This window comes from Crinia signifera, chromosome 12, assembly GCF_055691185.1.
Source record: "Crinia signifera chromosome 12, ASM5569118v1, whole genome shotgun sequence".
Lineage (NCBI taxonomy): Eukaryota > Metazoa > Chordata > Amphibia > Anura > Myobatrachidae > Crinia > Crinia signifera.
In genome coordinates this window covers 54,227,068-54,299,156 of record NC_139228.1, presented here as the reverse complement: position 1 = coordinate 54,299,156, position 72,089 = coordinate 54,227,068, and the positions used below count along the sequence as shown (strand labels likewise).

General features: G+C 47.7%; 1 long non-coding RNA gene across 1 annotated transcript; it reads right to left on the bottom strand.

Moving 5' to 3' along the window:
* Positions 1-29,718: 29,718 nt before the first annotated feature.
* On the bottom strand, positions 29,719-62,681 carry LOC146050516 (uncharacterized). The gene is made up of 3 exons (XR_014466320.1): positions 62,570-62,681; positions 60,359-60,473; positions 29,719-29,872 (listed from the first exon to the last, which is right to left on the bottom strand). It is a non-coding gene; the product is annotated as an uncharacterized LOC146050516 (long non-coding RNA).
* Between the last annotated feature and the right edge of the window lie 9,408 nt (positions 62,682-72,089).

The following is a 72,089-nucleotide window of genomic DNA, read 5'->3' as shown; positions in this document are numbered from 1 at the left end:
CCCCAGTATACAAGAAGAAAGTGACGCAACTCCCATCTATAATATAATGACCTGAATTTTTAGCTGTGATCTCACCTGCGGGAAATTGAATTGAAAATGTTTGCATTTGGGCAATGGAGATTATCAAGAGGACAAACCTAGTTATGTCATGGTGTGACATTAGGAAGCTCCCAGGTAATGGAGACGTAGATTTGTACATCAGCAGAAGTATAATGAGCTGGGTCTATGTCATGTGTAATTAGCTGCATACAAGATTAAGATGTTTCCCATTTTCCATGCCCTGTTCTGCATTTACCGACCCTATAACCTAGATTCCAAAGTGCACACGCGCTATTCATCTTATTTCCTTCCTGTACCTTCTACAATGGCGGGGCTGTTGTCTCGCGCTGCGTCCCAGATGTCTGACGATGCCCACAGTTGGAAAATTAACCAGATTGGTTTATCAACATCAAATTAATTAATTAATGAGTGGGGTATGAAATCACAGCAGTCGGTATCCACAGTGGTCGGAATCCCAACAGTGAAATCCTGATCCCAGACTAACCCTGACTGCCCCCTCCCCCCAGCCTAACCCTGACTTTCCTCTTCCCCAGCCTAACCCTTACTGCCCCCTACCCCAGCCTAAAAATGACTGTGCCCTCCCCCTTCATAACCCTGACTGTCCACTCCACCAGCCTAACCCTGAATGTCCCCTCCCCCAACCTAACCCTGACTGCCCCCTCCCCAGCCTAACCCTGACTGTTCTCTCCCCCAGCCGAGCCTTGACTGTTCCCACCCCCAGCCTAACCCTGACCGCCGCCTCCCACAGCCTAGCCCTGACTGTACCCTCCCAAAGCCTAGCCTTTACTGTTCCCTCCCCCAGTCTTACCCCTCCCCCAGCCTAACCCTGACTGTGCTCTCCCCCAGCCTAACCCTGACTGCCCCTCCCCCAGCCAACCCCTGACTGCCCACTCCCCCAGCCTAGCCCTGACTGTCCCCTCTCCCAGCCTAACCTGGACTCCCCCAGCCTAACTCTGACTGCCCCACCGCGAAACCGGGCCATTTCCCGGTGGACCGGTCCAGACCTGGCCGCTTCACCCCCTTGCTTGGCCGCTGGCCACGCTAGTACAGCGGTTAGTGGCTGTGGCGTCCTTCCTGCCCAAAATAAATATGGCTGCGGCCCGCTATGCAGGGTATTTCAGGGGCCCCAGAGCATGGCTACGGTGGCAGTGATGTACTCAGCTGCCCAGCCTTCTATTAAGCCCCACGACCCATCAGACGTCTATTGAGCCCCCCAGCCGCATGGCCACCTGTTGAGATCCCCGGCTGTGTCCGTGCCTACTACTGAGCACTTCTCGACGCACAGACGCCTGCTAAGCGCTCCCAGACACTCGGGCATCTATTAGCACCCGTCCCCGATCGCTCGGCAATCGACTTCGCTCCCCTGCCGCTGGGCTCCCCGAAATCAATGCAAAGCCCCAGATGCCTATGTGTGTTTCCCAGGGTGTCGCCGTTAAAATGACCCCCACCGGGCACCAGCGCTGCCAGGATGAAAATTACATGATGGATGTTGTGAAGCTCCGCCATCTCTGCAGAGCAGGCTGCTTTGGAGGCGGTTCAGTCCTCCAGCCCAGAGGAGAAGCAGATGTGGATTCTAGACGGCAGGACTGGACTGAGGTGGCACGGGCAGCATTGTCAAGTAAGTGGTGGGGGTGGTCTTACAACTATTAACATAAAAAGAGTGTTTCTCCTCACCAGGAACAAAATGATTTCAGTAGAAAACCAGCAGATGGCAATGGATTGAATTGGGGGGGGGGCGAAATGTCAGGGTGCAGGGCCCCAAGATTTCTGTTGCCGGCCCTGCCGCTATGACCTATTTAAAGCTGGCTGTGGGAGCGCTGTACGCTTCCACTGTTCTGGTTGGCTGTGGACACCTTCTGCCAAGACTGGAGTAACCCCTTGCTGGCAGCACGTGGCTTCTCCTCTCCATGGCTTCTACCGCAGGCTGGCTGTAAGTGGCATTAACACCCCAGCCTAAACCTAATCATCCCCCTAGTGTTTTACCAAGTGGTGTGATACCTGCAATGTTGAATAGACTCCTGCTTTGTAAAAACGTCATGTTCACTTTGTTTGTAAATATAATACTGTTGTGCCTCAAGAAACTTATTATACCCCCTCCCCCCCCCAAAAAAAAATATTCCTGTAGGCACCATTCCCTTACATTAGTCATAGATGCATCTCTTCTTACATGGGTATCCACTCATTAGATCTACAGTTTCCATGTCAACCTATCTTGACATACTGTAGACGGCAAAAAAAAAAAAAAAAAGAATGTCAACCTTTTGACCATGTTGGCATTTTTTAAATGTCGACCTAAAGTAGATGTAATATACCATAACCTCTTACATGAGCCCCCAAGAGTCAAATCCTCCACTATGATAGATAAATAGTTAGATATATACAGATAGATAGATAGATCTATCTTCTCTCCCCCTCTGAGCGAGCACTTAGTGACAGAACCTCATCTGAGCAGCGGCTATCTGCGCTCATTCCAATGCGCTCTTTAGTAGCTGTTTTAAAAGTTCTATTTAAATGCAAATGATCTTCTCTCCATCCAAGATCTAAACTGATAAAAAAAATCCCATTTTTTTCGCTTTCTTCCAATATTATTATTTAAGCACCACCTGGAATTGCCGCGCTCGGCGTTTCAGAATTCTTTCATCTCGTCAAATCTTTGAAACCTCCAAGTTATAGGTTTATTAAGCCTCATAACTGTAATTAGATGACTGCCAAACCTAACATAGAAAGGGACTTACATAATATAGAAGACACTCCTGCATGGAGTTTCAGGAGGTACAGTATATAGAAGACATTCCTGCACGGATATACGTTTCAGGAGGTACAGTATATAGAAGACGTTCCTGCACGGATATATGTTTCAGGAGGTACAGTATATAGACTACGTTCCTGCACGGATATATGTTTCAGGAGGTACAGTAAATAGAAGACATTCCTGCACGAATATACGTTTCAGGAGGTACAGTATATAGAAGACATTCCTGCACGGATATACGTTTCAGGAGGTACAGTATATAGAAGACGTTCCTGCACGGATATATGTTTCAGGAGGTACAGTATATAGACTAGGTTCCTGCACGGATACACGTTTCAGGAGGTACAGTAAATAGAAGACGTTCCTGCACGTATACACGTTTCAGAAGGTACAGTAAATAGAAGACGTTCCTGCACGGATACAGGTTTCAGGAGGTACAGTATATAGAAGACGTTCCTGCACGGATATAGGTTTCAGGAGGTACAGTATATAGAAGACATTCCTGCACGGATATACGTTTCAGGAGGTACAGTATATAGAAGAGGTTCTTGCACGGATATATGTTTCAGGAGGTACAGTATATAGACTAGGTTCCTGCACGGATACACGTTTCAGGAGGTACAGTAAATAGAAGACGTTCCTGCACGGATACACGTTTCAGAAGGTACAGTATATAGAAGACGTTCCTGCACGGATACACGTTTCAGAAGGTACAGTAAATAGAAGACGTTCCTGCACGGATACAGGTTTCAGGAGGTACAGTATATAGAAGACGTTCCTGCACGTATACAGGTTTTGGGAGGTACAGTATATAGAAGACGTTCCTGCACGGATACATGTTTCAGGAGGTACAGTATATAGAAGACATTCCTGCACGTATACACATTTCAGAAGGTACAGTAAATAGAAGACGTTCCTGCACGGATACACGTTTCAGGAGATACAGTATATAGAAGACATTCCTGCACGTATACACATTTCAGAAGGTACAGTATATAGAAGACGTTCCTGCACGGATACAGGTTTCGGGAGGTACAGCATATAGAAGACGTTCCTACACGGATACAGGTTTCAGGAGGTACAGTATATAGAAGACTTTCCTGCACAGATATACATTTCAGGAGGTAAAGTATATAGAAGACGTTCCTGCACAGATATACGTTTCAGGAGGTACAGTATATAGAAGACATTCCTGCACAGATACACATTTCAGGAGGTACAGTATATAGAAGACGTTCCTGCACAGATACACATTTCAGGAGGTACAGTATATAGAAGACGTTCCTGCACAGATACACATTTCAGGAGGTACAGTATATAGAAGACATTCCTGCACGGATATAAGTTTCAGGAGGTACAGTATATAGAAGAGGTTCTTGTATGGATACAAGTTTCAGGAGGTACAGTATGTAGAAGACGTTCCTGCACAGATACACGTTTCAGGAGGTACCGTATATAGAAGACGTTCCTGCACGGATACACTTTTCAGGAGGTACAGTATAAAGAAGATGTTCCTGCACAGATACACATTTCAGGATGTACAGTATATAGAAGACGTTCCTGTATAGATACAAGTTTCAGGAGGTACAGTATATAGAAGACTTTCCTGCACGGAAACACATTTCAGGAGGTACAGTATATAGAAGACGTTCCTGCACGGATATAAGTTTCAGGAGATACAGTATATAGAAGAAGTTCCTGCACGGATACACGTTTCTGGAGGTACAGTATATAGAAGATGTTCCTGTATGGATATACGTTTCAGGAGGTACAGTAAATAGAAGATGTTCCTGTACGGATATAAGTTTTAGGAGGTATAGTATATGAGATAATGAATTAATTGAATTTTCCTATACACAAAAATCTTCTTGACTATACAGGGCCATAACTTGTGTGACCGATGCCGGCAGGGCTGGGCAACACTTCAACTTTCCACGCCCCCACCCACCCCCCCAACCCCACTGCTGCCACCAATACCCAGCTTCCAGATCTTCAAGTGAAACTGTGGAGGTGGCATCTTAGAAGTTCCACATCCACCTCTTCATAGACATTCTTAATTTTGTGATAGGTAGGCATGGTGGCACCATTCTCACCACTCTTAACTATGGCACAGTATGGACGCTCCCACAGATAAATGCACGTTTCCCCTCCAACAGGGGGAGGACATATACTCACCGTTCTGCAAAAGAGTAAGTGCCCTGCTTATGCCACATGTGGCCACTGGCTAGTAAGTGCCCTACTTATGCGACACATGGCCACTGGCTAGTAAGTGCCCTACTTATGCCACTCTTCTCTTTATGTTATTAAACATGCTTATCTATACAGTTATGTAGTTGATAACAGGTCTAAGTTAGACACTGCTGGACTAGTAGGAAATGCGCGGCTGCCACTGCATCATTCAGGCATAAGACGCAGCTGAATTATGGTTCTCTCTTGGGAGGAAATACTGACACAGAACATCACAAACACAGCAGCACAAACCCGCTCCGAGTGTATGCTGGCCTTGTCTAGCTCCTTTATGGCTCCGTGCCATCAATCCAAAAATACAATGGAGATAACTTCCTGGAGGGAGCAGTTGATGTAAACCAAATAGGTTTTGGCTGCCGTGGACTATGCAATCAAACAGAGTACATTGCCACCACTTCTGCCTCTATTTATATAAGTGTTGAATAGACGGATGGCAATCATAAATCAGGCACACGTGTCACCAGGAAAATATGGCTCATTTCTAACTTTCCATTGCTCGAATGACAGTGGCACTTGGGGAGCAGAGGAGGACGAGGGCCGCCTAGACTGGAACATCTGCTTATGTTTCCCCATGCTATACAGAGAAATTATACGCTGCGTCAGATGACCAGAAGTATTTTTGGAAATTCAATGAGTATCAGCTGTGATGTTTGATATTCCATCAGTGACGCTCACCGTTCCGGATACAACATTGATAAGACCACATTGACTTGTTATTTACTGATAGCCCCCATGGCTGCTGAATGCCCCTGTTCACTCAATCATCTGCCAGCGTAGGTGCAGTGGTGTAGCTAGGTCCCACGGTGCCCGGAGCAAGGGCATGTTTCGCCCCCCCTGATTTGTAGTAGGCGGGGCTCTTGCACAGCAAAAAGGGGGCGCGGCCTAACACTATACCACACTAATGCCCATTGCACATTTTTGCAAACTTTGTAATACCCAGGGGCGGACCACGGCGCATGTTGCGTAGTGCGTGATGACGCGCTCCTCCCTCCTTCCTCCCCCGGCATGTACGCTTCCCTGGTAGAGGAGCTGGACGCTCCGTAGCTGAATCTGGGTGACCCCCCCCCCCCCCTGTGTGTCCTCGGAACTGTCCTGTGAGGTGATTGCTTCCACTGGTGAAGGAGGGTGCTGTGCGGGCTCCCGGCTGGAGGTCCTTGTTGGAGGTGCCGGGTGGAGAGGGAGCCGCTTGCGGGACGCGTGGAGAAGGCGTCATCAGTCGGCGGCGGCAGAAGCGCTGGCTAGGCGTGCACGTGTGCTGGACCTATCTCGGTGCTGCAGCCGCAGCGATTACATCCAAGCCCAGAGCCTCGTGCGCAGCCCTGCCGGAATAGGGGGCAACGGATGGGCTTTCTTTCCCCAGAGTGAGCCTGCCTGAACCTAGCGGCTCTGCCTGACTAAGTTTGTAGCCCTGCTCGTTTTGTTTCTCCCGCTCAGCGGGGAGACCTCTCTGCCCCTCTGTGACTGCAACAATTGGGAGTATCCCGATTTCGTGCCCCAGTGTGTGCCAGCCTGAAGCCTGCAGCCCTGCTTGATTAAGCCTCTGCTGGATTGTCTACCTGCCCAGTGGGGAGACCCCTCTGCCCTCTCTGTGACCGTAACGTTGTCTTGTGGTGTCCCACAGGGCTCTATACTATCTCCCATGCTTTTTGCAGTATACATGCTCCCACTGGGTGACATAATCAGACGTCACGGCCTGGTCTACCACTGCTATGCAGATGATACCCAACTGTACCTGTCCTTTGCTCCAGGCACCGATAACACAATAACAACCTTAAATGGCTGCCTAGCTGAGCTCCAGGAGTGGATGAGTGCCAGTTGGCTGAGACTGAACCCAGATAAAACAGAAGTCCTGATGATAAATCACAGGACAAGACGGCAGCATAGCCAACTGACAGGTCTTAAGCTGGGGGGCACAGCACTAAAAAACTCTGATCATGTGCGGAATCTTGGTGTTGTCCTGGATAATGGCCTGACACTTAAACATCAGGTGTCAGCCACAATCAAATCCTCATTCTTTCATCTGAGAAACATAGCCAGAATCAAGCATTTAATTCCCCCAGAAGACCTTCCTAAAGTCATACATGCATTTATATCATCACGACTAGACTACTGCAATGCTCTCTACCTGGGTCTTCCAGCAAAAGAATTGCACCGCTTGCAGCTGGTACAAAATGCAGCCGCCAGACTATTAACTAACCAGCCCCGCTCCTGCCACATAACTCCCATTCTCTACGCCCTTCACTGGCTACCTGTAAAATGGCGAATCGTTTTCAAGATTGGCTTACTCACTTTCAAGGCCCTACATGACCAGGGCCCAATGTACCTGCAACAGCTGCTGATCCCTTACTGTCCTACTCGATTACTACGATCCACTGAAGAAGGACTACTAACAGTACCCAGAATCTCCCTGAATTCATCTGGGGGTCGAGCTTTCAACTTTGCTGCTCCAACTCTGTGGAACTCTCTTCCTCGCACAGTGCGAGAAGCGCCCACTATAGAATCCTTTAAAAATAGACTAAAGACATACTTATTTACTCAAGCATTTCACTGACATCTACTGTTAAGCTTGTTTTGTATTTCGAGCTGTAAAGACAATGTGTGAAGCACTTTGAGTCCTATTGGGAGAAAAGTGCTATATAAATATCATTATTATTATTATTATTATAACATTCGTGAGTATCCTGAATCCCTGCTCCTGAGGGAGCCAGCTTGAAGCCTGCAGCTCTGTTTGTGACTGTAACATTCGTGAGTATCCTGAGCTCCGATCCTAGTGTGAGCCAGCCTGAAGTCTATAGTCCTGCTGGATTGAGCCTACAGTTCTGCTTGATTGTTCTACCTGCCCAGTGGGGAGATCCCCCCTGCCCTCCCGTTGACTGTAATATTCAGTGAGCTAGCTGAAGCTTGTAGCCCGGTGCGATTGAATTTGCAGTCCTGCTTGACGCCAGTGTCCTGTCTGCGGGGTGACTCCCTTGCCCCATCAGTGGTTGTAACAACTTGTGAGCCAGCCGTACCCTACAGCCCTGTGTGTCTAAGCCGATAGCCCTGTCTGATCTACCTCTCCTGCTTGGCGGGGAGAACTTTCTGCTTCCTCTGTGACTGTCATAATCGTGGGTGCCCTGTTTGTTTGGTTATTGGGGAAGCTTGGGCCACTGTAGTTTGGTATTGGTCTCTCTGGACTCGGAACAATAGGAAGATACAGGGGGAAGAGAGAAGCATTTATCTGCCCATACCCCACCTTGTATTGGTTGGTGTGAGCACCCTGCCTGGAAAAATGGGCAAGACAGGCCAAAGCTCAGCCGCGGCCAGGCTGGAAAAGTTCGCTAGAACACAGGCCCAATCTCAGTCTGGGAACACCTCACGTATAGCTACCCCCACATCCTCTCCAGCTAAAGGTGATGGGGTCCAGGCTACCCCGGATATAACATTGCAACAGGTCATTGAGGCTATAAATAAATGTGAAACTCGCCTTGCTGAGCAATTGGGCAAAGTACAGTCGGACATTATGCTTATCCGACAAGACGCTGAGAGAATGAGAGAACGTATGACTGAGGCGGAGGCCCGCATTTCATCTTTAGAGGACCTGACCACTCCTCTAAATATACAAATCAAAAGCATCTCCTCACAAGTAGGCGAGTTAAAGCAAAAGCTCACCGATATGGAAGGCCGGCTGCGAAGAAGTAATGTTCGTTTCCTGGGCTTTGATGAAAGAGTAGAGGGCAAGGAGCCGGAAAATTTTTTAGAGAACTGGCTGGTCCAAATGTTTGGAAAGGATGCTTTTTCTCCCCAGTTTTCCATTGAACGGGCCCACCGCATTCCTGGGAAGCCCCCTGTACCAGGGGCTGTATCGCGAACTCTTATTGCCAAGTTTTTGCATTTTAAAGATAGGGACACTCTTCTCCGATTGGCCAGAGATAAGGTGGACCTGGTTCATAATGGGAAAAAGATCTCTACTTTTCCTGATTTCCCTTTGGAGGTGCAGAGGGATAGAATGAAATTCAAAGTAGTTAAGGCCCGCCTACGGGAGTTGAATATCCAGTTCAGTATGTTGTACCCATCCAAATTGAGAGTAGTGGTGGATGGGTTGTCTAACATTTTTTTTTCTCCAGGAGATGTGGCAGAGTGGCTTGACCGCTCATACCCAGGAAAGCGGCAAGTTTTGGCTAGCTAATCCATCCATAAAGCCACCATGCTGAAGTAATTGGCCGGGGGATGGGGGGGAGGGGGGAGGGGGTCTGTCTCGTGGTAGAGTAGTTTAGCCTCAAAAGAGGGGGGGAGAGTGTTGATTTGGGGTAGGTATGCCCGGGGTAGGGCCTACAGGGAGGGGGTGGGGGCAGGGTTATATGTATGTGTTAGTCAATGTATTGTCTGGGAGCTTACATGGTCCGGTCACCCCCAAGGATGTTTAGAGTTAATGTTAGGATGTTCAATATCGTGCTGGCTGTGGTTGGAGATTTTCTCTTTAGCCTGACCTTGTATGGGAGTGCGTTTTTTGTCGTGGAATGTTAGGGGCCTGAACGACAGAATCAAGAGGGCCGCAGTTCTGGGCCTATGTAGGAAGTATGAGGCGGAAATAATATGCCTCCAAGAGACCCATCTGAGTGCGGAAAAATCTAATTCCTTGAAGCGGCCCTGGATTGGCTCTGTCTTTCACGCCCCATTCTCCAATATGTCCAGGGGGGTTGCTATAATGATTAAGAAGTCTGTGGCCTTTTCATTGGGCAGTTATAAAATTGACCCGGGTGGTCGGTATATTTTTATCGAAGGCCGTATTAATCAAGTCCAGCTCTGTATATTATCTGTATACATTCCCCCCCCCATTTTCTTATGACGTTGTCAAGAAAGCAGTGGAATTCGCGGCTGCCTTCCCTTGTGCTTCGGTTGTCTGCCTTGGCGACTTTAACAAAGTCTTAGACTCCCGACTGGATAGATGGAGGCCTGGCATGCAGCCGACGCATGAGGGTGGCAAGTTTAGGGAATTTATTCAGGAGGTGGGTTGGTGTGATCCGTGGAGGTTAAGGTATCCCGATCGAAAACAGTTTTCTTGCTATTCTGACTCCCATCGGGTTTTCTCTAGGTTGGACCTTGTGTTTCTATCAAAAGATCTATTAAATAAAGTCCAGTCAGTTGAATATAGGTCACGGGGCATTTCTGACCATTCCCCGATCACGATGGATCTCGACCTGGTCAGACAGGTCGGTTATAGGAGTTGGAAATTGCAGCCTTTCTGGCTCACACAGATGGGGGAGGTGGAGGATATAGAACAGTTAATTGGAGAATTCTTCCAACTCAACTCAGGTTCCGTTGGAGGTTCTACTCTTTGGGACTCGTTTAAAGCATATATGAGGGGGGTGCTTATCAAGAAGATTGCTTTCGCAAAGAAGAAATATCGAATGGAAGCGGGAAGATTGGAGGGCAGGGCAGGGGTGCTAGAGAATAATTATGTAGCCAGCGGGTTGGAGGAAGATCGTACGGAGTGGCAGTCTGCCCTTAATGAATGGCGTGATTATGTTCAGGATACTGCTTGTCAGAGAGTGAGAATAGGGGACCATAGGCGATATGTAGATTCGGACCGGGGCGGGAAGTGGCTAGCGTTGGTGGCCAAGAATGAATGTTCCTCTAATTATATTTCTGAAATTAAGGAGGATGATGGCAACATTCTGACAGACACCCCCGCTATTGTGTCCAGCTTTGTGTCATACTATAAAAAACTCTATGCGTCCCAGCCCCAGAATAGTAGTGGAGCTATAGGGGAATATCTGGGGTCATTGGAACTTTCGAAATTATCAGGGGCCTCTAAAGACCTATTGGACGCTCCTATTACCTTGGAAGAGGTAACATCAGTAGTGCAAGCTCTCCCTCGTAATAAGGCCCCGGGGTTGGACGGGTTACCAGGGGAATTCTATATGAAATATGCCAATGCCCTTGCCACCCCGTTATGGGAGTTGCTGAGTGATGTCCAGAGGGAAGGTAGGCTCCCACCCTCTATGGAAGAAGCATATATAGCGATGATCCCTAAAGCAGGGAAGGACCCCTCTCGGGTTGAATCTTACCGACCAATATCCATTATGTCTACGGACGCAAAAATTTTCGCTAAGATCCTGGCCAATCGCCTGGGCAGGGTATTGGATGAAATCGTTCACCAAGATCAGACTGGGTTTAGACCTGGAAAATCGACTGCGGTCAACCTTAGAAGGGTCCTTTCCTATATTCAACTTATTAATTTAGGTAATAAAGGCGCGGCAGTGGCATCGTTTGATGCTAGTAGAGCCTTTGATGTAATTGAATGGGAGTACTTATGGGCCGTGTTAAGAGCCTTTGGTATTGGGGAAGGATTTATTGGTTGGCTTAAGCTGTTGTATCGTCAGCCACAGGCACGTATTTCTATTAATGGTTTTACCTCCTCCACGTTCCCACTGTTTAGGGGTACGAGGCAGGGGTGTCCTCTGTCCCCGCTGCTGTTCGCGGTGGCAGTGGAGCCCCTGGCCCATTTGCTTAGACACAAGCTGGGCTGTTATAACGCTTGTGGGAATAAATTGGTATCACTGTATGCTGACGACCTTTTGGTTGGCTCTGATAGTCCGGATGTCGATTTACCGGTAATTGTGACCCTTTTAAAGGAGTTTGGGGGCATGTCTGGTATTCAAATGAATTGGGATAAATCCCATGTTATGTACCTGGGTCCTGCCACTCCTGGTATGCAGCTTGCCTGCCCGTTAAAGATTACTAATAAATTTAAGTACTTGGGTGTAATGATATCTGATAATCCCCGGGAATATATCTCAGACAATCTGAGGCCGCTAGTTAGGGAAATTAAAGCTAAGTGTCGGAGGTGGGTGGGGCTGCCATTGTCACAACTTGGCAGGGTTAACCTGCTGAAGATGTGTGTTCAACCTAAACTCCTGTACCTGCTCCTTCATTCTCCTTGTTATATAGGTCTGAAATTTTTTCATGAGTTAAACTCTGTACTTTCTTCGTTTGTTTGGAAAAATAAAAGTCCGAGGGTCAGATTGCCGATTTTGAGTCGCGATAGAAGGGAAGGTGGTCTCGCCCTTCCGGATTTTAGGCTTTATTATTATTCCTCTCAGCTTTGTCACCTGTGCCCGTGGTTGCAGGGTGGTGATGGTATTGAGGAATTTAAGACCTTGGCGGTGGCAGCCCAATTTGGGTTATCTCCGCTCCAATTGCTCTTGGCGGGGAAGATTGGGGGCAATATAGCACCTTTGCTAGCTCAAGCCTTACGAATATGGAGGCAGGTACAGAAGTTGACTAACTTCGCCGATATAGATCCTCAAACTTCGATACTATCTTTGGGTGAGGTCAAAAAACTGAAGGATCTAGTTGGGGGAGTATGGGAGACCTATGGTCTGCATTCTGTGGGAACGTGGGTACATGAAGGGACTGTTAGATCCTTTGAGGACCTGCAATTAGGTCATGACCTCCCTAGTAAATTCTACTTTAATTACCTTCGGGTTAGGAGTGCGTTAGTATATATGATAAGGAATGGATCTTTGATAGTAAGGGAAGCTCCCTGTAAGGCATTTATTAAAAAATTAGGCTCAAGAAAGCTCCTCTCAAAAATATATAAATATCTTCATTCTTTTAAACAAGAAAATGGTTTGGATAAGTTAAGGACCCAGTGGGCCAGGGTTATTCCTCAGATCTCGTCAGTAGATTGGAGGGAAGTCCTTTCTGCCCCTAGTAAATCTTCCATGTCTCTTCCGGTCCAGCAGGTTCAATTCAACGTACTACACCGTATCTATCTTACCCCAGTACGCCTGAGGCACACGAGGAGTTCTGCTAATGTGGGGTGCCCTAAGTGTGGAGTTGAGCCTGGTACACACTGGCATCTCATTTGGGAATGTGCGGTTGTACAGGCATTCTGGTTAGCCATCTGTAACATAATGTCAGAGCTGGGTGTCCCGGGTTCCATTCTCAGTCCTATATGTCTGGTTATGGGGGTTGTAGACACCCAACAAAGCGGGCAATGGACCCAATTGGTTAGGATCTTAACATCGTGTGCGAAAGTAATTATTGCCAGGAAGTGGATGGCTGTGGAGGGGCCCTCAGTGGCGGAGTGGATCAATTTGATTAATACCACTTGTTCTCATGAAAAATTCGTCTATGCCTCGCGAGGTTGTTTTCCTAAATTTTATAGGATATGGGGGGGTTGGACGACTTCCAAATTTTATACTGCAATATAATGACACTCCGATTATTTCTGTAGCACTTTGCACTTTAGCACTTTATCGCAACTTATAATCATGACACATTGATAGATGTTTGGCACACGGTTGTGGCACGATTACGTAATTATGCTCTGCAGTATAGGGCCACTAGAGTTTAGTTAAGTAGTAGTTTAAGTTTAGTTTGTTCTTCAGATATTTATGAATTATTTATTTATAGGTTATATTGATAGACTGAGTATATATATGCACTTTATCACGCAATTTATAAATAAGTAAATGCGATTTTGGTACAATTCTGTGGCACCCTTATGTGGGAGGTCAAGGTACTCTACTTGGAGCACAGATAATTCTTTTTTTCTTTCTTGTTTTTCTGTTTGCATAATTGAATTTGGTTTTGTATACTGGGTTGGGATAGGAAGTATTATATTGTAATTAATGAAGGATCGATTAATTCATGAGCTATATAGACGGTGTAGAGCCACCCACAGCATTAGCATCCATAGCATATAGGTGTAGAACTCTTCTGTTTAGCTGGGGGGTGTGACCGGCCATGGGGACGTAAGCGTATTGTATGTATATGTTGTATTGTATTTATTTGTTCTGTATGTATAATTTTTGCAAAAGTAAAATAAAAACTTAATTAAAAAAAACAAAAAAAAACTTTGTAATACCCATTACACATAAAGCCACATGCCCTAATGCCAATTACACGTAAGGCCACACATGAACACATTAGGCAAAACGAAGGCTGCATAGGCCAGAGTGTAGTTAAGAGCCCGGGGATTTAGGGGTTAAACGCAGAAGCACATGCAGCACAGAGCAGTGTGTAATTCTTAGGCAGGTTAGCATGTGGTGCTTATGGGCCAATCAGCACCCAGAGGGGAGGTAGCTTAAGGGGGGTATATAGGGTTCAGCTTAGGGAGAGGAACTTCCTCTTGGAATCCGGATTCCCACCCTCCCATCCCTTCTTTTCTTTCCTCTCTCTGGTGCTCATTGCCTTCGGGCTGTCCAAACAATTCGGTTAAATTAATTTAGTTTAAAAATCGGCGAGAAGGCGCTCTCGACCAGCAGTCGGGTGAGGTGTCAGGTGGTCACCGTGCGGTATTACCCCCCCCTTGCCAGGACGGTGGGCGAGTCCCGAAATGAGCGGGGACGGTGGGCACTTCCTGGAGGTGTCCGCGCCTTACCTTAGAGGGGGCGGGGAGCCGTCACGGTGCAGGCTGTACCTTACGTAAGGGGTGTGTTTGTTAGATTGGAGCGAGGCAGTCGCTGCCATTGACATACACCCCTGACTGGTGCTGGTCTCAAGTGCTGTCTTGCCCATCCCTTTGATAGACTAACAAGGGTCATACCACCTAAATAAATAACTTGACCATTTTAAACTTATGCCATGGTTGTCTGAGTCTTATTTTTAGATAAGGTGTCCGCGTGAATTATTTCTAGGAAGTTATTGTAAGGGTAACAACAAAGGGTAACCAATATAATCCCTTGGGCGCCTTATGCCCATTACATACTCTATAACAAACTGTAACACCCATTACACATAATGCCGCACACCGTAATGCTCATTACATATTATGCCTCACGCCATAATGTCATTACACATTATACCAAACACTGTAATGCCACAGACATTGGGTAGGGGTACAGGGGGGTCAAACACCAGGGAAGAGTTGGGGTAGAGGGGGTCACACACAGATTGTAGTGTACAGAAGTTCACATAAAAAGGAGGGGGGTACAGCGATCCTTGGGTACTCGCCAATCTGTGGGGGGAGTTGCAGGGTGTCAAAGAGGCTTGAGAATTCAGGGACAGGGCAAAGGGATCCCCGAGAGGGTCTGTCTCGCGCTGCCCGGCTTGAAATACATACAAGGGAGACCTGGCCCCTGCGCAGTAATAGGACTTGGAGGAAGTGCTTCCACCATGGTGCGGCAGCAGGAGGACGGAGTTTCTGCTTCCCCTATAGTGCGAGGGAACTATTGATAGACAGTTGAAGTTCCTTTAATCAGCGCTCCAGCCGAGCAGCGCTGGCTCTGGATGCGCTGAGCTCCTCTGACAGACACTAGAGGTCATGTTCACCTCTAGTGTCTGTGTCCTGCAAGGCGGTGGCCATCTTTGGAGTGGCCACTGCAGGCAACAGGGGCAAACGCATGGATTTTCGTGAGGGGGTATCTGTCCACACTCTCATCAAAAATGCATTAAAGTAATTCTAAAATTATATTGCAGCATGTTGCCTAGTTTACCCTATTCAGATATGACTGCAACTTATGCTGCACTGGTCCTTGTATATACCCAATTTACAGCCACACACATAGTATACATACACATAGCTGACACACACAAACACACCTAGCATACATACACATATACACACATATTATAAATACACATAGCCGACACACACAAGCACATAGATAAGGTGACACACATATATAATACATACAGACAGCTGACACACACACACATATTAGTATACATACAAACAGCTAAGAACACACAATGTATACAAACAATGCTGACAAAAACACACAAATGGTATACACATAGTTGTCACACAGACAAGGTATACATACACACACATGCACAGTATACATACACACACACACATGCACAGTGTATACATACACACACATGCACAGTATACATACACACACATGCACAGTATACATACACACACATGCACAGTATACATACACACACATGCACAGTATACATACACATAAGTAACACACCCACCTGCTTCACATACAAATGAAAACCAGCATAATTTATTACAGCACATATATATCCTGGCTTCCAGAGCCCCCAGACAGAAAGTCATGGAGAGGGCTCACTGGGCCAGTCCAGTATTATTTATTATACTGTATATACAGCCCCCCCTCAATCCAGCATCAACACATACCTTAAAGCAGGCATGTCCAAACTATGGCCCTCCAGCTGTTGTGAAACCACAAGTCCCACCATGCTTTGCCACAGTTTTACTGTTAGGGAATGTGAAAACTATGGCAAGGCATGCTGGGATGTGTAGTTTCACAACAGCTGGAGGGCCATAGTTTGGACATGCCTGCCTTAAAGTGTGTCAAACGCTGCCTCACCCGGCCAGGGCAGACAAAGTGCTGCCGGAGGAGCTGTGCGTCGGAGCTCCCCCTACAGGCAGCCCAGCGGCCTGTGTCAGTGTAATAGATTAGAACGAAGCCAAGCCAGGAAATTACACTCTGCTCTGACAGCCCTGCGAGTGCGTCCGGCCCCTGCTCTGCTCGCCGAGGCAGGCAGAGACCGACAGTGAGTGCGGCGCCGGCGGGGTGAGCTGGGGGAGCGGGCGAGCAGGGTGGGGGAGCGGCGAGCAGGGCGGAGGAGCCGGCGGCAGAGTGCACGGCTCCGGTGCCTTGTGATATCCCTGCGCCCGGAGCTTGTGCTCCGCCCTAGCTACGCCGCTGCGTAGGTGCATCCAGACCCTCAGATAATGGCCCTTATTCAGATTTGATGGCAGTACAAATTTGTTCTCAAAATGGGCAAAACCATGTGCACTGCAGGTGGGGCAGATCTAACATGTATAGAGAGAGTTACATTTGGGTCGGTGTGTTTAAACTGAAATCTAAATTGCAGTCTAAAAATAATGGAGCCAGTATTTACCCTGCACAGAAAAAAATAACTCACAAAAATGTAACTCTCTCTTTACATGTTACATCTGCCCCACCTGCAGTGCACATGGTTTTGTCCATTTGGAGAACAAATTTGTACTGCAATCAGATCTGAATAAGGGCCAATGTATGTAAAGCATACTGGTTAGCATATTGGGCATAGTGCGGCAGATGGAAAGGTGGGTGGAGCAGGAGTGTGATAACACAAGCACATCACTGTGGCCCTGCCCCCACTATACAGTGCTGTAAGACAGAGAACGGGGCTACAACAACGCAGTTCACCATAATATCGACATTGGGTTCCCCTAGGGGTGGCCAGGGGAAATGCAGGGGGAGGGCCATGGTAAATGTGGGAGGACTTGGCCACCTTTCCAGGGAGATGAGAGGACCACACAATTTCTTGGGAGCCTCCCAACTCAGTTCATGAATGTATGAAAAAAGGCTAACTTTGCATGTATGAAGCAGAAGTAAACACTGAGGGCATTTTAGTGTCTGGTAAAATATATCCATAAATAGAAATGTTTTCAACTTAAAGGATGTTTTTGTTTCTGGAAAAACATGTTATAAACAAATAAGACTTTATATTATATTTTTGGGAATAAATTATTTTAAGTTCTTTTTTTATATTGTAATTGTAAATGCATGCTGTCCACTCTAGTGGACTAAAGTTTTGGATTAAAGGGTCGACAGTCAATTGTTTGGCATAAAAAGGTTGACATGCACAAGGTCAATACTGACAAAAACTTGACATGCACAACGTTGACATTGACAAAAGGTCAACAAAAGCAAAAAGTCGACATGAAAAAGTTGGATACATAAGAAGGTCGACATGGAATTTTCAGGCTTTTTTGTGGCAATGTAGGCACCTGACCACCAATTACTGTAGCGTTTACCCTCACATGGTTGCAAGCTGAAGTCCATGTGGATGTTAAAGTATAAAAAAGCCCCCCAAATCATGAAAAACTACTTTTGACCTTTCCATGGGTCGACCATTGCCACATCGACCTTCGCATATGTTGACCTTTTATCAATATTGAACATTTGCATGTAGACCTTTTAGTGTCCATCCGTTGACTGTCGGCGTAGACATTGTTGACCTATAGATGGAGCACCTCTCAGCCAGCACCCGGGCTCACCAGATTTCCCCCGCTGACGAGATGGCGCTCCATCTGACTGACTGGGACGCCCGTCCTAGTTACCGGGCGGTGGGGGGTGCGAATTGAAGCGGACCTCCTGAAGCAGAGATGGACAGGGTTAGGGGGGGGGAGGTGGGATTGAGCGTTGGGGACCTGGGGGTGGTGAGGTGGCGGGGACCGACAGGGAGCTCCGTTTGAAGGGGATGTGCGCGCGTCCCCTTCCAGCGGCTGGCAGGGGCTGGCAGTTGGTGACCACCAGCCCTTGGATGGAAGAGAGCAGCACCATCTGTATCATCTGCATCATCCGGATACCTGCCGCTGGCGTTACGATGATCTGTTCTTCTCCCCTTCTTGTGTTTTCCAATATTGGACACAAACTCTTCTGATCTGCCAAACCCCAGTAATGCACTTTTATTCCAGTAACACTTTATAACCGTTGATTCCCCAGCGTTCTACGGTACAGTGAAGATTCCTTTTGTCAGGACCTGTCATGAAGTTAGAACTTTACCTCCCCCAGGAGGGCCAAACACAGAGTTTCGGCGTTCTGGCCCCAGCTTGTGACTTCTATTCATTTGAAAAGAACAGAACAGGAGTCCGGCCATTACCGTCACCGGGCATTCTCCTTCGGCTCGCCGTGACCTTTTGGATGTCTTCAGGAAAAACCCATTTGTTTGTCGGTTGCAGACAATATGAAAGCTGAAAGTACATTAGTCTGAAAACATAATGCATTATCCTCTGGAGATGGTCTGGGACTCAGTCTAAACTCAATGCTCACAAATTTCCACATTATATCTCCTTATTGTTTGCTCAGGATCTGCAAAGGTCACAGATCTGACCCTAATCATGGAAACAGATTTAACAGTCAGCACTTTCCAGCTTTCTCCCCCTGCAAGGAAAACAGACGCGGACTCTCAGCCGTTACACGTGCGCCTCCTTTATCCTGATTCATATTATCATTCAAATGTCAGCGAGGAAGGAAATCTCTCCATCTGTCATAGGTTATCGCCATTCCACCCCAAACTAATTATGCTGCGCGTCCGCCGGGTTATAATACTGTTTGGCTCCCATGGTATCGCACAACGAGATTCAGGATATTGGCCATTTGTCTTTATACAGTATACACACGACCTGCGCTGTCGGACATTGTTTAACACTTAACTCAGTTACATTCTTATCTTTCATACATGTTGGAATGGACCCAGCATGATCTGGCTTTGGTCAAGGTTCCGATCAACCAGTCTCAGGTCTGTGGGAAAGTTTCAGTTCCTTAAGGGGTCTATTTACTAAGCGAACAGAGAGATAAAGTGGACAAAGGTAAAACTCCTTTAAAGGTTGTTATGAAAAAGTGACAGTTAGGCGCTGGTTTGGTGGTGTTTAGTTTCTCTTAGTGAATAAACCCCAGTCTCCTGGTCTTCCAGCTCCTCCTATTGTAGGTTTTTTGTCCCTGTAATTATAATCTAACTTGACAGTTCCAGCAAACAACCCTGAAGACTCCCGTGTGCCTACGTTGTCCACACACATTGTAGCCAGATTGGGTTGGAAGAACAAATGTTGACACTTCTACCATACGACCTATGAATGTCTATGTGCCTATCCGGAACATAGATTATTACCCGTCCAGCTGGATTTTCAGGTTATGGGTAAAAACCGGACCCAGACAAGACCCCGAATGCCGGACTGGACATCAAACTCTGCATTCCAGAGCTTGTAGTCTTTTTTAGCTCAGTGGTTCCCAAACTGTGGGCCTTATTCTGGTTCACTCTCAGAGGCAAATTCCTTCTCAAATGGACAAAAACATGTGCACTGCAGGTGGGGCAGATGTAACATGTGCAGAGAGATTTAGATTTGGGTGAGTTATTTTGTGTATGTGCAGGGTAAATACTGGCTGCTTTATTTCTACACTGCAATATAGATCTCACCTTGAAGAAAAACCCCACCAGGGTGACTCCAAAGGATCCTTCGTAGGCTACCTCCATGTACTTGCCAAGGACCAAACACATGCAGGACTTCCATGCTATAAACTCAGAAGTCCGTATATTGGCGGGAACATGGCTACATCGGTAGAGCTGCCCCGTGTGTCCCAATCATACATGCTAACATTAAAGCATTGCCTGGAATAGGGGCAGAGTGTATTGCAATCAAATTGCGCTGCATGATGCAACCAGCCCAATATGTCTAACAACTCAACTCCACATCTGGCAGGAGATCTGGGACCTCAGGAGCGGGGAAGAAGAATGGGAGGGAGAAGTCAATTGTGATGGTGATACACGATGTTGACTTCTGTAACGGGAGAGCTTGAGATTCCACCTGAACCAGTTGTAGGTGACATTTGGATGCCGAGCCTTAGCTGTGTTATAGAGACTGGACTTATCTACCTCAGGCGATGGCCCATTATCTACAGTCATAATTCTATAATCAAGCATTCAATGGGCAAGTAAAACAGAATGAACTGTCTAGACACTGTAATACTTAGTCCGAAACCCTTAGTACTGAGACCCTTCTCAATTCATACGGAAGCCCCCCCCCCCCCCACAAAGCAAAGAGATACAATAAAAACAAAATGATATACAGATGGAGCCAGGCTCATACAGCCTCCAGCGGCCAGAAGGGGACACGTGCGCACAAGACGCTCGCGCGTCCACTTCTGGCAGAGTGCCCCGATGCCTCCCCGCCGATCCAATTAAACGCCGCCGCCTCCCCGCACTCCCCCCCCCCCAACCCCGTCTGTCTCCCTGAATACAAAAGCATAACCAAAGTGCCAGATCCGACCTTAGGCATAAGCAGACTAGGCACATGCCTAGCGGCATACCAAACCTAGGTCATAGTATTTACTGTGCGCCCCATCCCAGCCCCTGGCCCGCACACCTTCAGCACACACTGTACCCATTTATAATACATGAGTGGGGGCACCAATGCTCTTGCTGGCAAGGTGGTATGGGGCAATGGGTGTTGCTGGCCCGCTGCTGTGTTGGGTCAGAGGAGGAACTAGTGGTGGTGCCAGGGGGCCAGGAGGCACCGCCCAATATCTTACCAAGGGCAAGACATTAGCTTAGGGCAGAATCTGTAAAGTACGTTTAAAGAGTTTTACAATGTCTAAGGTGAAGACCATTAATGAACCGGATGGATTCATACTTGTACCTAGCTTATGATGTATGATCTGAGTTCCCATCTATAAGCGACTCACGGGCCGCTCTCTGTATTATCATTCACGCTCTACTTATTAACTAACAGGATTGACAAAGTGAACGTATAGACTTCCCAGTGCGCTGCCATTTGTCCTGTTTGCCGGGACACTGCATTTATCATGTCAGTATTACTGGAAGGTCACCGGGCCGCAGTCGCTTTGCATCTGGCCTCCCGAGCTCTCTGGAACATTTGTCTTGATAAGATATGATGATCGGGGTGGCAGAGGTGAATCGCCGGAGTATTTGCCCAGTACATTAAGGGAAAATGACCCATCAGCAGACTGCGCCAATTTATACCCTTGACAGGCGGCAGTGAAAAGTAGGGCGCTGTTTGCCACCACCGGCCCGTTCGCCCCAGCTGCTAGCAGACTATATATCCATTAATATGAACAGCGATGGCTAAATGCCCTTATTGAAAGGCAGGCCTGCTAACTGGGAGGGAGGGCAGCCGAATAATTAAACCCATATTTCCAAAGCCATTCGTCTTATCTGTGTAATCAGACTGCTCCTTGCAATTTTGCCCTCCAGAAACGGGTGAATTAAGTACATGAGAATAAGATTGTAAGATTTATCACCGTTCGGCGTGGAGGCTTGCAGCCATAGATCAGCGAGGATCAGGAGGGCTGATCATATGAAACGCGCATTTTTCTCAGCAGTTAATACAGTCAGACGATTACGCTACAAGGAAGCGGGCAGCCGGCAATATCTGCCAGGAGAGAAAATCCATTTGTTCCTGTCCTGAAGTGGCCGAGCATCCAGATTGGACTCAATATAATGTTTCAGCTGCCGGCCTAGAGTTTCCCCGCAGATGCAGGATCAGATTATTTAACCAAATTTGGGCAAAATATAGGAATACAAATGAAATGAAAACTGTGAAACTCCGTCAGTAAAATTCTTAATCCGGGGCAGATGTACTAAGCATTGGTAGAGGGGAAATTGGAGAGCGATAAACATCCAACTAGCTCCTAACTGTTACTTGGAAAGAGATAAAGTGGGCGGAGATATAGTACATGGTGTATTTGGAAAATGGCAGATAGGAACTGGTTTGTTGGTTCTTTATCTCTCTAATGCTGAGAGCATCTACCACACTAGTGTAAAATGACAGTTAGGAGCAGACTGGATGTTTTCTTTGTCTGCACTTTATCTCTCTCCAAGGAATAGCAGGGTATCCGGATGTAGGACAATAGTAGAAAAACAGTCAATAGATCCACATCAAAAGGTTGACATGCACAAGTTCCACGTTGACAAAATGTCGACACAAGCAAACAGTCGGCATGGCAATGGTGGACACATGAAAAGGGCAGCATGCGTTTTTAGTGATTTTTTTGGACTATTTAATACTTTAGCTCCACGCGGGCTCCGAATTGCCCAAAGCAAAGCCAATTGGGCACTGCACTACACTAATTGGGGTCCACGTGTTCAGGTGTTAACATTGGTTAAAAAAAACCCGTGAAAAACTCATGTGGTCCTTTTCATGTTTGGACCTTTTCCACATGAACATTTTGATTGTGTCAGCCTGTGTAGACCTTGTTCATGTTGTCATTGTTGACATTTGCCTGTCGACCTTTTGATGTTGGTCCATTGACTGTCTATCTAGACACTGTAGAACTTTTAATCCAGAACCCTTAGTACATCTGCCCTGTGGTGGACACAGTGGGCCTTATTCTAGTTCACTCTTTCTGACATTCCTTCTTAGATGAACAAAACCATGTGCACTGCAGGTGGGGTGGATGTAACTTGTGCAGAGAGAATTAGATTAGGTGGGGTTTTACTTCAAAGTGAGATCTATATTGCAGTGTAAAAATAAAGCAGCCAGTATTTTCCCTGCACAGAAACAAAATAACTCACCCAAATCTAATTCTCTCTGCACAAGTTACATCTGCCCCACCTGCAGTGCACATGGTTTTTTCCATCTAAAGGCCCCCATACACTATGCGATTTTGGACCGATTCCACGCGATTTCGGCACTTGGGCCGATAAATCATGTGAAATCGGACCAAAATCGCATGTGTTTGACTTTTGATCCGATCCGATGCGTGGTCCCGTGCGCATCGGACCGGATCAGGAGGTGGGACATACAGCATGTACGATCACGTCCGACCTCGTGCAGCAGGCGGGCAACGGCGGCTCTTGAATGAGTGAAGGGGGTACCCCAAGTACCCGTGAGGAAGCAGTGCAGCCGTGGTGGGGATCATCAGCAGGCTGTCACTGTGCAGCGGGCAGACAGCGGTGATCAGTGTCCACAGCACCGCAGCGGGCGGCCAGCAGTGGCAATTACAACTTTCAAATAAAGTGTCAAATGACAGCCTGGCTCTTGATTGGCTGAGATAGAGCACTCTCAGCCAATCAGCGGCCTCCTTCCTCCTACATTTTGACTGTCTGTAAATACCCTGTTTGTTGTATCACTGTCTCCTTTGTAAAGTGCAATGGAATATGCTGCGCTATATAAGAAACTGTTAATAAATAAATAAAATAATTAATGATGCAGCAGCGGCCGGCCAGGTCACCGCTGCGCTGTTCAGGAGGTGCTGGATCCTTCTTTTGCCACTGGTGGTGAGACCTATCCCTGGTCCCTGCTGCACCCACTGACCACAGAGCGCTGCTGCAGCAGAGGCACTGTTCCCCGCTGACGCCACTGATGAGGAGCAGGTGGCAGTAGAAGGCAGGAGGACTCCCCTGGCCGCCGACATCCTCCGGCCCAACCATTTGCTGCGCCCGGCCACCCTCAGCCCAAAGCAACTGCTGACAGGCCAGCCCCGGGAGCGGTGCAGCGGCCGCCACCTGGTCCCGGTGATGCGCTCAGTGGTAAGGGCGGCTACAACCCGACAAGTGTCGGGTTGACAAGTGTCTTCCCTACCAGGACCCATTATATTGACCCATATAGAGGTGCCCTCCAGTGGCCGGCGCCCCAGGCAGCTGCCTAGTGGTAGTGCCAGCCCTGGATGGGAGCAGTAAGCTGACATTGTGCCTACAGTGCCGACATACCTTGCACTAACCCTGCCCATGACATCCCAACGGTCTGTTGGGAACATTAAAACAAATAACCCACAGAAGCCCAATGAGGAGACTGTCCTGGGGTAACCCTGGCCCCGCCTACCACTTATACCACCAAGGCTCACTACTGCTAAGATGCTGAGACATTGCGCCACTTCTACACCACGTCTATACCACATCTACACCACAGTGGTTCTAACTTAAAAGTCACCTTTCTGGTGTCTGCGCTACTTACTGTATATAAACTTCTCCAGTAATATTTCTCTCCGCTTACCATCCCCGTCTCGCGTTACTCTTTGTGAGGTTCCTGTCGCGGCGCACCCCCTACCTCTCCCTCATTTTCTGCACTGTCTCTCCGTCTCTTTATACGTACACTATGAAGGACACAATTGAAATAAAGATTAATCTTGACTGTATAACAGATACACGCTACCCCGTCTCACAGCGGCGGCAACACACAGCATTCGCCTTAGTGACTGAGATGGAAAGAAAATAATTAATGTATTTGCCAGGTTGAATCATTTTCACATTTCTTAAAAGCAAAATGAAAGTAATTGTGTGATGTGATTCCCAAGTTGTAAGCGTCGGGCGCAGGCAATTTGTATTCATGCAATGGTGAATTGCGACCGTTGAGTTATTGTACGGTGTTTTCAGATGGAAATGTAACAGTGTGCTGTCTCCCCACGTGGCACCTCCTGGTCAATAACGCACACAGATATGATATATTGTCATTTTACCATGACTGACTTGCGGTAAGTCTCGAACGTATCTGAAACCTGGAACTATGAGCAAGATGCAGCAAACAGGCACATTTCAGAGAATACGGTTTCGGAGGTTTAACCACTTACCGCGTATGCACCTCCCAGCATCCCCTGTTGCTCGCCTGTCACTCAACGCATGCACAGATAGGACTACAGTTCCTTAACCTCTAATCGCAAAGGACGGTTATTACCACAAGAGTGGGGAGACATACCTGGCAACACAGACCACCAATTAGTGTAGCACTTTCCCTTGCATGGTGCTTAACGCTGTGCTTGGCACATGTCCACATGGATGTTAAAGTATGAAGGCCAACAACAAAAAAATTAAGAAAAAAACGTGAAAAATGTGTAGACTTTTTATGTGTTTACTTTTTTGTGTCGACCTTTTGCTTTTGTCAACCTTTTATCAATGTCAACATTTTTGTATTAACCTTTTGACACTCAACCTATCAACCGGATACCCCCAGCAGGGTCTGCCAAATCTTCTTTCAGGCCAAGGTTACTCCAAATTTCAAGCAGCGTCTACCATCTGGCGCCGCTTTATAAGGTGCTGTATTAACCTTTTAATTGCAATAACCTGCAGCACTACCAGCGATCCCTCTTATTAGGAAAGGCAGAGCCATTAATTAGCGGTAAGAGAGATTGGCGCTGTTTATGACAAAGCACCGATTGACGGGAAGAGACCAGATTACTCCTCTGCCTCCTGACCTGTTCCATGGGAATGTTGGACCTATTAGATAAACAAATATTCCACCTCCCCCCCCCCCATCCCACCTCCACAAATGATATAAACCCAACCTGCGTCCAATCACACCTTCCCTCCTGCCAAACGTAATAATTTATTTCACCGGATTTAGAATCATTAGTAAAATGAATTCTGTGTTTCTTAAATTTTACTTCTGCAACTCTTTCTTTATTCCAGCGCCAAAGGCGAGCCGCAGTCCACGGCAACGTGTAATTCATTACATAAACGTCTTTATTACGTTTTTGCTGGATTAAAACGAGTATTTTATAGCGCCAGCTCAGGCTTGCTAGCGGTGGCAATGAATTAGCAAGTGAAATAATGAAATAAAAAATAAAAGTTTAGGGTAAATAATGAAGTCATTCATTCTAGTGGCAAAGCTGCTCGGAGGGTAGTGCGGCGGTGTAATTACATGTGCTGCCCCCTGCTGGGGAGGAGTTTATTTACAGTACATAAGACATCATTTATCACCCCATCTTTCCTACTGAGCCTCCTCACTTCCCTTAATACTCACGCGCTGAATGCCGCAGCTTATATATTCTATGCGCAGTTCTTTAGCATGAATCTTACTGGAATAATGGGTTATGTCTGGAGCCGCAACATTATAGCAATCATGGGCCAATTACAGGACATTGTTTCATATTCAATACCTGTAGAACATTTCCCTACAGAGTTCTTGATACTGAAATTTCAGCTTTTTACTTAATTATAGAACACGGTAACTGCATCATTTTGCCCATGCTGTCAGATGATTGGGGGCCAGTTCTATCGCCTACATGGCCATTAGTATTGCTTAAAGTATAGGAATTGCCTAAAATGAAGGGGACCATTTCACCAGGGGTGAATGTAGTGGTCAGGTCACCCCTAGGCACCTGATACATATGATATCCCAGTGTTTTGGACGCCAGGGGTCAAAAGATCGACCCTGACTCAGAGAATCACAGCATGGGCTCTGTACCCGCTAACCCTCGCCCCCTACCCCCCTAGTCCTCACTTGCAGCATCTTCACTTCCCCCCCCCTGCAGCCTGACCCTAATACTCCCGCTTCTAAATGCCTGAGCCTAACCCTCCCTCCCTGCAGCTTAAATCTAACATCCCCCCAGCTAGTGCCTATACGTAACCCCCCCAACTTCCCTCGCCGCCCACTAGCCATATTCTGAAAACTTACTGAACAGTATGCCGGCTGTTGTTATTCATACTTGCCTACTTTTGAAAACGAGTTTCAGGGAGATTATAGTTGCTTAGTAGTAGTGTGGCCAATCCCGGTATCGGGATCGGCGGGATCCCGGGATTTGGCCTAAAAAAGTCCGGGATTTCAATCCCGGGATTGGAGAATCCAATCCCGGGATTTCGGGATTAGACTGCGCATGCGCAGTCTAATGCCGGGCAGCGTCTGAGCACTAGCTCAGACGCTGCCCGGCTGTTCCCGTAACCTGACCCGGCGTGCGGCCTGCGTAGCGTGACAGTAGAGGTCACGCTGCGCAGGCCACACGTCACCAGTGACCGCCGGCCTGCCTCCGCCTGCCCGCCTCCCGACAGCACGCCGGCCTGACTCCGCCCGCCTCGTCTCCGCCGCCCGCCTGCCGTCTTCTATGGAGGTGCACTTGCCGGGAGGCACCGTGCACCTCCAAACCCACTCCCGGCCGCCCGCCCGCACCCTAATGTAAGTAGATGTGCGGGTCGGCCGGGGTGGGTACTATGCTAAAAATGGTTTTTTTTTTGCTGGGGATGCCAATCCCGGGATCCCGGGAATCCCGGGATTGAGCATTTTTCAATCCCGGATCCCGGGATTGAAAAAATGCCCCGGGATTGGCATCCCTACTTAGTAGGGAAAAGTGGTCCTAAATTGGACACCCTCAGTAATGAAAGGTGCCATCTGCTGAGAATAAACTGGTTTACACAGAGAGAGAGAGAGGGTGCAAATGCACTATGCGATCATTCCATTACAATTGGTGGGCAGGCCAATATCACTGGCCAATGATATACCAACAACCTCTTATTATATATTGTAATGTAATGATCGCATAGTGCATTTGCACCCCCTCTCTCTCTGTAGATTATAGTTGCTACCAGATTTTTACAAAATGCCGCATTGAGGGGTGTGTCATGCTCCTCCCAAAGGGCGTGTCTAGTTCCATATATGGAGAGCTTGTGAAAAGAGATTGTGAACGTGGCACCTAGAAGTGTGGGTGTGTACTGATACATCTGAGAGGAATCTCAGAGAGAGGGAGAGCGGGAGATTGCTGTTATTTCAGGGAGTCTCCTGCAGAATGCAGGAGGGTAGGGCAGCTATGTGTTATTCTGGCATCAGCATCCTGATCCTTTTACAGTTCCGGTGCCGGGTCTTCTGGAGGCAGTTGGGATGCCAGCATCAGTATACTGAATGCCGGCATGCTTTAGTTTTCAATTAGCTACAGACCAATGAGAGCCTGGGGGTGGAGCTTCACATCCATAAGATTCCGTAACCTGACACCTTGGAGGCAAAAATCTCTACTTTGTATCATCATTGGTACCAAACCATCTGGTTCTCCCCCATCGATGCTAAAAGTAGTCACCATTGGTCATAGACCATCATTTCGAAACAATGATGACCGATGGCCAAATTATTTGTGACATGCCCTAGTGCTGTGTATATACTACGAGTAAATGGACTACAAGATTTATTGAGTAACCCTATGGGGGAGATTTATCAAAGCTTGGCGGGAGATACAATGTAGAGATATTATCCCGTTAAACCGAGCCTGTAACACAGCAGTTAGGAGCTGATTGGCTGCTCTCCTCCCTATGTACTATATGTTATGGCGCATCACCGGTGTACGCTTGGTCACACTCCCTCCCGTAGAGAGCACCTGTAGACTAAGATATGATGTTTATTTTCCATTGCACCATCAGGTATGGACACATTCCTGGTGTCCCCGCCGCTCCCGCCACACATCTCATTACGCCACGGCCCAGAGGGACCCGCTGGAGTGACCCCATTTTAGCACATCATTTTCCTATAGCCTGCTGGCAGAGATAATGATATTTTTAGGGCAGAACTGACTCAGTCTCTGATTGGATAATTACTTTTCTGTTTTTATTCGCTCTCTTTCCTCATTATATTTAATTGAATAATAGCGTGTGTGGTAAGTGGCGTAACTGCCACGAGAGTGGGGCTGGGGGTTTATTTGTGCAGCTGGACGGTCGCAGATTGGCAACAAAGAGAAATATGCAGGAGAGACTCAATTATATTAACTGTTAATTGTCAGCTCTTATGAGCAAGAACCCGTTTCACTAACTGAATGCAATATTAAATGGGAAATTCGGGGCAGGTTTTCATTAGAAGACTTGCCAGATTCAATGACTGTGGAGGAGATTTATGAAATCGTGGAGAGAAGTAAAGTGGGGAGTGATAAAGTAGCGACCAGTCAGATCCTAATTGCGATTTTTACAGACTGTGCTGGAAAAATGACAGTGGGGAGCTGTTTGGTTAGTACTTTATTGCTCTCCAACTTATCTCCTTAGTGGATGGAATGGTTTACAGTGTCTAGGTTGACAGCCAATAGGGCAACGCAAGCAGGTCGAAATGCAAAACGTCGACATTGACAAAATGCCGACATGCAAAATGAAAACTATGGAAAAATGTTGACATGCAATGACAAAAGGTCCATCTGAAAAAGACACACGAAAAGATTGACAAGTTTTGTGCGGGCCCCCACTTAGTGTAGTGTGTGCCCTCACTTTAGATGGGAACACTCCCTCTCAAATCTATTTTCTCTGCACTCGTTACATCTGCCCACCTGCAGCATGGCATTGCTCATTTCCATGCTATTTTGCTTTGCTAACAAACCCGAATCAGACTGGTCTGTTAAGGAGACAGAAAACAGAGGGACAGATGTGTGGGAGACTCAGTAACACCTAGATAGGGGCAGATAATAATGTGCGAGGGAGAAATCTGTTACAGATTGTGGACACGTTACGGCCCCAATACATTGGGCCACAGAGAATCTGATCTATTTATTTACACAGTGGCGGGTAATTATAACTTCATGGTACATCTGTGCGAGATGACAGCAGCTGATGACGGTGAAGACAAATGGGCGCTTTCAGGAAGACCACCCACCTACAGACAGGACCAGACATGGCGGTTCTCCCAAAGCACGGTGTCATTGGAACCGCAAGAGGTGAATCCTGAAACACAACATACACTATGTATCAATGCATCACACAGTACCGAAATTTTATATTTCATTGTGTGCAAAAAATATACAATATACATTGTTTCCCAGTTTAATGTTCCATTTGCATATTGTTACTGTTTCCAATATAAAAAAAAAAACATTTGGTGTTTTGGGACATTTCCAAGGACTTTTGCATTGGACGCTTTATGGCCCTTATTCAGATCTGATTGCAGTACAAATTTGTTTTCAAAATGGGCAAAATCAAGTGCACTGCAGGGGGGCAGGTGTAATTTGTGCAGAGAGGGTTAGATTTGGGTGAGTTCTTTTGTTTCTGTGCAGTGTAAAAAAAATACTGGCTGCTTTATTTTTACACTGCAATTTAGATTTCAGTTTGAACACACCACACTCAAATCTACCGCTCTCTGCACACGTTACATCTGCCCCTGCAGTGCAGCATGGTTTTTTCCATCTTCAAAAATTGCCACATTTCTAAAAGGTCAAAATTAGGTCCACTGTAAAGACGTCATCATCCTCACTTCCCCTCTTTATGATGTCATATCCCCCCTCCTGCCCATGGCATAACACTTGGGGCCTGATTGATCGCAAAAGAAAACTCTCTCTCTAATGGGCAAAACCATGCTGCACTGCAGGTGGGGCAGATGCTACATGTGCAGAGAGAGTTAGATTCTGGTGGAGTATATTCAAACTGAAATCTAAATTGCAGTTTAAAAAAATAAAGCTGTCTGACCTTTATGGGCTACATGCAAAAGCAGCCAATTTTCTGTTACTGGCGTTGCTTACAAACATGAATCAGGCCCATTGTTCCTATCGGAGCGAGGGATTGGCTGCAATTTCCTCAGCCAATGAAATACCAGTAACATGGTAAAACACAATTACTTGTATATAGACTCATTGAACGCCAACCAAGGTGCTTTAATTGTGGGTGAAATATCCGTGCGGTGATCTATAACTGGCTGAGAGTCATTACAAATAAATGATAATAATAATAATAATAATGTCTGACAGGTCCTGTTTACAATCCGTGTGTAGCAACAAGCTAAATTCTATGCGTTTGCTTCCATTCTTCATCTCCCGCCGTTCACATGGAGCTGAATTATTAATCCATCTAAAGTGTCAGATACAAATCTTGTGAGTGCTGTTTACAGCTGTTTTCTAGGCTCCGGCTTTGTAAATTCCTAACATCCTTTTGTAGAAAATATGGAGTTCAAGGCGGCTGACTCATGTATTATTCACTGTCATCAAAGCAGCCAAATCAATGTCTTCGTAATGGAACTGAGCAGTATTAAAGGTTCTTCACGATGTCCTGGCTCTAACAACATCAACACATGACCCATAAACTTCTCTCGCTTGTAAGGAGAGGTCACTCCGATGGCACCCGTACCCCAGACATCTGTCTCTTTATAGATTCCGCTTGTGTGATGTCTCTTAATTAAAAGCGCTACTTTGAAAATTCCGGTTTTATGGGTTCTGCTTGTAAGCGTCATGTGGTTTGCTTGTGTCCTGGTACACTGCGGCTTCAGCCACTCCAAATAGGGCAGACATGGCCCCACCGTAGTCTATCGCTCTGAAAATGTGCATCTTATTTGCATGAAACAAGTGAAAGGATCAAAACTACTTTGCTAGATTGCACTGATGTCTTTGATGTGCGACATTTGCACATCTGTGCGCGACGTGTGTAATTCCTGAGCAGTAGTTTTTCTGGTGCCACATTTAACCTGGCAACAAGCATGTAACATGCTTGTTGCCAGAAGGTTAAATGCTCGTTGCCAATTAGTTACATGATCATGGCCATGGGCTTCTTGGTCATTGTCAAGGGGTTACATGCTTGTTGGCAGGGGGGTTACTTGCTCATTGCCAAGGGTACATGCTTATTGCCAGGAGGTTACATGGTCATTGCCAGGAGGTTACATGCTATTTGACCTCTAGCATCTGTCTCCTCCAAGGCGGCGGACATTTTTGCAGGGCCACATTCCATGTGGACCGCCAGACCTGATGAATTCTAAAGAGACCCTGCAACCCCTAACAGCGCTGGTTCCCCCCCACCTGGGCTGCAGTGCCCTAGCTATGCTACTGACTTTGCCTGGCTTAGCATTGATTCTGCAATATGTAGACGATGCATCTCAGAGCGTCTGAGTCACCAAGGCCATCTTGCATTGTATAGTGTGTAGACCAGGCATTCCCAAACACGGTCCTCAAGGCACCCCAACAGTGCTGGTTTTAGTGATATTCAGGCTTAAGCACAGGTGACTTAATTAGTATCTGAGGGATTCTGATTAAACCATCTGTGCTGAAGCCTGGATATAACTAAAACCTGCACTATTGGTGTGCCTTGAGGACCGTGATTGGGAATGCCTGGTGTAGACGCTAGGAGTATGAGGACAAACCTGTACATCTTTGGAACACGCTTACTCTGTTACTTTTATAGGGATAGCTAATGGTACGTAACCCTTAAAATTAGCTAGCTGATTGCGTAGTATGGGAAGCAGCGAGCTGACATTGCGCTCACTAATATCACTGGGGAAATGATAAGCTGCAGGGGATACATGGAGTACTGTAGAGCAGGGGGAAAATACAGTAGGGAGTACTGTAGAGCAGGGGGTATATATGGAGTACTGTAGAGCAGAGGATACATGGAGTACTATAGAGAAGGGGGGTGTATGGAGTAAAGTAGAGCAGGGGATATATGGAGTACTGTAGAGCAGGCGGTATATGGAGTACTGTAGAGCAAGGGAAATCGGGAATACTGTAAAGCAGGGGTTATATGGAGGACTGAAGAGCAGGGGCTATATGAAGTACTGTAGAGAAGGGGCAATGTGGAGTACTGTAGAGCAGGGGGTATATGGAGTACTGTAGAGCAGGGGGTATATGGAGTACTGTAGAGCAGGGGGTATATGGAGTACTGTAGAGCAGAGGATATATGGAATAAAGTAGAGCAGGGGATATATGGAGTACTTTAGAGCAAGGACTATATGGAGGACTGAAGAGCAGGGGCTATATGGAGTACTGTAGAGAAGGGGCAATATGGAGTACTGTAGAGCAGGGGGTATATGGAGTACTGTAGAGCAGGGGGTATATGGAGTACTGTAGAGCAGGGGGTATATTGAGTACTGTAGAGCAGAGGATATATGGAATAATGTAGAGCAGGGGATATATGGAGTACTTTAGAGCAAGGGTATATGAAGTAATGTAGAGCAGGGTGTATATAGAGCAATTTAGAGCAGAAGGGTATATGGAGTACTGTAGGGCAGGGGGTATATGGAGTACTGTAGAACATGGTATATACCTGTATGGAATACTGTGGAGCAGGAGATATATTGAGTATGGTGGGGCATGGGGCTTTATGGAGTACTGTAGAGCAGGGGGTATATGGAATACTTTAGAGCAGGGGGTATATGGAGTACTGTAGAGCAGGGGTTATATGGAGTAGTGTAGAGCAGAGGATATATGGAGTACTCTAGAGTAGGGGATATATGGAGTACTGTAGAGCAGGATATATATGGAGTACTTTAGAGCAGGGCGTATATTGAGTACTGTAGAGCAGAGGGTATATTTGGAGTACTGTTGAGCAGAAGATACATGGAGTACTGTAGAGCAGGGGGGTATATGGAGTACTGTAGAGCAGGGGGTATATGGAGTACTGTAAAGCAGGGGATATATGGAGTACTGTAAAGCAGTGGATATATGGAGGGCTGTGGAGGAGGGGCTATATGGAGTACTGTAGAGAAGGGGCTATATGGAGTACTGTAAAGCAAGGGGTATATGGAGTACTGTAGAGCAAAGGATATATGGAATAATGTAGAGCAGGGGATATATGGAGTACTTTAGAGAAGGGGGTATATGGAGTAGGGTAGAGCAGGGTGTATATGGAGCAGTTTAGAGCAGAGGGGTATATGGAGTACTTTAGAGCAGAGGGGTATTTGGAGTACTGTAGGGCAGGGGGTATATGGAGTAGTGTAGAACAGGGTATATATCTGTATGGAGTACTGTGGAGCAAGGGATATATTGAGTACTGTGGAGCATGGGGTATATGAAGAACTGTAGAGCAGGGGATGTATGGAGTACTGTAGAGCAGGGGGTATATGGAGCAGTGTAGATCAGGGGCTATATGGATAAGTGTAGAGCAGGGGATATATGGAGTACTGTAGATCAGGGGGTATATGGAATACTGTAGAGCAGGGGTATATGGAGTAGTGTAAAGCAGTGTGTATATGGAGTACTGTAGAGCAGGGGTTTTATGGAGTAGTGTAGAGCAGGGGGTATATGGAGTAGTGTAGAGCAGGAGGTATATGGAGTCCTGTAGAGCAGAGGATATATGGAGTACTGTAGAGCAGGGGGTATATGAAGTACTGTAGAGCAGGATATATATTGTAGTGTAGAGCAGGGGGTAGTGTAGAACAGGGGGATATATGGAGTAGTGTAGAGCAGGGTGTATATGGAGTAGTGTAGAGCAGAGGGTATATGGAGTACTGTAGAGCAGGATATATATGGAGTAGTGTAGAGCAGGGGATATATGGAGTAGTGTAGAGCAGGGGATATATGGAGTAGTGTAGAGCAGGAGGTATTTGTAATAGTGTAGAGCAGGGGATATATGGAGTAGTGTAGAGCAGGGGTTATATGGAGTAGTGTAGAGCAGGGGGTGTATGGAGTACTGTAGAGCAGAGGATATATGGAGTACTGTAGAGTAGGGGATATATGGAGTACTGTAGAGCAGGATATATATGGAGTAGTGTAGAGCAGGGGGTATATGGAGTAGTGTCGAACAGGGGGTATATGGAGTAGTGTAGAGCAGGGTGTATATGGAGTAGTGTAGAGCAGGAGGTATATGGAGTACTGTAGAGCAGGGGGTATGTGGAGTAGTGTAGTGCAGGGGGTATATGCAGTACTGTAGAGCAGAGGATATATGGAGTACTCTAGAGTAGGGGATATATGGAGTACTTTAGAGCAGGATATATATGGAGTAATGCACAACAGGGGTTATGTGGAGTAGTGTAGAGCAGGGGATATATGGAGTAGTGTAGAGTAGGGGGTATATGGAGTACTGTAAAGCAGGGGGTTAATGGAGTAGTGTAGAGCAGGGTGTATATGGAGTAGTGTAGAGCAGGGGGTATGTGGAGTAGTGTAGAGTAGGGGGTATATGGAGTACTGTAGAGCAGGGTGTATATGGAGTAGTGTAGAGCAGGGTGTATATGGAGTAGTGTAGAGCAGGGGGTATGTGGAGTAGTCTAGAGCAGGGGGTATATGGAGTACTGTAGAGCAGAGGATATATGGAGTAGTGTAGAGCAGGAGGTATATGGAGTAGTGTAGAGCAGGAGGTATATGGAGTACTGTAGAGCAGGGGATATATGGAGTACTGTAGAGCAGGAGGTATATGGAGTAGTGTAGAGCAGGAGGTATATGGAGTACTGTAGAGCAGGGGATATATGGAGTACTGTAGAGCAGGAGGTATATGGAGTAGTGTAGAGCAGGGGATATATGGAGTAGTGTAGAGTAGGGGGTATATGGAGCACTGTAGAGCAGGAGGGATATGGAGTACTGTAGAGCAGGGGATATATGGAGTACTGTAGAGCAGGAGGTATATGGAGTAGTGTAGAGCAGGGGATATATGGAGTAGTGTAGAGTAGGGGGTATATGGAGTACTGTAGAGCAGGAGGTATATGGAGTACCCCAACCCTGTTTCAGAGCAACATCGCGGTGGGGTTATTGTGCTAGAAGTGAGGGTTAGGGGGTGTAAGTATACTTTTCTGACCCCTGCCGGGATTCTCTTATTTGGGATTCCCAAGGTAACAGGAAAATTTAGAAATAAGTTCTCTGTTCTCCCCCCTCATGTCAGGAGCAGGCTGAATAACTTCAACAATTTTAATACTTTTTATCATTTTAATTATGTGTGAGGGGGAATTAATATTAATTTTATACTGTTGTAATAATTTAGAAAGTATTATATAATCATTTAGCTAGATGGATTTATATAAAGAATATTACTATCGATCTGGGTGTTTTGCATTAATGCACCGCGTACTTCACCTCTGGGAGTCTCCGTCCTCTATCTTATTGTGCGCACGGTACTGGGTCTACTGTATTATTTGCTTTGCTTCTCTAATCCTATTACTGTTATTTCAGCAAGATTTGTGTTTTCGGTTTATTTTTCCTGAAAAACAACCTTTAGCGCTGACCTTCTTCTACATTCATTGCGGCTCAGAAATCCGCTCCTTCCGAAGCCGCCATCTGTCGTGCCATTTCTACAGGAAAACCTTTAATTAGCTGCTTATTATCGTTTATTGTTTTCATGTAGCAAACAGTTTAAAGTACAAACAAACCCTGGTGCAATAACTTAGCAGATCCAATGTTATAGCAGGGAAACCATACTCTCCTACTGTGGGGCAGTCCCAATTGCGTAACTCATGGAGGGATACGATCATTGGGTCTACAGCAAGTTGGTCGACAAGCATTGGGTCGACACCGTTAGGTCGAAATGAGGATATGTCGACGTGGTTCTAGGTCGGCATGGGTCTAGGTCGACATGGGATTAGGTCGACAGGTCATTTGGTCGACACAAGCATTAGGTCGACAGTCAAAAGGTCCATTTGGGGCTTTTCCACAGTTTTTTGAGGCGACATGTGCCAACAGGCGGTATTTGATGCCCTACCTTCCACTAGGGCGTGGCGGGAGAATAAAATACTGTGCCCGAAGCATTGCGAGCGAAGCGAACAATGCGAAACTGTGTCCATGTTGACTGTGTCAACATTTGGGTTAAAAAACTGAGAAAAACCCTATGTCGACCTTTTGACTGTCGACCTAGACCATGTCGACCTATTGCTTGTGTCAACCTATTGACCTGTCGACCTAAACCCATGTTGACATAGAACCATGTCAACCTTTTCCCATGTCGATCTAAAGGATTGTTTACCAATTTGCTGTAGACCCAACGATCCCAACCCCTCATGGTTTGCACTGATTGTAAATCAGATTGACTGGGCCATCCCTTATAATCAGGATGGTCAGGAGTTGTGCAATAGAGATAATGGTGTTGGAAGGGGTGGTCACTCATTCCGAGTATCACATGCTATTGGCGGTCATCTGTTAGTGACTTTATGCCGACTGGTGATGCCTATTTGCCCCCCTCGGTTGAACTTGTCATTAGTTGAGACTGCGGCAGGAGCAGTGTCTCTGTCTGACCTTGTCCTTCTATGTATGCGGCGGTGATGACACGCCCACTCAGTGGCCTGCACTAGTATTTGCCTCTGTGTGTCTCAAATCTCAACTGTGGTTTCATCAAAGCTTGGAGAGCCAACCATTGGCTGATCCAGGGGTGGGGCTGCAGCACAGTTCAAAATTCAAATAGAAAAGCCACACCCACTGCCACCAACTGCCATTCCAATCTGAATTCCTTTAGGCGCCCCCATGGATGCTCAATGATACATTTCGCCGCTATAACTAACATCACACCCAAATCGCATTGTATATTTGATTAATGATACATGGACTCCTGAAGGTACAGAAGGGAGAATTCAGTAATTAGCCTCTCGCCATGTTCCAGTTGCTTGTGGAGCACCTTGTTCTCTTCCCAAGTGTTTGATGTTTTTTCTTACAGATAGGTTTTTTTTATTATTCTGGATGACATAAACCACTGCGGAATGGCCTGTGTTCTAAGTTTCATGCCGTAACCTTCTCACACAATCGTTTCTCGGCAAATTGAAAGTACTTAACCCCGTGACATATTCTTTTATTTATTTTATCTTTCTATACTTAAGACGTGAATGGATGGAGCAAATTTCCAAGTGAAGCCTCAGACCGCAAAATGTATAATGAAATCCAATCTAATTCACATTTAGGTTTGTACAAGCTACTGGTTTTCTTTTCTGTCATCCTCCTCTGCAATATGAAAATGTCCAGAAAACACAATTATTTAATATGCTCATTAATCTTTCCGCCTAACGACTCTGCGCTCGGTTGTTGTGTTTGGCATCAGTGGGTGAATTAGTAAAGGTTCCATTATTAACGATCAATGAAAACATGACTGGAAGCTAATTCTTAATAACAGAATCTAATTGTGCCCCATTTGGCTTTGATTCGCAGCCGCCACCGCCGCCGCGCTCTCTCCCCTCGCCCTGGACCGCTTTGTTTTCTTACTGTTCGGCCTTGAAGACATTCTGCTTGGATCTGTGATATGATATTTTTATGAGGCACTGTAGGATTTATAGAGGGAGCGAGGTTTCCTGTCTGACCGAATGAGCCGCTCTTCAGCTGTTGAGGTTAGAAGGTTCCACTAAAGTCGCTGCAGGAAAAAGTTGTAACAACAATAAGTAATCAGAACCAGGAATTCCTAAAACCGGGTGAACTTTTTACCCTCTTCTCAAAGACTCATCAGTAGTTTCTTATTCTTTTAGACCGCTGAAAGCGCAGAAGCTTGTACGGCGTAACTGCGGAGGACCACAGCCGGTTCCTTTCGATATCCCGTCCTTGTACTTCAGACGCTGAACAGAAGTTGAACTCATCAGCTATAAGGAAATAACTTACCAAAAAAAAAAACCCTTTGTGTCTGGAACAAACCACGGCCCTTATTCAGATTTGATTGCAGTACAAATTTGGGTACTCTTTACCTAGAAGGGCGCCCACGATTTTGATCGTGGGCATCGTAAGGTAAAAAAAATTGCGTCGGATGCGACCAAAAAAATCGATTACCGCGATTTCCCATAGGGAACAATGTTAAATGTCCCAATTGACCTGATTTTCCATAGGGAACAATGTTAAATGGCCCACAGAGGCCAAATAGGCACCCTGAAGTGTGAAATGGCCCCCACAATTGTTAACGCCACCCCACGATCAACGTCAACCCAAAGCGTGGCGAGAGCAGCGAGCCCGCGAGGGGCGGCGGTACGCGTCCTACGACCTTTTCATACCCCCACTATCCACGTCGGCGTGGAGTTGAGAATAGAAAGTGTGGCGAGCGCAGCGAGGCACCGAGCCCGAAGCGTGGCGAGCGGACACCTTCACAGGTTACGCGTCCCCTCGCGGGCTTCACAGGTTACGCGTCCCCTCGCGGGGCTCGCCACGCTTCGGGCTCGGTGGCTCGCTGCGCTCGCCACACTTTCTATTCTCAACTCCACACCGACATGGATAGTGGAGGTATGAAAAGGTCGGAGGACGCGTACCGCCGCCGCTCGCCACGCTTCGGGTTGGCGTTGATCGTGATGTGGCGTTAACAATTGGGGGGGCCATTTCACACTTCAGGGTGCCTATTTGGCCTCTGTGGGCCTTTTAACATTGTTCCCTATGGAAAATCGGGTCAATTGGGACATTTAACATTGTTCCCTATGGCAAATCGCGGTAATCGCGTCGGTCGCATCGCATGCGATTTTTTGGTACATGCGATGCCCGCGATGGCCGCGATGGGCTCCCTTCTAGGTAAAGAGTACCCAAATTTGTTCTCAAAATGAGCAAAACCATGGCCCTTATTCTGATCGGTGCGGAAATTCCCGCATGCGGACGGACCGCCGATGTTGATCGTCTGCGCATGTGCAGAGGTCACTCTGCGCATGTGCAGGCGATTTCGCCGCACGGATTCTTTATACGCCGCACAGGGGGCGTAGAGGGGCGTGAGGGGCTACTTAGCCTCATTACCCTATGCATACGCCCCCCGTTTCATGGGCGTTCCCATGCAAACGCGGGGCGTATGCATGGTAATGAGGCCGTGACGCGTGGGTACGGGGCGGGCATCTGACATCGCCGGATGTCAGCTGCCCGCCCCCATACATGATTTCACACGGACAAGTGTCCGTGTGGTCTTGTGTTGCGGGACCTGGTGGAGCGTGCGGCCCTGCATTCGATGTTCGGCGACCATCGAATGCAGGGGCTGCTCCCAAGACGGAGGAGGCGTATCCCCGTCCAATTTCATGCGGATCGCCACATATCCGCATACGGACGGCAGGTGGCGATCCGTATGGAAGGCGGGGATTCGCCTGCACGGTTGCGGCCGCATATTCTGATCGGGCCGCACCGATCAGAATAAGGGCCATGTGTGTACTGCAGGTGGGGTGGTGTGTGTTGAAACTGAAATCTAAATTGCAGTGTAAAATAAAGCAGCCAGTATTTACCCTGCACAGGAACAATTTAACTCACACAAATCTAAAGGCCCCCATACACTATGCGATTTTGGGACGATTTCATCCGATTTCGGCACTTTGTGCCGATAATCGTGTGAAATCGGCCCAAAATCGTAGGTGTGTGATATCTGATCCGATCCGATGCGCGGTCCCGTGCGCATCGGACCGGATCAGGGAGGTCGGACGGTCTGTACATACGATCACGTCTGACCTCCCTGTATGCATATGCCTGCCACCTGACAGGCATATGCATGCAGACACCGGGGGAGCAGTGGGGCGGGCAGTGGGTCCCTGAGCGCCGGCGAGTGCTGCTGACTGACCTGGCCGGGCAGTGTACTTACACATAGCAGCAGCGGGGACGGGCAGCGCAGTGGCGGCTATTATATTTTTAAAATACTTGTCAAATGACCGGCCGCTCTCTGATTGGCTGAGAGCTCTCCGGCCAATCAGAGAGCGGCCGGTCATTTGACAAGTATTTTAAAAATCTAATAGCCGCCACTACGCGTCCCGTCCCCGCTGCTGCTATGTGTAAGTACACTGCCCGGCCAGGTCAGCAGCGCTCACCGCACCCGCTGGCCGCCCCCACCACCGCCGCCGCCGCTGCCCGCCCCCACCACCGCTGCCCGCCCCCACTACTGCCGCTGCCCGCCCCCACTACTGCTCACCGCCCTGCAGCTCCCCGGGTTTTTTTTTACATGGGATACAGTAAATCGCATGTGAGCCTCCCGGGGAGCTGCCGGGCGGCTCGCAGGTAAATTGGGTCCGACTTGTCCCTAGGACAAGTCGGCCTAATGTATGGGGGCCTTAACTCTCGCTATACGGGTGCCGGACGCGGTCCCGACAGTTGGGATCCAATCAGATCTGCAATCAGATCTGAATAAGGACTCATGTGGCAATGCGATGTAACAGCCTGCTATGCGAGGTATTACATGTGTCGATGTGGAGTGCACTACAGTGCATGTGATTGTACAGGTGCATCATTCCCAGCAACTTTGGCAGCTCTACAGGTGGTCAAGAAGAGTATGTCACATGGGGGTTTATTCTAGTTCATTCTTTCTGACAAAATCCTTCTTAGATGGACAAAACCATGTGCACTGCAGGGGGGCAGATGTAACATGTGCAGAGAGAATTAGATTTGGGTGAGTTATTTTGTTTCTGTGCAGGGAAAATAATGACTGCATGATTTTACACTTCAATATAGATCTCACTTTGAAGAAAAACCCCACCCAAATCTAATTCTCTCTGCACAAGTTATATCTGCCCCACCTGCAGTGCACATGGTTTTGTCCATCTAAGAAGGATTTTGTCAGAAAGAATGGACTAGAATAACCCCATGAACGGTAACAGTTGGAAGCAGTGGCGGATCCAGAGGTGGGGCCGCAGCACAGTTCAAAATTCAAAAAGGGTAGCCGCACCAACTGACATTCCAACTGACTTACTGGTAGTGGGCGTGGCTCTTCTATTTGAATTCTGCAGTGTGCTGTGGCACCCCCACTAGTTGGAAGTGGGGGGAAGTTGGTCGGGTCAGCGGTTCACAAGGCCCAGGATATATGAGATCAGCACTGAGGGCGGACCTGACATGAGGCAGGCTCAGGTTTTGTTCAATGGGTCAACAGTGTCTAGGTTCACCCCAAAAGGTTGACATACGCAAAGTCCACACAAGAAAAAGGTCAAGATGAAATTGATCAACATATGAAAAGCACATGGACCCCCAATGCAATATTTGCGGCAAAATCCCCGAACACACCATTTTTCGGGGGTTAGCCACAAATATTATGTATCACCTGGAATCTCTGATCCCTGCAGCGATCCCTCCTGCACCACAGCCAGCCGCATCCCTCATAGGTTTTTATAGCTAATGCAAAGCTGTCCGATGTATCAGCATTGGGCAGTGTCGCTTTGGATCCCTGGGCTACCATTCTGAGATGGCGGTAGCCCATTGTAGCCTATGGGCTACATACTGCACTGCCGCCAGAGCAGCGCTAAGAGCGCATGCTCAGACCCCCTGGCGCCCGACTCAGCTCATTACAGGGATGCCCTGTCCCTGCGTGTGGGGGGTAATACATCCCGCCGATAGGATCGCATATTACAATACGATCCTGGGGGGTAATATTCTGCCCAGATCACATTGTAAATGCGATCCTTAATAAATGGGCCCCATAAACTTGAAGGTCCACATAGAAACCCTTTAGGCCACACAGATCAACCCCCAAGCCCAAACAGTAACATGTTACTTAAATCAAAATACACTGTTTAACCGTATGGACTATTACACATTATGGGGGAAATTTACTAATATGAAAAACCGAGTTTTTCGTATTAGTATTTCCCCTACGACTGCATACGACTGTTTCAGTCGTATGCAAAGTCGTGTTCCGGAGGGGGATTTACAAAGCAGTCATAGACGACTGCTTTGTAACCCTCCCGATGTCGTAGGAATTCGTATTAGCTGGCCGTATATACGGCCGCTAATACAAATTTTTCAGGCAGTCTGCACGGATCAGTCAGATCCGACATGGATAATCGACATGCAGAAGAATGGCGACATGGATCCGGAACCAGGAAAAGGCACCGGATCAAGACTCTGTGACCTACCTACGGGATCAAGATAGGTAAGTATCAGTGTGTGTGTGTGTAATGTATGTATTAAACTTTTATTTTTCAGGTGTCAGTGTGTATTTATTTAACTATTTTTTTTACTGTGGAACTACAAGACCCAGCAGGCCCTTTAATGCCCCGCAGGCTGGGACTTGTGGTTCTCCAAGTCCCAGCTTGCGGGGGAGGCTTGCTGGGACTCATAGTTCCACAGTTTAAAACAATAGTCTATTCTTCTATTTTTTTACACCAAGATCAGCCCGGTGGCCACCGCACAGGGCCACCGGGGACCTCACCAGGCTTCAGCCTGGTCAGGTAAGTCCTGGAGGGGGGGGACCCCTTTATTGGGGGGGTCCCCACTCCCCCAGGGCCTCTGGCCAGGTTGACCGGTCAGGGGGTTAATGCTTTGGCCGGGGGGACTTGTATAAAAGTCTCCCCCCGGCTGTGGCATTACCCTGCTAGCTGGTTTGGCCTGGGGCTGGTTCTTAAAATACGGGGGACCCCTAGTCATTTTGTCCCCCGTATTTTGGGATCCAGCCCCGGACCTGGAGCCTGGGGCTGGTTGTTAAAAATCGGGGAACCCCTATTTGTCGGGTTCCCTGATTTTTAATTACCGACCCCGGCTCTTTCAGCCTGGTGCTGGTTCCAGCTGTGGGGGGTCCCCACGCTGTTTTTTTTTTATATTTATTTATTTTTTTTATATTTTTACACTGAAGCCTGCACGGATCTGACTGATCCGTGCAGGCTTAAAGCAAATATGACAGGACAATCAAGGTGTATTTTCCTGTCGTATTTTCGTGCCTGTTTTACACCAATTAGCAGCCGTATTATCAATACGGCTGCTTAGTAAATCAGGAACCACCATTCTTTTTAATGGTGATTCCTGTCGTATTCTATCGATGGTGTAGACATTCGTATTTGTAAATACGAATGTGCCATCTTTAGGAATACAAATTGTTGTATTTTCAGGATAGTAAATCCCGAAAATACAAATGTGTAAAAAAAATAGGTGTATTTCTGCCTACGAATATACCTATTTTTTACGAATCCATATTAGTAAATTTCCCCCTATACTACACACCGTAATTCCCATTACACATTATACTGCACACCATAATGCCCATTACACAGTATACCATACGCCATAATGCCTATTACACATTATAGCACACACCATAATGCCCATTACACTGTATACAATACCCTATAATGCCCATTACACAGTATAGGATACGCCATAATGCCTATTACACATTATACCACACACCATAATGCCTATCACACATAATACCACATTCCATAATGCCCATCACACATATCCCTCCTATGCCCCGTCACATATATCCTTCACCTTACTCCTGTTGGCAGAGTATATAGCGTTGCTTGTGGTGTTGTTAGACAACACACGTTTTGGAAGCTTAACCAGGAATTGCTTTTATTGAGTAATGAGCACAGAGTTAACAGTTAGTCAAAGGGTTAACTTGCAGGTATGCAGTATATAGCATGTCTAACAGGACAGGCAGGTGTACACAGGTGTATGGTGCAGGTACTTATCCTTCCAGTAGCAGGGTTTAGCAGTATGGATGGCAGGAGACTCTTGACAGATCTGTGAAGGTGACAGCGGGGTTTAACGCTGCTGCACTCTACATTGGGAGCTCTCCCGGCGATGATTGACAGCTCCCTCTCTGCCTATGGCAGGGATAGCTGCCGGTGCCTTTGTCCTACTGCACATGTGCAAATCGCATGGGAAATGATGCTGCTGCCTACGTGGGGGAGTAAATATTGAATAAAATGGGTGCTGGGTCTACGGGACACACCTCTAGGACCTTGGTGACCATTGTAGATATACCGCTGCGGCCGAGCCATCGGCCAATACCTACTCAATAAAATCGTAGCCCCTCATGTAATGGTCTGCACCCCGGAATCCCCTCCAATGTAACAAGGGCCCGGACCTATTTTGATGCATTTCATTGAGAAACAATTGTGTCTCTTAATGAGCATTTTCTTCTTCTTACAAACAGATACAGTATTATGGAAAGTATTTATTGTTTTTATATGTGAGAGCCAATCTGGATGAACAACTTTAGGCTGACATTATATACAGTATATATATCTATGCTCCCACTGTGTATACTGTGGGCGTATGCTAATAGGATTCCCGCCCACCCTATGCTCATTTGCATTCCTGGATCACACATGGCGTACTTGCTATTTTCCCGTCAATATGTTTATTGGCGCCAGGTGCCGTTTCTGGCAAAGAAACAGAATTTACTGAAACTGTATCATTCATTTCTCTGCAATGTACCTCTGCTACCGTCATGATATTAATATTATCCTTTTTTTATATGGCGCCACCACTTTCAGCCACCCACAACTGGCTGCGAAAATGGGCAGTCTGAGGGGGCCAGTGACACAATTGGTGCAGAATTGCATTATCACACCCACGTCCCCAACGTTACATTGCCGGTAATCTAAGCATTTTATAGGGGGTGGCTGGGCCTCGATGATGCAATTGAGTGTCCACTCCCCCTTGGATGAAGACACGCCCTCTCTCAAACAGATCTGGTTGCCCCTCTTTGTGGTCAGTAAGTCTGGTGCAAGTGTTTTGGTTCAGAATTTATAAAAGTCGAATTTTGTGTAAAGAATTCTTGAAAATTGCTTAAAAAGCAGTCATTTTTGCATTCCAAAACCTGAAATTCAGATTTAAAATCCAAACCAAGTACACAGGTCGGGTCTGGTTTCAGATTTCTAAAGAACCAATCAGAACATTTCTAATTATACTGACTCCGTTTCCCTTTCAGAAACCCATACAAGATTCTCATCTTACTTATCCTCACCCGCTTCTCTCCCACTCACATCTCTCCCTCATCTCCTACCCATCCACTTCGATCCACTAATGTACGCCGCCTCTCCTCTCTAATGATTACATCCTCCACATCTTACCTCCAAGACTTCTCACGTGCTGCTCCCTACCTCTGGAACTCTCTCCCTATCAGACTCTCCACCTCTCTATAGAACTTTAAATGTCCTCTCAAGACCCATTTCATCCCCAAACCCAGCCAAATCTCACCTTAACCCTCTATTCCATGCTCACTGTCTACCCAATCTGTGTCACCCTGGTCAGTCTGCCCCTCCTCTTTAGAATGCAAGCTGTCACAAGCAGGGCCCTCCTTTCTCATGTATTTATCCCTCTCTTACTTAAACTATCTTCGATGGCACCAGATCCTGCAGTTTCTGCCCCCTGATACTTATGTCAGTGGTGTCTGCTGATGCCGCTATGGCTGACAATGGACTTGTACCTGGGCTATCACCCAGCACGCCGGCACAGAACTGCGGAAAGTTTGCAGAGGATGATACAGATCATACATCTAACCGTAATCCTCAGAAGTAGGAGATTGTCCCCTTGGGCTTTGATCAAGTTAATGAGGTCATTATTCAGTCCGTGTAACATAGTGGCTTATTAACATACAGAGCGCATCCACGGAGCAAGAAGCAGAGAGGGATTAAAAATAGACAATGTTGTTTGCTTGAGCACAATATAATTGCTGCATTATACAAAGGCACTGCATAGATTTACACAATGGCACGTAGCACACACAGCAGCGGGAGCTGGTGGGAGATGGCACTCGGGCTGTATATGCCACCTTAACGCTTTACGCGAGAACAGACGTGTAACACGCAGCCGTCACTTACCTGCTAATAAGGGAAATGAACTCTGCTCAGTTCCAGGGAACTTTGTTACTCTACGTGTGCGTATCGCTAATATATAACCGTTACCGTTGACAAAATAGCTATCTCCAGGTGAGAGCCGCCAGTAATTCTGAGCGAACGCCCTTTCCATCCAATGTCCTATTATAGGCGAAGTACTTTTATCAAAATACCAGTCTTTATTAACCCTTTGAGTGCCAACATGCGACTGTTCTTTTAGTGTAAATAAATACAAATACGGCCCAGTCAATTCGTTGAAGTTTAGTTAAATATTGCACCCAAAAAAAGGACAGTCCCTGTGAGCGGCGCTGGCATTTTTAGAGAATATTTTGAGGATCACAGCAACGTTGGCACTTAAAGGGTTAAGCTGTGGATTCTATTATTGGTCAATAATTAAGGGGAGTGGGGGGTGTGTGTCAGATCGTACCTTCGTCCCACCAAATCAGGCCCTGATTGGGCCACGGCTGACACCTTGGTCCTGGTGAGCATGACAGAGGCCAGAGTGGGTCAGCCATGACAGCCATCAGCGAAACCCGTCACTTTTGGGTACCACACAATGAAATTATTTTGTTTTTAAGTCTTAGTTTTATGTTTTATTATTGTGTTAGCTTTTAATTAAAAGTCTGTCACGCAGATTTACTAATCCTTGGAGAGTGATAAAGTAGAGAGGGGTAAAGTAGCGACCAATTAGCTACTAACTGTCATGTTACAGGCTGACTTTGAAAAATGTTAGGGGGTGATTGGCTGGTAGTTTATCTCTCAAGTTTATGTAATATGTTGAGTAAAGTTCAATCCCGATGGGTCACTCCATCTTTAGGTGGCATCACCCAGTAGAGGCCTTTATGCTTTTATTCACATTTCCTGTCATTTTTTCCCAAAAATCCTTGCAGTGTAGATAAGTGCGCGGAGTCCTATGTTTTGATTTTGGTTCTCATTTCACCTCCGTTTTTTGTTTTGGGCTTTCAAAACCACCTGCAAGTGATTCAGTTCAGTTCCGAATTCGGTTTTATAATCCAAATACTGAGTTTTGGCATTTTAGATAAAAAGGATCATTAAAAACATGCAAAAAAATCTGATTTAGAATCCAAATTTTGAACCTCAGGAGATCCGAGCTGGCACTGGGACAAAAATTCAATCCCGTTTCGGATGCCTGCAGGACCGAATCGTACATCCCTATTGCAGAGTGCTTGGATTTTCTGCTCTGTAACACAAAGTAATGTCAGGATAATAACAAGGGGCCCGGACAAGACCCCGGGAACTCTGCATTCCAGAGCTTGTAGTGTCCGGTCCGGGGGGTGTCCTATCCAGGGGCGTTGCCTGTGATAGCTTTCACCAGGGACATGGGGAAGGCGAGATTACCGCCTCCCCGTGTGGTCCGGACCATTCCAGTTTTTGTTACATGTCCGGTGTTAAACGCCGCTGTCCGGGATCTCCTGCGCCCGGACAGCCGGCAGACGTCACAGGGCATGAGAGCTCTGGGGGTGGTCCCCGCCAGCGTCTCACACCTCGTCCTGGACTCGGGCGTCGGGGCGTTGCTAGGCAACGACCCCGAACTTCCGCCCGGCGGCTCCCCGCGTCGCCAGCTGACGTCAGCTAGGCGGCGCGAAGTTCAAATATAAGCCGGCGTCTGCTGGGCTTTTCAAGCTGTCCCCCGGTCCCTGGTGCAGTCCCTGCCTCCAGCTCCTTACCAGTCCCTGGTCTTCCAGTTCGAGCTCCTGCATGCCTGCTGGTGGGATTTGGAACCTCTCCATTCTGCTCCTGTTTCCCAGCCACCCTGGTGATCTGCCTTGTGGTCGCGTAAGTGCTCCTGTGGAGCCTGGTTCCTTCTTTTCTTTGGAGCTGCCTAGCTCTTTTTGCCCTTTAGGCTGTCCCGCCGTTTGTTAGTGATTTTGTGGGTGTTTCAGGACCTAGTCCCTCCGTGGGCCTGGCCCACACCTCTTTATCCATTGTTTAGTCTGGTACTCCCACTCCCGTCCTGGCCTGTAGTTTCTTTTTGGATAGGCAGGGCTTTCCCATCTCCTGTCCCAGTCCTTGTTTTGGGGATTCACTGCCAGTCTTCTGGTTATTGTTTTTCTGTGTGGAGATTCCCCGTCTCTTGTCGCTTGTGCCTGTGACTGGGTCACATTCCCGGATTTGGCCCGGTGCCGGCAGACAGGGGTTTCGTTACAGTCAGGCCCGGTAGTTAGGTTCTTCCTTTTGAGTTACCCCTGACGATTGCTTACCCCTTGTCCCCTCATAGACCTAGCTGCATCGGGGTTGGAGCGGGCCTAACTCGCTCCTTCGAACGCGGCGGCCACAGGTGAAGCCTAGTACCTGCAGGGGTTTGTCATCTGCCCGGGGTACTCAACAGAGTCAGCGTAGGTTTCGCCGTGGCCGTCCTAACCGGCGGTCCCGGCCACAGGCTCCCGCCTGACCTCCAATTCCCCGCTCCCTGTAATTGTTCCCCAGAGTCTAGCTGCAAGCATAACATTATAACCGGCCATACAGGTTATATAAAGGGGATTTATATAACAACTTTTTTTTGTGTGTGTTTCTTGCCATTTTTTGTTTAATGAATCCTACTCCTCAGACTTTCTCGGATCAACTCCAGGGGCTAACCCAAATGGTCCGGGATCTGTCTTTAAAGGTAGCCTCCCAAGAACAGAGGATGCGTCCTCCAGATCCAGGGGTGTCGGAACCTAAGGTGAATTTGCCCGACCGATTCTCTGGGGATCGGAGGGCGTTTTTCAACTTTAGGGAAAGTTGCAAGTTGTATTTCCGGCTCCGTCCCCGGTCATCCGGTTCTGAGTCCCAACGAGTAGGCATGGTGATGTCTTTATTACAAGGGGACCCTCAGACTTGGGCATTCGGGCTACCTTCTGACAGTCCGGCCTTGTCTTCGGTTGATAGCTTCTTCACTTCGCTAGGCTTGTTGTATGACGACCCTGATAGAGAGGCCTCCGCGGAGACTCATCTCCGAGCCCTTAAACAAGGGAAAGACCCCGCAGAGGTCTATTGTACCGAATTCCGCCGGTGGTCAAATGATTGTGGATGGAATGACCCTGCCTTACGGAGTCAGTTCCGCTGTGGTTTGTCCGATATCATCAAGGACAGCTTAATCCAGTACCCTGCACCCAGTTCTCTGGATAAATTAATGGAACTGGCCATAAAGATTGACCGCCGTCTCCGTGAGCGGAGATCTGAGCGGGGTATACAAGCACGGTCACTTCCCTACGTTCCCTTAGTTCCTGAGGAGATCGATGAGCCCATGCAGATTGGGGCGACTCGCATATCTCCGGAGGAGAGAGCCCGTAGGTTCAGTTCGGGCCTTTGTTTATACTGTGGGAACAAAGGGCATATCCTTAAAAATTGTCCCAACAGGCCAGTAAAAGCCTTGGCCAAGTGAACGAGGAGAGGGTTCACTTAGGCCTGCAATTGTTTTCCTCTCACGATTCTTTATTAGTTCCATGTGGTATTTGTTTTCAGGAAAATAACTTTTCCGGTACAGCATTCATAGATAGTGGTGCGGCCGGGAATTTCCTGGATATCACTTTAGCCCAGACATTGGGTATTCCTCATCTGAAACTCCAAGGTCTTGTTACTCTTCGGGGTTTGGATGGGAATATCTTGTCTAATGGGGCAATTTCTTTTCAAACCCCCTCAGTTTTGATGACTATCGGTTTGTTTCATACGGAGGAGATTTCCTTTTTGTTAACCTCATGTCCTCTCGTTCCCATAGTATTGGGATATCCTTGGTTAGTCAAACATAACCCCATTATTGACTGGAGTTTGGCGCAGATTGCTCGTTGGAGTCCCTTCTGTATTCAGCATTGTCTTAAAACCTCGGCCTTGGTGGCGTCTGTCTCCCTCTCCGAGATACCTCCTCCTTATCAAGACTTTGAGGATGTGTTTTCTAAGGGGAAGGCGGACAGACTTCCGCCCCATCGCCCATATGATTGCGCCATCAAATTGGTCCCCAACGCTACCTTACCCAAGGGTAGATTGTATGCCTTATCCATTCCGGAGACTAAGGCGATGGATGATTATGTACAGGAGAGTCTAAAAAAAGGGTTCATCCGCCCGTCTAAGTCCCCCCTCAGCGCGGGTTTTTTTTTGTGGCCAAGAAGGATGGTTCCTTAAGGCCTTGTATTGATTTTCGGGCCCTAAACAAAATCACTGTGAAAAACACCTATCCTCTTCCATTAATTGCGATACTTTTTGACCAATTACGATCCGCAACTATATTTTCCAAAATCGACCTCAGAGGCGCCTATAATCTCATTAGAGTCAAAGAAGGCGATGAATGGAAGACGGCTTTTAGTACTCAGACGGGGCATTATGAGTACTTGGTGATGCCTTTTGGTCTCTCAAATGCCCCCGCTGTGTTTCAGGACTTTATCAACGATGTCCTTCGTGATTTTTTAGGTCAGTTTGTAGTCGTCTATTTAGACGACATCTTGATTTTTTCACAAGATTTACAGTCTCACAGAATTCAGGTGCGTCAAGTCCTGCAAAAATTGAGGGAGAATCAATTATTTGCCAAACTGGAAAAATGTGAGTTCGAAGTTACATAGGTTTCTTTTTTGGGTTACATTATTTCTTCTCAGGGGTTCCAAATGGACCCAAAGAAACTTCAAGCTTTGGTAGACTGGGCCCGTCCTACCAGTTTGAAGGCAATCCAACGCTTTCTGGGATTTGCCAACTATTATAGGCGATTTATTCACTCTTTTTCCTCTATTGTTGCTCCGTTGGTGGCGTTAACCAAGAAAGGGGCCGATCCGTCACAGTGGTCCCCTCAGGTAGAACAGGCCTTTGAATCTTTGAAACAAGCCTTTGTCTCAGCTCCTGTTCTTAAACATCCTAATCCTGACCTTCCCTTTATTGTGGAGGTGGATGCTTCCGAAGTAGGGGCAGGAGCAGTTTTGTCTCAAAGGGATCCAGAGTCGTTGGACTTGCATCCCTGTGCATATATGTCTCGAAAGTTTTCCCCGGCAGAGGCCAACTATGATGTTGGAAATAGAGAGTTGCTCGCCATCAAATGGGCTTTTGATGAGTGGTGTCATTGGTTGGAGGGAGCGGTTCATCAGATTCTTGTCCTCACTGACCACAAGAATCTGCAATACATCGAAACAGCTAAGAGGCTCAACGCCCGGCAGGCTCGGTGGGCATTGTTTTTCATGCGCTTTAATTTCTCTATATCTTATAGACCAGGCTCAAAAAACGTCAGAGCCGACGCGCTGTCTCTGTGTTTTCTTCCCCGACACGACGACAAGATCAGCAAGAGTCCCATTTTGCCTGCATCTTGCATTCATGCAGGAGCCCAGCAGACCTTAGAAGCCCTCATCCGCCAAGCTCAGAGTCAGGCTCCGGCTCAAACCCCCACCAACAAGTTGTATGTTCCCCCGTCTCTTAGACGTAGAGTCCTATCGGAGTTTCATGATTCCAAACTGGCTGGCCATCCAGGAGTCTTCAAAACGTTGAAACTGCTTTCTCGTGTTGTTTGGTGGCCTGGTATGTCACGTGATACCAGGGAATTTGTTTTATCCTGTCATGGTTGCGCGCAGCATAAGGTTCCTAGGTCTCGGCCCGTGGGAGAGTTGATTCCCCTGTCCATTCCTGTCAGACCCTGGTCACACTTGGCGATGGATTTTATTGTAGGATTACCTGTATCCGCTCACTGTCAAGTGGTTTGGGTCGTGATCGACAGGTTTTCGAAAATGGCGCACTTTGTGGCCTTGAGACAATTACCTTCGGCCAAGGAGTTGGTTGCTCTGTTTTTGCAACACATTTTTAGATTGCATGGTTTACCCACAGATATCGTGTCTGATCGCGGGCCGCAATTTGTGGCACAGTTTTGGAGACTGTTCTGTTCTGCATTAAAAATGAAGACCAGTTTGACATCGGCTTTTCACCCACAGTCCAACGGACAAACAGAGCGGTTGAACCAATCCCTCAAACAATACTTGAGATGCTTTGTGTCCAAATTGCAAAATGATTGGGCAAGCTTTTTACCGCTTGCTGAATTTGCGTATAACAACGCACATCATTCAGCATCTAGGACCTCTCCGTTCTTTGCAGTATATGGCTTTCGACCCGTAATATTAAACTCCATCAACCTTCAGCCAGACTGGGACCTCGATTTATTGGTCCTTTTCAGATCATTAAAAGGGTGAATCCGGTAGCATTTCGCTTGTCTCTACCCAAGTCCCTCAGGATCGCCAATACCTTTCATGCCTCCCTTCTCAAGCCTGTGTTCTTTTCTCGGAAGTTTCATCGCAGGAGTAACGCCGGGTCTTCCCCAGTGATGGTACGGGGACAACAGGAGTTTCACGTAGAGAAAATTCTGGATTCCAAGTTTACTAGAGGTTTATTGCAGTTTCTTGTGCATTGGAGGGGCTTTGGTCCTGAGGAGAGGTCATGGGTTCCTGATAAGGACCTTCATGCGCCCAGTCTTAAAAAAAAAAATTTCCGAGAATTTCCGGATAAGCCTGGTGGTAAGGGGTTGTTGACCCTTCCTCAAGGGGGGGGTACTGTTAAACGCCGCTGTCCGGGATCTCCTGCGCCCGGACAGCCGGCAGACGTCACAGGGCATGAGAGCGCTGGGGGTGGTCCCCGCCAGCGTCTCACGCCTCGTCCTGGACTCGGGCGTCGGGGCGTTGCTAGGCAACGACCCCGAACTTCCGCCCGGCGGCTCCCCGCGTCGCCAGCTGACGTCAGCTAGGCGGGGCGAAGTTCAAATATAAGCCGGCGTCTGCTGGGCACAGACGCCGGTTATAGCTTTTCAAGCTGTCCCCCGGTCCCTGGTGCAGTCCCTGCCTCCAGCTCCTTACCAGTCCCTGGTCTTCCAGTTCGAGCTCCTGCATGCCTGCTGGTGGGATTTGGAACCTCTCCATTCTGCTCCTGTTTCCCAGCCCAGCCACCCTGGTGATCTGCCTTGTGGTCGCGTAAGTGCTCCTGTGGAGCCTGGTTCCTTCTTTTCTTTGGAGCTGCCTAGCTCTTTTTGCCCTTTAGGCTGTCCCGCCGTTTGTTAGTGATTTTGTGGGTGTTTCAGGACCTAGTCCCTCCGTGGGCCTGGCCCACACCTCTTTATCCATTGTTTAGTCTGGTACTCCCACTCCCGTCCTGGCCTGTAGTTTCTTTTTGGATAGGCAGGGCTTTCCCATCTCCTGTCCCAGTCCTTGTTTTGGGGATTCACTGCCAGTCTTCTGGCTATTGTTTTTCTGTGTGGAGATTCCCCGTCTCTTGTCGCTTGTGCCTGTGACTGGGTCACATTCCCGGATTTGGCCCGGTGCTGGCAGACAGGGGTTTCGTTACAGTCAGGCCCGGTAGTTAGGTTCTTCCTTTTGAGTTACCCCTGACGATTGCTTACCCCTTGTCCCCTCATAGACCTAGCTGCATCGGGGTTGGAGCGGGCCTAACTCGCTCCTTCGAACGCGGCGGCCACAGGTGAAGCCTAGTACCTGCAGGGGTTTGTCATCTGCCCGGGGTACTCAACAGAGTCAGCGTAGGTTTCGCCGTGGCCGTCCTAACCGGCGGTCCCGGCCACAGGCTCCCGCCTGACCTCCAATTCCCCGCTCCCTGTAATTGTTCCCCAGAGTCTAGCTGCAAGCATAACATCCGGAACACACAGGGAGGCAAGAACCCCTGGCAAAGCATATTAATCCCTTGGCAACGAGCAAGAACCCCTGGCAACGCACATTAACCCCCCCTTGGCAACGAGCAAGAACCCCTGGCAACGCACATTAACCCTCCCTTGGCAACAAGCAAGAACCCCTGGCAACGGACATTAACCCCCCTTGGCAATGGACATTAACCCCCCTTGGCAATGGACATTAACCACCTTGGCAACGGACATTAACCCCCTTGGCAACGGACATTAACCCCCTTGGCAACAAGCAGGTAATTTATAATTTATTAGAATCCTTACTGTGGGGGGCAATGTGGTGTGGCATAGTCAGTGTGTTTCGACTTTTGTGTGACATCCCATTTTTTTGGGACGGTCCTGCGGGAATTAGACACTGCATGCGTCTAATGAGGCAGGGAGGCTGAGGGCATGGCCAGCAGTTCACACAGCACTGGCCATGCCCTCACGGCGACAAAACGGCGCCCAAAAATGTTGCCTCTGGCACGCAAATATATTCCTTTCTTGACTGCCAAAGTTGGGAGGTATGCATTAGGTTTGAAGGGCATTACAGTGTGCAGCATAGTATCATAGGCATTGTGGTGAGCTGCATCATGTTTCAGAGAAATGGCGGTGTGTGGCATAATATATCGCTCGCTCAGACACTGCCTGGCTGTTCACGACGGCCTGCGCTGCGTGGATTCAGTATTGAATCCCGGCGGTCGGGATCCCGGCGTTCAGAATCCCGACGCCGGAATCCCGACAGCCGAAATGCCGACAAGGGGTGGACGTGGATCGCCCCCCCTTGCGGCCACGCAGCAGGCCCGGTGCCTCGCTACGCTCGGCACACTAATTTATTCTCCCTCCAGGGGTGTCGTGGACACCCCAGGAGGGAGAAAGTGTCGGCATTTCGGCGGTCGGGATTCCGGCGTCGGGATTCTGAACGCCGGGATCCCGACCGCCGGGATCTTAACTGCATCCCGCGCTGCGTGTCTCAATCATAGGTCACGCTGCACAGGCCACAGCGCTGACCACCAGCGCCAGAACCTGCTTGCCGCCGGGCCTCCCACATCATACCCGACGCCGGAACCTGCTCGCCACCGGGCCTCCCACGTCGCACATGTCTACCCAACGCCTGCCTCTGCACTGCGGCCGCCTGCCCCCCTCCGCTGCTCAGAAAAAGTAAGTCAGTGTGGGGGCACAGGGGGCAATTTTCTTTTAGGGATGCCAATCCCAGGATTGAGCATTTTTCAATCCCAGTGATATTGGTGTACCAGCCCCAAGATTTCTGTTGCCATCCCTTACATAGAATTGACCTTCTAGACCTAATTTGTCTCTGTCCCTGCGTCCCCACCATCTCTGTCCCCACCCTCTGGCCCTTCGTCACCACCATCTCTGTCTTCGCCATCTCTCTCCCTGCATCCCCACCATTCCTCTCACTGTCCGTGAATTTTGCCACAATCTGTGTGGCATAATGTGAATTTTGTGTCATTCCATGTGGCATAATGTGAATTTTACGACATTCCATGTGAATTTTGGCTCATTCTGTGTAGCATAATGTGTAAGGGGCAAGTATAAGGAGTCTACTATTGTGTTGCATAAAGGGTATATGCAGGGCTATTTTTGAGCAGGAACGGTCCGGAACGCCGTTCCTGAAGTTCAAATTAAAAATGACATCATCTGGAACGCCGTTCCGGAACCTGCGCAGTACTCGGGTCGCGGTTGGGGGGCTCATCGCGCGCGAGGGGAAAGAGCGCCTGAAAAGCCAGTGAGTGTGCCTGGCTGTCGCAGCTGTCCCTACTTCATGCCGGCCGCTGCGGGACTCTGTGGGTAGCACTTCCCACAGTAGCTACACACTACACAGCGGCAGGCGGGCAGTCCAGCGCGAAGAGGGGGAGCGGCCACGACCTCCAGAGCAGCCGCGGGAGAAGCGGCAGAGATGATATGGTGAGTGGTCACGGTGCGGTGCTCCTAGCAGCAGCGAGTCAATCTCACCCGCTCCCCGTGCTGCGCTGCCTGCTGCTGTGTAGTTCTTATTCTGCAGTGCAGTCACCACAGCAGGTGGCAGCGCAGCACGGGGAGGGGAGCGGGTGAGATTGACTCGCTGCTGAGATTGTGCAGCCAGGAGCCTTCAGTACATATTAAAAATTGTGTCCCTCTGCTGATATTTTAGAAGGGTTCCTCGCTCAGGTGCTGTCTCCCACCTCCAGGCCTCCACGCTCCTGCAGCAGTGCAGCTTTTACTATAAAACTTGGGGACTAAGTAAAAACCGGACCCGGATAAGACACCGGAACGCCGGACCAGACATCAAACTCTGCATTCCGGAGCTTATAGTGTCTGGTCCGAGGTGTGTCCCATGCGGGGGGTGTCTTGTCCGGGGGGATGCCTGTGATTGCTCACACCAGGGACATGGGGAAGGGGAGATTACAGCCTCCCCGTGTGGTCTGGACCGTTCCAGTTTTTATTACACCCCCGGACCATGCGGTGAGGCTGTATTCTCCCCCCTCTCCTCTCCCAGGTGACAGGTGCGAGAGCAGCCTCATCAGATGGAGCACCCCCGGACAGGACACCCCCGGACCGGATACTACAAGCTCCGGAATGCAGAGTTTGATGTCCAGTCCGGCATTCCGGTGTCTTATCCGATTCCGGATTTTACCCATACCCTAAAACTTGTTCCTCTCCCCCTGCCCCGCAGTTGCTTTTGGTGCCTGGAAATGATGAGATCAGTGTGTGTGTGTGATGTAACATGTAAGGGGCATGTGTGTGATGTAACATGTAATGGGCATCCATGTGTGATGTAACATGTAATGGGCATCCGTGTGGGATGTAACATGTAATGGGCATCCGTGTGGGATGTAACATGTAATGGGCATCCGTGTGTGATGTAACATGTAATGGGCATCATTGTGTGATGTAACATGTAATTGTCATCATTGTGCGATGTAACGTGTAAGGGGCATCACGGTGTGCGATGTAACATGTAAGGGGCATCAGTGTGTGATGTAGCATGTAAGGGGCATCCATGTGTGATGTAACATGCAATGGGCATCATTGTGTGATGTAACGTGTAAGGGGCATCACGGTGTGCGATGTAACGTGTAAGGGGCATCACGGTGTGCGATGTAACGTTTAAGGGGCATCACGGTGTGCGATGTAACATGTAAGGGGCATCAGTGTGTGATGTAACGTGTAAGGGGCATCCATGTGTGATGTAACATGCAATGGGCATCATTGTGTGATGTAACGTGTAAGGGGCATCACGGTGTGCGATGTAACGTGTAAGGGGCATCACGGTGTGCGATGTAACGTGTAAGGGGCATCACGGTGTGCGATGTAACGTGTAAGGGGCATCCATGTGTGATGTAACATGCAATGGGCATCATTGTGTGATGTAACGTGTAAGGGGCATCACGGTGTGCGATGTAACGTGTAAGAGGCATCACGGTGTGCGATGTAACGTGTAAGGGGCATCACGGTGTGCGATGTAACGTGTAAGGGGCATTATGGTGTGCAAAATCCAGAATAGAATTGAAGCAAGGGTTAAAAAAAACATGATAAGGCAGACCAAGGGGACGGGCTGTGGGTGGGTTAAGGGGCAGGCTGTGGGCAGGCCAATGTCCAGGAATCTCTCAACACAAAGGTGGCAACCCTAGCTCTGCAACAGGGGTCCTCAGACAAGAGGCCCGGCATACCGGTGGAGGCCCACGCTGGAGAGAGGGAGAGCTGCCTGAGGTACACTCGCCACTGAGGGGGGAGGAAGGATTAGGAGGCGCAAAGTAATTTCTGTAACTTTCAAACACCTGTCTGCTCTCACTTCTCTACCACCACCACCCTCTCCTCCTCTACCATCCCCCTTTCCTCCTCTTTTAAACCCCCTCTCCTCCTCTAACCCGTTTCCTCCCCTACACCCCCTCTCCTCCTATGCAACCTCCTCTCCTCTTTTAGCACCCCCTTTTCCTCCTCTAACCTCTGTCTTCTCCTCTATAACCCCGTCTCTCCACTTTGCTGCTGGGGATTATTATGTTACTGCCACTGTTGGGAGGAATTATGTGGGTTTTTTTTATGTAATGCCCCGCCCCTTTTGTAGCTCCTCCCATATCACCGCCCACTTTCTGTCCCGCCCACAGTTCCTGAACCTATTTTCCGACAAAAATAGCACTGGGTATATGGTGTGGTACACACCCCTATATCCTTTTAATGGCCACACCTCTTTTCTGTAGCTCGCCACTCCTGGGGGGACCCGTGACACTGTTGTACCGGGGCCCAGGATTTCTCTTGGCAGCCCTGGCTATAATCTAATCTAATCCTTGGTAACAGCTGTCACAGGCAGCCCCCCCCCCAGACAGGACACCCCCGGACCAGACACTACAAGCTCCGGAATGGAGAGTTTGATGCCTGGTCCGGCATTCTGGGGTCTTGTCCGGGTCCGGGTTTTACCCATACCAGAATAACACATCAGCACCGGACAGACTGGCTTCAAGGGTTTCATCGTCAGAGGAACAAATAAACAGTCATTTATGTTTATGGAGCTCTGACAAGACAGACCAATGTTCTGGCACCCCGGACACCCAGCGACTCATAATTTATTCAAGAACACATTAACGATTTGTTAATTTATGCTGCCGATTACCAAGATGCAAAATAGTTTGTATCACTTTCTTTATTGACAGCGGGCGAGGATGAATACAAAGTGGGGACGGCTGAGGCCGACGGCAAACAAATGTTCATCTAAATAATTGTTATTATAGTTGTGACAGAAACTGCAATCGTCCCGACAGTGTTATCTGCAGCCCATCACGGTGAGAGATGCATGCGCAAGACGGAGGAGACAAGTAATTGCATACATACTGGTCTATCTATGGAACCTTCCGCTGGCCGGAAGCTGAGGAGAGAAGTTCCACGGACAGGCAATATTCTAATTGGCGACATTAATGCAAATTTTAAGCTCCGAAATGCTCTTAATAGACCAGTTTATAACAACCGTAATGGGAAAGTGTCACCGCTATAGACTCCGCTGTCCCTATGAGATGCAGTATATATTGCAGTGAGATTACTATACATCTCTCCGGCAGTCTGCAAAGCTATTCAATATGCAGTATTATGGGGATCGTGCCCGTTTCGATGACCTCAGAGTCAGACTAGTTTATGCGATAAATAAAGCTGCGCAGACTCGCTGCTCTGTAACTATAGCATAAAGCGGTCCGCGCCAAGTTACACATCATGGGAGCGATTGTGATTTGGCCGATATTCCAAGATTCACGCAAATGAACGATGTTTAAGCATCTGCTAAACACTCGGACGTACGGTAAATGAAATGTGAGGGGCGGTCCTGAATGGTGGTTGGGAAGGCGGGGCTACAGCACAGTTCAAAATTCAACTTCCATTCCAAACTGACTCACTGGCATTTGGTGTGGCTCCCCACATTTTGAACTGTGCTGCAGCCCCTACCCTGCATCCGCCACTGTATATGTCCATTATATTTCTGATGGAGTTTTGCTGCTTTGCTGTATGCCAATCCTCCAATATAGAGGATTTATTTATTTTATTTTGAAATCTTTTACACGCACAAACTCAGGACAACCATAATTGTTTGAGACAGCGAACAATTGGAAATGCGCACAGACATCGCTTGCAGATATCTGAAAACTGCACAAGCGACGTATAAAATAAGTGCACGTGGATGTGACTTAAAGTGCGGCCGGACTGATCTGTCCCTTTACAGACCTCTCTTTCCATTAAAATGATCATTTCAGGGGGTTACCATACACACATACAGAAGTTGCATACAATGGGGGTGTCATGGTAATGCAGTGGGCAGGTACAATGACATTTCCGAGCTCATTCATAGCACAGAGATGGGACGCTGCTTTCACCCAGCATGGTCTGATGCGAGTTTCCATAATACTGATAACAACAGAGGTTGCAGGCGGAACAAGAACAGCCAATCAGCTCCTAACCTTTTGCAGTCCAATTTTTTTTTTTTGCAGTTCAAACAGTCTGCTTTAAATGTTTAAGTTAATTGTAATTATAATTTTTAAATTAAAACATGGTCTACATTGAATGCTGAACAATGTTAATGTTCTTATTTTTTAAGTGAGTCACTATTGGATCTGCTACTAGCGCTAGGGCTGTTGAACCTAACTAGACATTGGACCTGAAAGGGCTAACTGTCGTGTAACAGCCTGTGTTAGAAAAATGACAGTTAGGAACATATTGGCCGCTACTTTATATCTTTCCACATTATCCCTCTCCAAGGCTTACTACATAGATCCCTGAGTATGGGAAAGCCTGGAAGTCTCAGTGGTGCTCAAAAAGGTAGGGGGGGGGGGGGGGGGGGGGCTGCAAAGACATGGGTGCCAGAGAAGCAGCAAAGTCCCCAACATGGTGCAGCTGGTGGGGTCCAACTTGACATGGCCACACTCAGGGCCAGTGCAAGCCCTGTCAGCGATTCATATGGTGCGGTCACGCCCACCTTCTTACTGGCGGACCTGGCTCCATCTCCACCCCTGGCCGAATGTGCTTCATCATAAGCAGGCAGGATATTGCAGGACTTGTAGTTCCACCGTGGTCTGAGAGCTACGTGCAGCCTAAACAATAGAAAGAATAAGGAGCATGTTACATTGTCCTCATCTCCTGTATAAAATCCCCTATTCTGATTTATTTGTCTCATTAAAATCTGTTTATTAGCTTAGATTTCAGATGAGATATTATGGAGCAATAAATGCTGTTATTTATGACAAATGTACATTTTTATCTATAGCGCTCTCTCCCTGCTGGTTAGAACTTGTGATAAAACAGGGACTTTTATTGTCCTGATGTTGGCTGATTTCCACCTACTGTTTCAGCGCTCAACAAAGAGACGGGAGAAAGTCATAGAAGTGAGGGGACCCATCTATGCAGCCTGCAAGTGCCACCCGGGGCGTCTCAGCTGCTGATATGATGTATGGGGTCCTCATTGTGGGGTCCAGAGTAGGGGTTGCCTAATACAGGCCCCAAGGCTGTTGCACCCTATCCCCCACTCACAGTTCATTATTTAGGAAAATACTATGGAGCAAGTCGTTGAATCAAAATGTTCTCTATACTAATGCACAGATATCCTGAACAGGGGCGGGCATAGCAATATCCCACGCCGATCCCACGGCAGCTTGGAGGTATGTGTGTGGCGGGGGTCTGCGGCGATACTGCTACATCACTGCTAGGATCTTCAGACACTTGTCTGCAGTAGGGATGGCCATCGACCATTGATGATTCAAAATCATTCATGGTTTATGACCGATGTAAAATAGTGTTGCCATCGATGAGGGAGAACCAGATGATTTCACTCAATTGGTGTCAAAGCATAACCGAATAGTTTTTTCTTTTTCTTAGTCAATGTGCTGGGACACGGAGCATAGCTCCACCCCCGACACTGTACAGCCCTGCCCCCATGTACTGATTGTCCCACGGTCAAATAAAAGGGATGGCTATCGATAGTTAAATTCATCAATGGTCATAAATCACATAGTATGCTAATATCGATGGACGTTTTCACTCTCGCCATTGATGGCAACCATCAATGGCAATACCCTCGATGGCCATCCCTAGTCTGCAGTTCTATAGTGCCTGTCTGCATTGAAAATGTCACTCCCAAAATGGCCACCGTATAAGAGAAGACATTTACAAAGGATGCTTGTTGGACGACGCGGCCATTTTTTATGGGGACACGCGTGATAGACCCATGGTGGCAGGAGGTAAGGAAAACCCCTGTCAAGCTGTGACATTGGGGGGTGAGCAGATACCATGAGGCGGGGGGGGGGGGCTGACACTTTTTTGGTGGGGAGGCACATGTTTTATAGTTTCAACACTGATTCCGAATGTCTGACCTGTTATGGGTACATCTGTTCTCAAAATCTGAAATCTGGTAATATAATTGGTTTCTTCCAGCTCACTGAATGGTATTAACGTACCTCACAACTTTTTCTCCTCCTGGAGCGCACCCGAAAAGGGGATGTGGCCTATGAAAAGGGGGAATGGCCTCGTGGGATGACGCGACCTAAGGCTGTGCCCCCATTTTTCTCCGCACTGATAAGATGCTGTGATCCCCCCCCCCCCCCCCCCCACTGCGGGAAAATGGTGGCTCCGGGCGGTATTGTATTAGTAATCAATCTAGAACACTACATGATAAGAGATATCGGTTAAATATATTTGAGCAAATTTATGTGTACTGTAAGCCGTTTTACTGTATACCCCTCCTTTCCATGCACCTGAATGGTATTTCTAAACTGAGCACATGCCACTATCTATATGTATCTGGTAATATACTCTAAGTCAGGGGTTCCCAAACTTTTTTGAATCACGGCACCCTAGAGTATCAGAATATTTTTCAGGGCACCCCTAGGCCAAAGTTTGTTACCAAGAATATATATCCTTAGGTCCAGTTATGTGGTGAGGAACACGATTCACTTCTGTTTCCCCACATATTTTATAATTGGAAGCACCAAGCATTGATTTTGGCTGTTACATTGGCCATAAATAATTTGAATTGGTTCTGGACCACCAACCTGAGGCACCCCTGCAAGTGCTCCGAGGCACCCCAGGGAGCCTAGGCGCACAGTTTGGGAACCACTGCTCTAAGTACAAAAGAGTAGCTAGTTTTCCTCATTAAACTGTTACTTTGCAGATAATATATACTGTGTATACATACCTCCCAACTGTCACGATTCCGTCGGGACAGTCCCGATTTTTGGGTCCTGTCCCGACGTCCCACCCGCGGCAGGCATTGTCCCGCTGCGGGGGGGTGGCAGTTGAGAGACCCCCCAATCTAGTAGAATAGACGCTGTGCGCATGCGCACAGCGTCTATTCTCGTATGAAAATGAGGTCGCGGCTAATTAGCATAAGCCGCGCCCTCATTTGCATACGCCCCGCCCCCTTTTCGCCGCGCGAGTGTCCCTATTTCATCCGGACACAAGTTGGGAGGTATGGTGTATATATAGTCACAATGCAGCAACAACAGCACTCAGGAATCAAAGAGACAACAGCAGGAATCCAGCTGTTGTCTCTGTGATTCCTGAGTGCTGCATTGTGCTGCGTGAGTATATACATTACCACATTGGTCTGCAGCCGGCACCAGATATATATATATATATATATATATATATATATATATATAATTTTTTAAGTGGCATTTGTACTCCTTTCTTCTTTGGCCAGGTGGAGATGCTGCTCATTTATCTACAGTACTGGTATAGGGATTGTGATTAGAGACACCTGCCTGCTGTGATCTGTCTGCTGGTAAAAGGTCATTTTTCTTGCTGTAGATCAATACAATAGGCAGCAGGGAGATGGAGAGTGGAGCAGGCGGGCAGGGGGTCGTATTAGAGGACACTATCAGTGATTGGATGCGGGTGGTGGCATAAGAATAAATTCAGACAGGAACTTACGAAGAGTTTGCAGTGTACTCAAAAGTTTTTAATGCAAAGTGGAATAAATGTCGTCACTAGAGGGCGATGGAGTTTCTAACTGAGGTAAATGTTCGGTGCCCTCCTGCAATTCGTTTGTTCACCAATTTTGTGCCACCCTGACATCCCCCCTTATTAAACACCAACCAAACCACGGCATGGACCAGAACATGGATCATTAACAGTGGCAGATCCAGATTGAGGGTCAGATGTATCAAGCTTCAAAAAGTGCTAAAGTGGAGAGTAATAAACAACCAACCAATCAGTTCCTACCTGTCATTTGTCAAACCCAGCCTGTTACATGGCAGTTAGGAGCTGATTGGCTGGTTGTTTATCAATCTCCATTTTATCACTCCCAACTGCCCCCCACTCCCACCCCGCTGTGGGACATTGCTGGTCCTGGGATGCGGGGCAGTCTTCCCGTGGAAATAGGGACAGTTGGGAGGTATGCCAATGGTGATTAATCTATATAACACATATGCATAAAGCATAGAACAGTCCTCTGGACTTGATACATAGTTCAATTAGTCATCAGTTCAAATGTATGCATGTGTGCATGTACATCGGCATGTTATGTATATTATGTATAAAATAGAGAAAGTGATATCTAAGGTCCTGCTAGGAGTCCTGCTTTTAATGAACTGATTCAAACTTGCAGGGGAAGAGAGGTGCCCCCTTGGTAACAGGAGCCCAGCGGCAGATGACTTCATTGTCTTCCAGAGTTACGCCTCTGGCATAGTGGTAGATATTGGACTGATTTGACCCCCCCCCCCCCCCCCCCCCCCACCACACCTATAGAAACCCTGCGTTTGCCACTGGAGAGAAAGAACCAAACTCTCCGCCTTTGCACAAAAGCAAAGTGTGTCAAAATAATACCAAGCTTTTCATCCAGTGTAATAGTTAGAGGATTGTGGTAATTAATGAGTCACTCATATATCACAGCATTTATGGTTGTGGATCAGTTGGTCACCAGCAAGATTTTAGACAGTCATTAGGTTGACACCATTAGTTCAACATGCATTTAGGTCGACATATGTCTAGGTCGACATGGGTTAGGTGGACAGGGTCATAAGGTCGACAGGGTCATTAGGTCGACAGTAAAAAAAAATGTCGACATGTTTTTTTTTTCAAACTTTATAAAAAAAAATCCCCTTATGTCCTAGTGGATGGTAGGGCATGAAACACCTCCTGTCGGCACATGTTGTGTCGACATGGACACCAAAGCGTACCACCACGTCCCCCCGCATGGCTCGCTGTGCTTTAGGGCATGAAATACTGCCTGTCGGCACATGTCGGCTCAAAAAAACAGTTTAAAACCCCCATGTCGACCTAATGACCCTGTTGACCTAACCCATGTTGACCTAAAGTCTTGTTGACCTTACTGCATGTTGCCCTAAAGTCATGTCGACCTAAACTCATGTCGACCTAATGCTTGTCGACTTACTAGGGGGGTGACCCAATGACCGAATCCGGCATTTACAGTATAGTCTTGAACTATAACATTACACCTAAATCCAAGCACAGGGGTGTAATCATTTCCCGGCCAGTGCAAACATGTTCATCCATAAATGGTAACGCCGCTTAATATTTACACTGTTTTTCCATATGAAAATTCTAAAATAAAGTTCACTGTTTAAATGTAAAAGAAAATATCATTTTATACTTTGTAGCTGCCTAAACTTCTGCACCCAGTAAAGCCGCATTGTACCAGTTATTTTAACGATTGCTAAGTGCAAACTGAGAATGCAGCTTTACACCCGGAGGCCAGTCATCAAAGGAGAACTGTATAATGGGGGTCATTCCGACCTGAACGCACCACTGCAAATGTGCAGCGGACAGCGATCGGGTAAACCCCCTGTTATAGTGAAATCCTGCTATGTGAATTAATGTGTACACCATGTAAATGGAAGTGTAAGTCATGCGGAGCCGTCGCAGCCAAGCGAAAATGTCCAAAACCCTTCGCTAGAGGTTTACCATTGAATGTTTTTTTTTTTTTACTGGGCACCAGTCATCGCAGGCTCAGAGTAGCCATAGACTTACTAGGCAGCTGTGATGAAAACAGGCGTATGCCTGGCCTGGAGTTACACATGTGCATAATATAGGCCATGGTCATGAGCAATCCCAAAAACATCGGGATGGGGCCAAACTGTGGGGCAGATGTTACTTGTGCAGAGAGTTAGATTTGGGTGGGGTTTGCATTTCAAACTGATATCTATTGTATATTGCAGTGTAACAATAAAGCAGCCAGTATTTACCCTGCACAGAAACAAAAGAACTCCCCCAAATCTAACTCTCTCTGGTCTTCTATACAATGTAATAGGTTTATGCTGAGCCCAGACACTGGTCCCAAGCAGGGCTCTCATACCTGCAATGACTGCACTGTGATCCATAGTATTATAGATTAATAACCTCCGGGCAGGTATACGCTACATTGTTTCCTGTGCTGCACAGTGTTCTATGCCGGTTCCCTGTGTTCTCTTTGCGGTCTACGGGACAGTTAATATTTTTACATCAAAATTGACACTGACAAAAGGCTGACACAAGCAAACAGTGGAAATATAAAAAGAGCAACATGAGATTTTTACATTTTTGATCGTTCCCAATCTGCGTCCACATGGATGTAATAAATATGAAAACGTACAAAAAATGAAAAAGAAAAAAAATTACATCAACCTTTCATGTGCTGACACACGTTGACCCTTGCTTGTGTCAACCTTTTTGTCAATGTTGACAGGGGCGTATTGGCTCACCGGGAAACCGGGCCATTTCCCAGTGGGCTGGCCTAAAAGTCATTTAAAGGGGCCGGCCGCGCTCCCCCATGGGTTGGCTGGGCAGCGGGCACAGCTCTTTGCCCAACTCCAAAATGGCCGCGGGAGGGCTACTGCGTTTGCACGTGCAGCACCTCCCATGCTCTCAGCTCCCGTTCCCAGCAGCAGCAGGTGAGCCGCCCGAAACCCCCCACCCCCCCAGGCTAACCGCCGCCGCCAGCACTCCCTCCTCCCCCCCGGGCATACCGCCGCTGCCGGCACCCCCTCCCCCCCCCCCAGGCATACCGCCGCCACCCCCCACCCCTGGGCACACCGCCAACCCCCCCCCCCCCCCGAGCATGCCGCCGCAGCCACACACCCCCGGGCATGCTGCCGCCGCCACAAGGGCATACCGCCCCCCCCCCCAATCCCGGGCTGGTTTAATGAGCCAATCCGCCGCTGAATGTTGACCTAGTGCAAGTCGGCCTTTCGGTGTCTACCTCAGGGTTGCCTACTTTTGCCGGGAGAAGCCCGGAGAGAAGACTGTCAGCAGCACTTCAGGGGGAGGGGCCTGATGTAGACGTCATCAAGTCCCGCCTCCAGTACTGCAGATTGTGGGTCTTCGAGGAGGGGGCAGGACTAAATGTCACAATTTGCATGTTTAGCCCCCCAGCCAGAAAAGTTTTGAACCGTGGGAAATCAACACTTCCACGGGGGAGATACGGGGGGAGGGGCTGGCGCAGGTATTAGTAGAATTGCCCACCTTTCCAGTTTTGGGAGCCTCACGATCATTCCGGGAAGGTAGACAACCCTGGTCTATAGATTGCAGAATGCTGATTCCCTCATCTGTGTAGAACTAGGGTAGCAGCAGACACATTCCTATCACCCCGAAGCAGCGGTATCGCTCACCCACAAGACACATTCTTAGAACCCAGAGAGATGACTCTTCGGGAAGCACTTGATCTCCTGTCACTGGCAATTTGTGGAGCTGCCACTATCGGAGGCCTATAGCATGTGGATTCCATTCCCCCATTACTATGGTGGGGAGATGTCTTCTCTTCTCAAGGTCTTCTGCGGTGGGAATGTAAACAGTGCGGTAACAACGTCTAAACAGCCTTGTTCCGAGGAATGTAATTGGTGCGGCTGCCGTCGGCCATACTTGGCAGAGAAGACTTAAGTTCTTGTCATAAGAGAAATTGGATAGATTGGGATCACAAGAGGGACTTAGCAACGGAATTAGCAACTCTGAGAGGGGCAGGGGTTAGGCAAAAATGATACCTCAACAGCGTAACCGAAAACTTTCTGTGTGCCGGCCGCACCGGCCAAATGCCGACGTACTTGTCAGCTGCTGTGATAAATATGTTTAACCCTCTCACGGCCAGTCTGCATTAGGTTGAATTTCATTTTTCAGACATATAGTAAGACAATAATCTTTGTGCCATCGTCAAGAGGGCTGTGTATGGACTGATCCAAAGAGCTTGCATTCTATAATCAGCTAAATAGCAGGAAGATAGCGGGCCAGATGTATCAAGCATCAAAAAGTGATAAATGGAGAGAGATAAACAACCGGCCAAATCAGTAACTGTCATTTTTCAAACCCAGCCTGTAACATGGCAGTTGGGAGGTGATTGGCTGTTTTTTTTATATCACTCTCCATTTTATCAGTTTTTGAAGCTTGATACTGTACATCTGGCCCTGTTCATTATTCTGTATCTGTGGCTTATTGCTTGATATCCAGTTCCTATTCTGAGGGGTTGTCCATAGCAACCAATAAGATTCTGTCTTACAGACAGCTAGGGGGAAATTTACTAAAATGGTAGTTCTATTTCACATCAGATACTATGGATTATCTTCTAGAAGGAGCTAAATAAATATGAACTAGATTCTGATTGGTTGCCCATAGCAACATCACATGTAAAATAGGCAGACGACCGTTTGGTCACTGAATCACTTGAAGGTCGACATGGGCTAGGTCGACAGTCAAAAGGTTGACATGGGCTTTTCATGTGCCGACAGGCGGTGTTACATGCCCTACTATCCACTATGAAATGGAGGGAGAATATAATATTGGGCGAGTGCATCAAGCCATGCACTGTTACAGTGTCCATGTCGACATCCGGGACATTAAAAGTGAAAAATACATGTTGACCTTTTCACTGTCGACCTAGACACTGTTGACCTAATGCTTTTGACCTTCCAACCTTGTCGACCTTAAGCATGTCGACTTATTTCAGGTGTCGACCTAACCCATGTCAACCTTCAGTGATCGAACCAATAAGTATGTCAACATTCAGTATGTCAACATTCAGTTGGTAGAACCAATGACCCATACCTGTGGAAAAGAACTCCTACCTGAGTAAATTTTCCATCCCCATACATCAGAGCCGCTGATACCTCCGGCTCTCCCCTCTGTCTCCTGCATTTTATATTCTGAAGTGTTTCTCTTGCAAATAGATGAAATTACAAATTGCCCGCAATCGCCTCTTCCGGCTGCAGCCGTCCTGAATCTCAAGTTAAACGCTCGCACGCGTTACCATTTGTTCAACAATGGCGCTAATCACGCTGAGCAGGGGTAAGTGCAGCACGATCAGTACATGCAGATAAAGACGCTATAACCAGGCGCTTTGTGCCTCCTGAGCAGCAGTTACACAGAATATTACAAAGAACACACACAGCGGGAAGGTGATGACAGCAACAAAGACACAAATGAAAACAGTGTGAATCACAGCCGCTATTATGACAGCAGCTAGGCAGTGTCGTCCGGCGCGCTGGAGGGATTAACTCTGTAGGCAGCGCAGGTTCTTAGAGAGAGAGAGAGAAACGCCAGCCCAGCAACCGGGCAGTGCCGTGCTACCAGATATTCAGAGGAGGCAGCGGCCTATGGGCCCCCACACCTTTGAGGGGCCCCACAACAATGGATCGAAATAATATTGATTTGATCTTGAAAGAAAATGTCAAATCAGATTCTTACATTGTTTCCAAATGATAGAAAATATATCAACTCAAAGAAATAAAAACGTTACATATAAAACTCGAGAATAGAGAGATTACTGCATTAACCCCTTCAGTGGTGGGGTGTTTTTTAGGGAGAGCTCCCCACTGGGCGAGTTTTTTCTGGGGAGCGCTCACTAAAAAAAAACACTACTGGGTCCCCAGGTCCGGGCAGCGCCGCCCACCGGCAACCAGGCCCTTCCCCCGGCAACCGGTGTGATGTCGCCGCACAGTCATAGACTGTCACACAGCCGGGGGAGGGAGACAGAAGGGGATGGGGACGCGCCGCCGAGCAGCCGAAACCCGGCAGCACTAAAGATGATTTCAGCCATCAGCTCAGCAGCGCTGCCTGGCTCTGACCAGTGGTAATCCGGAGAATTTACCGGGATTGCCAGTCTGGGCAGTAAGGCGTAGCCGGGAAAATTCTTGAGATTACCAGCGAAGGGGTTAATGTCATGTAGTCAATAGGAATGTACAGTATGTAAACCATAGACTAATTAGGAGGTTTTTTCATAGGGGGCCTGGAGATTTGGGGATGGAATGGGCTCTTTTCGGGTGCTGGATAATAGATCACCTCGATATTGGGAATGCGATGTTCGGTGCTAACATTTTCTGCCTATTTCCGCAATTCCTGGACTGTTGAGGGTGCCATGAGAAGCGATTTGAGAACCACTGCATGCGGGTAATCAATATAAGAAGTGGTAGGACAAGATAGTGAGCGCACTGCAGAAACCGTGGGAGGTGGAACGTGCGACTTCTGTGGAAAAATAATCAGTGCAAAAGGTGAACATAAAAACAATAAAATAGACACGCAGGTCCTCCTGTTCCCTCGCATCCACAATTTTTAATAAGTGTATTTTGGTGGTGATTCAGGTTGGTTTGCAAAGTACATTTGGTTTGTTAATGGACAAAACCATGCTGCACGGCAGGGGGGCAGATGTAACATATATAAAGAGAGTTAAGGCTCCCATACATTAGTCCGACTTGTCCTAGGGACAAGCAGCAGTACCAATGGAATTTAACATCAGTGCCACTGGACTTATGCAGAAATATCACTGGACTTTAATGGCAGTATTACTGAACGTGATTATATACACAGTATCACTGGAATGGACTATATACACAGTATCACTGGACTGGACTATACAGCAGTATCACTGGCAGCGGACTGGTGGACTATACAGCACTTTCAAGTTTCACTGGACAGCTCTACTGGAGACACTGCACTCTGGACAAGACAGCACCGCACTATCACTGGACTGGATGGCTGTTGGGCGAGCAGGCAGGCAGCCAGGATGTACTGCCTTTTCACTCTAATAGACTGGAGTGAAGATGGCGTCCGGAGGGATCTCAGAAGGGCCCTCATTCTGATCGGTGCGGCCGGAGCCGATTATGCGGCCAGGACCGTGCGTGCGAAACCCCGCCTTCCATACGGATCGCCAACTCCGTCCGTATGCGGTAAGAAGCTGGCTGAACGGACCGCACGTGTATTTTTCACGGAATACGCCTCCTCCATCTAAGGGAACCTCCCCCATCATTCGATGGTCGCAGACCATCGAATGCAGAACCGAGTGCTCCACCAGCACCCGCAACCTCAGACCACACGGACATTTCTCCGTGCAAAAGCAGGGATCAGGGCGGGCAGCTGACATCCGGCGATGTCATATGTCCGCCCCCTACACGTGCGTCACGGCCGCATTACCATACGTACGCCCAGCGTTTTCATGGGAACTCCCATGAAACGCGGGGCGTATGCATATGGTAATGAGCCCAAATAGCCCTTCACGCCCCTGTTCAGAGTGTTCACATATCATGCGGGATTTGGCCGTACGCCCCGCTCGCACATGCGCAGAGACGCCTCTGCACATGCGCAGACACAAAACATCGGCGGCCCGAACGCACCCGGATATATCCGCACCGATCAGAATAAGGGCCAAGGTCCGGAGACCCACGCTCCGAGTCTGGGTGGGAATTCCCGAACATGCTCGGAGTGCGGGTTTGGAATGGGGGTGTCCAGTTTCCCCCAAACTGAACTCGCACATTCCTATTGCAAACCAACCCCCCCGCTTAATTGTATTATTTTTTTATTGGTTATTATAAGTCCTCATTTGATCATAGCAAATTTTAAAGAATAATCAAAAAGCCATTATCTGATTTTTTATTATTATTGTTATTATTATTGTGTATACATATTTAGTAAGTACATAGGACAGGTTACAGGGGCATTATCTGCCTCTGCAAGCTGGAGCTGATTGGCTGGTACTTTATCTCTCTCCAATACTTAGTTCTTAAATTCAAAACACATTGACGGTTGATGACAGCGGGATCCATTAAAAACTTCTGGGGTATATGACCATTAAAATATCAGATTTTAAGATAAAAACTTTTTAAATGTCTACCCTGTTGCATATCTTCCTACCTCATTTCTACCCAAAGACAATGTCACCAGAGTTTCTGCTAGGTGGAAATAAAAGATTTGTGAACTGTCTGAAGCAAATTCCACCATGGCCCAACACCTTCGCCATCTTTGTGATTTACTAAAAGTTACTGGGTTATAAGAGGAATTCCGATACTGTCACACTAACCGCTATACTGAGCAGTTACGTGGGATGGCGACCGCTGTCTGGCACCTTGGTCGCCCCTCACATCTACAGCGCGGCATAGAAGGGGTTAATTGCTATAGTCTCCTAACTGGTCTTCCCAAGAACAGACTCTCGCCACTGCAATACATTTTAAATGCTGCTCCTAGGCTGATCTTCCTAGCAAGACGCCCATCGTCTGCTGATCCGCTCTGCCAGTCCCTCCATTGGTTGCCTGTATCTTACCGTATTCAATATAAAACACTTCTACTCACATATAAAGCTATTAACCATACTGAGCCAGCATACTGTATACCTCTTTACGTATCACAGAATATCTCCCATCTCGACCACTCCGCTCTGCACAAGAATCTGCGCCTCTCTTCTGCACTGATCACTAGCTCCCACTCAGTGGCGTAACTATAGCACCGCAGCTCCCGCGGTCGCG